Here is a 68362-nt window from a genome sequence, read left to right on the forward strand (position 1 = left end):
AACCATGTTGACTCTGCCTAATCATGTTATGATTTTCTAAGTGCCCTGATACCACTTCCTTAACAATGGATTCCAGCATTTTCCCGACGACTGATGTCAGGCTAACTGGCCTGTAGTTCCCTGTTTTTTCTCTTCTTTCTTGAATAGCGGGGTTACATTTGCGACCTTCCAATACGCTGGGACCATTCTAGAATATATTGCCAATCCCCAGTTTCCTGTTGAGGAGGTGATGGTGGGCCTTCTTCTTGAACCGCTGCAGTCCGTGTGACGAATGATTTACAGGATTTTCACCCAGCGCTGATGAAGGAATGGTGATATATGTCCAAGTCAGGATGGTGTATGACCTGGTGGGGAACTTGGAAGTGGTGTTGTTCCCATGCACCTGCTACCCTGGTCCTTCTAGGTGGTGGAGGTCGTTGGTTTGGGAGGTTCTGTCAAAGCTCTTGTCGAGTTGCAGATGTATAAAATCCACCTCCTTCTCTCCTCCCATAGAGGCCAGATTCTCGTGTAGGCCCAGACTGAGTGGCAGATTCCCTTCCATGAAGGACCAGTGAACCAGTTGGGTTTTTCCGACAATCCAGCAGCTTTCATGGTCACTTTTTCTAGTGCCGGCCCCACAAATGACCAGATTCATTAACCTGCCTCTTTTTGTGGGTTCTCTCTCACGCTCCTTTTCTCCTGTTTTAAATTCATTTTACAGGGTGTTAGAAGGGGAGGATTTGCAGAGGGGAAACTCAAACCAAACATCACATCACGGTCTGACAGTCACTCGATTGATCAGGACCTGAATATCATCGGCCTTTCAACATGGCTGTAAAAATTGGGGAGAAACCGTACACGTGTTTTGTGTGTGGTCGAAGCTTCAGCCGATCATCTGGCCTGTCGAGACACAAGCAGAGTCACACCGGGGAGAAACCGTGTAAATGTCGGGCCTGTGGGAAAGGATTCAGTTATCCATTTTGTTATGTTCATTAATAAATAGACATTCTTATTATGAACACAGCTAGCTTTTGCTAGTTACTTTATTGAGCACATGTGGGCTTGTACAGCATCTTGTCGAGGCTTCCATCTTGACTGCTGCCTTGTGGGTAGCCTAGCCTCATGGGTAATGTAGTCTTAATATAATATATAGCTGGGTAGTGTAGTCTTATACATACAGCTATATACAGCTCTACGGCTCCACCTAGTGTCCACTATAGAATGACATGCTATTGATCACTACATCCCCCTTTCTTTGAGGTTTAACAAAATCAATATCAATCAACTTTCAAGAAAACAATAAAGATAATATCAGTAACACTTTTGTTAGTGCTCTATAAACATAAACATTTTCAAAACAGTCAACACACTTTCAAAGCTTTACATTGTACTCAAAGATTAAGTCTATCAGGCTCTTTTACTTCATGTGTGGATCTTCTCAACACGGGTAAGTCTGATGTGTCTTCATGAGATTGTTCTGGCGGTGAATGACAAGATGCAGTTGCGGTATTATCATCAATCTGGTCTTGAATAGTCTCTTGTGTTTTTAGGAGGGAACGGCGGTTCCTCCTGAGAATCTGTCCTTCCTCAGTTCTAACAGTGTATGACCTTGGTCCTACTTCCTCAAGAACTGTAGCTTTCCTGTTCCATGCATCTGGATCCTCAATCCTGACAACATCATCCTTTGTCAATGGTTTTAGAGTTTTGGATGACTTGTCATAGTATGATTTCTGTTTCAGCTTTAACAGTTGAAGTCTCTGTCTCAGTTCCTCACTTTGCTGTTCTTTTGCGCAGCAGGGTAGTGTGGTGCGCAACTTGCGACCCATTAGTAGTTCAGCAGGTGAAGAACCACAGTCTAAAGGTGAGGCTCGGTAGCTCAGCAGGGCGAGATAAGGATCAGACTTGCTTTCTGTCGCTTTCTTCAGTAGCTGCTTGAGAACTTGAACACCTTTCTCTGCCTTACCATTTGACTGAGCATACAAAGGACTGGATGTGATGTGCTGAAAGTCATAATGTGCTGCAAACTGTTGCCACTCCTTACAGTTGAAGCACGGACCATTGTCGCTAATGGCAATCCTGGGAATTCCATGTCTGGCGAAGATGGATTTCACATGCATTATGACACTGCTTGCTGTGGTGCTTGAGAGCAGCACCATCTCAGGATAGTTAGAATAGTAGTCAATCACTATTAGATAGTCTTTACCATTTAAATGAAAAAGGTCCATACCAACCTTTTGCCATGCTGCTGTTGGTATGTCAGCTACTATCATTGGTTCCTTTGCTTGTTTGTTTTGGTGTTTCTGACATGTCTCACATTTGCCTATCATGTTCTCAATGTCCTTATTTATGCCAGGCCAATAAACAGTGTCTCTTGCTCTCCTTTTGCATTTTTCAATTCCGAGGTGTCCCTCATGAATCCTTTTGAGCATGTCTTGACGTAAAGCCTGTGGAATGACTATTCTGTTCTGTTTTAGTAATAGTCCACTTGCGACACTCAATTCTGACCTTATGTGAAAATATTTTGGACAGGAACCTTTTGGCCAACCATGATGAATGTTCTCTATTACTGTTTGTAATACTGTATCTTTTACTGTTTCTTCTGCTATTTGCTTTGATTTTGTGTCTGACACGGGCAGCGCAGCAGTGACCATACTCACATGAACATCCACGTCTTCTTCAGTAGAGCTCACATGACTCATTGTGGGTGCTCGGGATAGTGCATCTGCTAACACTATGTATTTGTCTGGTGTGTAGATCAGTTCAAAGTCATATCTTTGCAGCTTCATCATGAGCCGTTGAATCCTTGGAGACATCTCATTCAGGTTTTTTTTATGATGGCAACCAGAGGGCTGTGGTCTGTCTCAACTGTGAAGGTGGGAAGTCCATATATGTAGCCATGAAACTTTTCTAGTCCAACTACCAAGCCTAGACATTCCTTTTCAATCTGGGTGTATCGACACTCAGTATCAGTCATAGACCTGGAGGCATAGGCAACAGGCTTCCAATCTTCACCCTCTGCTTGTAGCAAGACCGCACCTAGGCCATCTTTTGATGCATCCGTTGACACTTTGATTCTTTTGGTTGGGTCAAAGAAGGTGAGTACAGATGTGGTTGTCAGCACTGTTTTGAGGTTTATCCACTCTTGTTCATGTCTTTCTGTCCATGCGAACTCATTTGTTTTATGTAGCAGGTCTCGCAGACAGTCTGTCTTGGCTGACAAATTAGGAATGAACTTTCCAATGAAGTTTATCATCCCCATGATGCGTACCACTCCTTTTTTGTCAGTGGGTCGGGGCATTTTGAGTATGGCGTTTACTTTTTCCATATCTGGCTCTATTCCTTTACCAGATAGATTATCTCCTAGGAAAGTGACTTCCTGGACGTGAGGAAATCTACATGATATAAGGGGTTAATTTCAAGTGCTTGCTGGGTAAAAGTTTTCAGACTTGACACTGGGCAAGTGTCGATGTGTAACTAGAGCTATTGCACGTACTCGAACTACAGCCAAGAACAGATGTCTGCCCACCTAATGAGAATGTAGAAGTGAAATAATGAGTTCCTTTGATGTACCAATGACCTGATAACTTGTGACCGTAAGCAAAGCTAGCCTCCCAATATATGATTAAAGAGGACCTCTGGTTACACGATTCATGCCCTGTTATAGATTAACGGTTGACTTATGTGTCCAGGATCCTTCTGTCAATATGTTATTTCTACCTGATGATTAATCTAAAATGTATCCTGATAGAGGAACAAAGGAATGTCAATCAAACTTGTTTGTTACACTGTATAAATATGGAACGCTTACGCTGTATCATTGGAATAGTAGCCTCACCCCTTGAGTAGAGGTGCTGATTCCCCTTGCAAGAAGTGAAATAAAAGGCCTGTCCGTCTGACGAATCCAAGTGTGTATTGAGTCATTACCCAGAGCTAAGAAGTAAGGCACTTCTACAATTTGGAGGTCCCACCGAGATGGCTTGCTGTACCAATTGGTGAGTTAACAGACGCCGAGTACGTTGCTCGATTGGGAAAATCCCATTGGCCGAAGGTGGTGTTTTGCCACATTTTTGGGACTTTCCCTGCCAGAAGCATAGCTGTGCATAGTCTGTTTATTCCATTGGACAGTACTGCCATCGGGTAATTGACTCACAAGGTTCGGAGGTTAAACTGCCGTTGTGACTGCTTCCCTTTCAGAAACGGAACAGAGGACCAGCCATGAGGCGCTGACGCCCCGCGAACAGGATCGTGCAGAAAAGGACTGTATAAAGGTACCAGAGAGAGAAGGTTAAGTCAGGAATTTGATTAACTAAGGAGCTAGCGATTTATTGGAAATTGAACTAGCAAGGTTCCAGCTTGCTGAGAGAGAAGGTTAAGTCAGGAATTTGATTAACTAAGGAGCTAGCGATTTATTGGAAATTGAACTAGCAAGGTTCCAGCTTGAAGTTAGCTGGGACAAATTGAAGGCCCTTTTTGCTAAAGATTTGGCTAAAGGGAGTAGGGTAGAAGGAGAGAAGAGCTTGAAGTTAGCTGGGACAAATTGAAGGCCCTTTTTGCTAAAGATTTGGCTAAAGGGAATAGGGTAAAAAAAAGAGAGAAGAGTGGGCGGTTGTCTGAAACACAGTGTCAATGTTTAATGTTTATGAGAGTGAGTATTTAACTACTTGTTATTATCAATCAACTTTGCAGCTTTGTCCAGTAAGGCTGCATAGGTTGGGGATTTAGTAACACTTTGGTTGTTGTTTAACAAGTGTATTGTTTATTGTTTATTGTTATATGTATTAATGTTTAATCATGTCTGATCTGTAGAGGCGTCCCACGCAGATCATAGAGTGTTACGGAATTGTTGTATGTTTTAACTAAAATATTTAAGCTGAAAAAAAAACTGCAGAAGGGGTTGGAAAAGACCCAAGCCGGGGAAGTGAGTCCCGCGGCGGAATGTATGGTTGAGAAAATAGTGATGTCTTTTACATGATCCACTAAGCTATTGTGGATTCAGTATTTTCCCCAGTTAGAAATACCTTCCACGAGGGTTGAGAACCCTCGAGTTTTATACGTATGTATAGTTTATTAATCTGATCTGTAGGGGCGTACAACGCAGATCATGGATTGTCACGGGAGTTTAGATTGTTTTAAGTGAACCATTTAAGCTGCTAAAATGGGTGCTAGCACCAGTAAGCCACCCAAGAAAGGCACGCCAGCAGCCTTTATGTTAAAGAACTGGTCAATCATCCATTGATCACCTACCAAATTGGTCCAAATGGACTGTAAATAAGACTAGACCCTTTCCCTCAGATAGTCATTTAACATAGAAAGAATTACTTGCCTCGAGGAATGTTTAACGGACAAGAGAGAACTAGAGAACAGCCAGATAAAAAGACTGCCTCTATGTTTGTTGAGTCAGAAGAAAGAAAAAAAATTACCCCGAAGAAACACCTTTCTCCTCTATTATGGTAGGATAACAAGGTAACTATAGAAGGATGAATAGAGGGGAATATAGAGGAAGACGTGGTAGAATAAGAGGGTATGGACGATCTGGTAATTGTTACAATTGCGGACAACCCGGACATTGGGCAAACCAATGCCCTGCGAAAAATTGTCAGAACCAAACCTCCAATAATGGACCTCCGTTAGAGAATAAAGGTCCTAATTTCACTGTCCATAACCCTTTTTCGGACCAGTCAGGAGGTTACCCTACAAACGGACAGGGATTTAGGAGAAATAGAGATCAGAATTACTGACTGACACCAGCAGCCCCAGGCGCCACAGACCACCAAATGTCGGTTGTTTCGTTAAATTCACGCAGCGAACCTGAAGTTAAAATGCAAATAGCTGGGAGACCTATGTCATTTTAGTAGATACAGGAGCAACCTTTTCGGTGTTAGGGAAAGGATATTCTGAAGGAATGCCTATTAATGGGAAAAAGACCCCGATAGCTGGATTGGCTGGAATACTACAATGCTTGAATCAATCGACTCCCCTCACAGTAAAAGTAGAAGAATTTGAGGAAGAACACTCCTTTCTGTTATCAGGAGATGTCTCTATGAATTTATGTGGAAGAGACTTGCTGTGCAAAATGAATGCTACAATCATTTGCTCCCCATCAGGAGTAACGGTAGAAATCCAAGTAGATAAGGCATATGCGTACCCAGTAACAGAAATAAAACACCCTGTTCTTTACGCATGGGAAATTGCCGACCCAAGTTTGAGTCCCAAACTTGTCAGTCTGTTAGGAGCGTGGGGATTCGTTACAAGCTCCATAAAACAATACCAGGAATCCCTGAAACTAGGGAAATGGCATTCAAAATTGCACTGCATGGCCTGCTATGACAAAACAGGACAAGATTATCAGCCATTTTTAAATTTAAAATACCTCCTAACTATTAGACTGCACAGCCCTATAAAGTTACAATTAATCCAGCTGCACCATTACCCAAAAGGTCACAGTATCCATTGTCAGAGAAAGCAGAAAAAGGAATTGAGCCAGTGATGGAATCATTGTTAAAACAGGGAGTTAATGCCGGATAGAATAAAGGTCGTTTGCAACATATCGTTGCCAAAAACTAAAAGAGAAATGAAGCATTTTCTAGGAATGACTGGCTATTGTAGACAATGGATATTGAACTATTCAGAAATAACCAGACATGAGCATGACAAATTTGGAAAATTCGCGGTTACCTGACTTCCTCGGGAACCCAGATTAAAAATGCACAAGAAGTGCAAAATCTTTTACTAGCTATTCAGAGACGTAAACAGATTGCAATTATTAAGTGCCAAGCGCACACGGGGCATTTGGACAAGGTTGCGCTTGGAAACGCTGCTGCAGATAGCGCTGCTAAGTCAGTAGCTATATCAAGTACTGAACGACAAGTTTCAGCCTTCCCTGTTAGGGAAAAGCCAGAGATACCACAGCCCCCGTCCTTAGATGATGTGCTGACCCATCAAGATAGGGCCAGTTCTGATGAAGTAAAGGAATGGGTTGTTAATCATTGTTTTAAGAAACACTGACGGCTTATGGGTTCATCATGACGGCCGCATGGTGGCACCCAAATCATTACTATCACCAATTGCCCGATGTGTTCATAAATTCACCCATGCGGGCAAAGGGGGGATGGCGGACTATATCCTCACGATCTGGTATGCACCAGGAATCTCAAAGTTGGCAAAACAAATATGTGAAAATTGTACTATCTGCCAGACCATGAATGCAGGGAAAATAAAGAAGGTACAGCCCGCATCCCACCCAAACCCCATGGGCCCTTTTGTACACTTGCAAATGGATTTTATTGAACTACCTGTATGTATGAGCTTTAAATATGTATTAGTTATTATTGATATGTTTTCAAGATGGATTGAAGCTTTTCCTTGCAGAAAGAATGACGCTACCACTGTTGCTAAATGTTTATTGAAGGACATTGTACCTCGCTTTGGGATACCAGCAAAACTGTCAAGTGACAATGGGTCCCATTTTATGGGAACAGTGATTAAGGAACTATGCAAAGCCTTACAGATTAACCAGCACCTCCATTGCAGTTATCATCCACAGTCGGCTGAACTAGTGGAAAGATATAACGGGATGCTGAAAAACAAGCTTGCAAAACTGTGTAAAGAAACTGGACTTAAATGGGTTGATTTGTTACCCATAGCTTTAATGACAATGCGGTCTGCTACCAACAGAACTACAGGATTGTCGCCTCACGAGATCGTCATGGGAAGACCACAAAGATTGCCTTTTTCGGCACCTTTAACAGCTAAACAAATGGACATTCATAAAATGGAGGAAGATATGTTGAGTTATTGCATTGCACTAACCAAATGCATTTCTAGTTTCCATCAACAGGTGAAGGAAGCCCAGGTCGATCCCGCTGAAGGAAAGTGCCATACTTTCGAGCCAGGAGATAACGTCTATATAAAAATCTTCAAGCGAAAGAATAGCCTTCAACCCAGATTTGAGGGACCCTTCCAAGTACTCCTGACCACAAACACCGCTGTAAAAGTAAAGGAGCGACCAACATGGATACATGCGTCCCACTGTAAGAAGGCATCAGTTGAAGACGATACACTGCCAAGATGAACTGGATTTGGACTTTAACAAGACTGTTCTCTTTGTCAACGATAATTGAAACTGCCATATTGATTTACCCAGATCCCCTGAAGGGCAAACCATGCATAGAAGAATGTGTACTTTTAAACAGTGATTTCTTTTATATTATATGCTATAACGAGACTATGAAGGTTCAGCTTCAGGATCACACTATGCAGGTACCCCCGTATCAACCCCTGAGTCTTAGGATTAGGCAGGATAAGATAGTAGAAGAAGATAGATGGAGTAAGTGCAAATGTAACTACACCTTGACTAAAACTACTACTAAACCACCGGGCGCAGTCGAATGGCCCTATTGGGGATGGTGGAACCTGTCCACAGTACAAAATTTGACTAGTAAAAAAAAATCTGGAAAGGAGAACAAGGAATAGGAATGATGCACCAGATATGGAACAAATTTGAAGCCTATAATAACACCTATTTCATCTGTGGGCATAGAGCATACCCTTGGTTACCACAAAATTGGACTGGGTCATGTTATTTGGGATATGTAGTGCCCTATATACATCATATTTCATCTTTGGATAGCCACCCTGGGACACGAGTAAAACGGGCCATTACAGAAACTGAAAGGTTCTTTGCTATAGCATTTCCCTGGTATGGAACAGGGAAGCTAGCAAGAGAATCTATAAACATGGCAGCAGTGTTGGAACAAATAGCCAATGATACTGCTGATGCTCTTAGTGATGTAAACGCAGAAATGGTGGCTTTGCGCACTGTTGCTTTACAAAACCGCATGGCTCTGGACTATTTGTTGGCAAAAGAAGGGGGCACATGTGCAATCATAAAAAACGAATGTTGCACCTATATTCCAGATAGCTCAGAAAATATCACCAACCTGGTAAACCACATAAAGGAGGCTGTAGAGAAACTACGTCAACCTGAACCATGGTCCATGTGGGATTGGATTTCAGGATGGGGAGGAGCACTAGGAAAGCAAATTTTGGAAGCCTTAATCGCAATTGTGATGATAATAATTTTAATTAGTTTATTGATTGGTTGTTTAAAATTATTGTGTACAAAAGTCCTTTCCTTATTAACGTCAACTCCTCCAGTACCAATGATGTCTGAATATGAGGATATTAAGGGTGAGACCTTTGATGTAGAGTTTCTTAAACTTAGCAAAATAGATTGTCCTTAGAAAGGACAAAAGGGGGGAATGAGGAAATCTACATGATATAAGGGGTTAATTTCAAGTGCTTGCTGGGTAAAAGTTTTCAGACTTGACACTGGGCAAGTATCGATGTGTAACTAGAGCTATTGCACGTACTCGAACTACAGCCAAGAACAGATGTCTGCCCACCTAATGAGAATGTAGAAGTGAAATAATGAGTTCCTTTGATGTACCAATGACCTGATAACTTGTGACCGTAAGCAAAGCTAGCCTCCCAATACATGATTAAAGAGGACCTCCGGTTACACGATTCATGCCCTGTTATAGATTAACGGTTGACTTATGTGTCCAGGATCCTTCTGTCAATATGTTATTTCTACCTGATGATTAATCTAAAATGTATCCTGATAGAGGAACAAAGGAATGTCAATCAAACTTGTTTGTTACACTGTATAAATATGGAACGCTTACGCTGTATCATTGGAATAGTAGCCTCACCCCTTGAGTAGAGGTGCTGATTCCCCTTGCAAGAAGTGAAATAAAAGGCCTGTCCGTCTGACGAATCCAAGTGTGTATTGAGTCATTACCCAGAGCTAAGAAGTAAGGCACTTCTACAGACGTCAAACTGACACTTGGCTTTGTTGAGCTTCAGTCCATTCCGGCGTATGCTCTGTAGCACTTTAGTTAGTCTCTCATTGTGTTCTTTCAGTGTCCAGCCCCAGATGATGATGTCATCAACATAGACCCAAACTCCTTCCAGACCTTCAATTATGTGTTCCATCGCTCTATGAAAGATTTCAGATGCAGATATTATCCCGAAAGGCATTCTGAGGAAACAATACCTGCCAAATGGTGTGTTGAAGGTACAGTATTTGGTGCTCTCTTCATCCAGTTTTAGTTGCCAAAATCCTTGTGAGGCATCGAGCTTTGTAAAGTATCTGGCACCTGACATTTCACTGGTGATTTCTTCTCGCTTGGGAATCTGGTAGTGTTCACGTTTTATGTTTGCATTTAAGTCCTTTGGATCCATGCATATTCTTAGATCATTGTTCTTTTTCTTTACACATACCATGGAGTTAACCCAGTCTGTTGGCTCTTCGACTTTCCTGATGACTCCTAGTGTGGTCATTCTGTCCAGTTCATTCTTGAGCCGGTCATGCAGGGGTGCTGGAACTCTTCGTGGAGCATGTACCACTGGCTGAGCATCCTCCTTTAGCTGGATCTTGTAAGTGAATGGTAGAACTCCAAATCCTTTGGACACATCCTGGAAATTATTCACTACAGAATCCACCGAGTCATCTGGTCTGCTTATGGCACAGTTTATACGGTAGACTCTTTTGACCAGTTCTAAGTCCTCACAAGCTTTGTCACCCAGTAGTGAATCAAGCCTTTCAGCCACAACAGAAAACATGAGATGATGCACTTTGTCTTTGACTGTCACTTTAAGTCTGCACACACCTAAGCTATCTACTTTCTGTCCATTATAGTCCTTCAGTAGTACTGACTTTTTCTGTATTTTGGGCTTTTCTTTCGTATTGTTAATGTCACTCATACTGATTAAGTTTGCTTTTGCCCCAGTGTCTAGTTTCAAGGTAACTAATGCTCCATTTACCTGCAGTGGGATCATCCATTTGTCCTCTTTTACTGCATTAACTTTATGTTCAGCATTGTCCATTTCTGAGGGCTGCACATTTTCTGTATCCTTTTTGATATTGTCAGACACCATTCCTACAAAAAATGTCTCACTTAAATCTGTGTCCTCAATTACATTAACTCGTTGCCCTTTCTTAGTTTGTACTTTTGAAAAGCATTGTTTGGCAAAGTGATTCTTTCCATTACACTTTGTGCACATTTTTCCAAACGCTGGGCATTGTCTTAACTGGTGTTTGTAACCACAGCATTTACAATTAAAAATTTCATCCTCCGATTGCTTTTCATTTCTGTTCTGCCCATGTTTCTTCCCCTTATAGGACACAGCACCGACAGCAGCATTATCACTCATTACAATCACATCATTATTGATTTCACTGAAAGTCTGCGCTTGCTTTCGAGCTAGCTCGCTGGCTTGGCATATTTTCACCGCATTTTCCAAATTTAGTTCGGTCTCTCTCAACAGATGTTCCCTGACTTTTTTATCATGAATACCAAACACAATCTGGTCACGAATCATGGATGCTTTGAGCTCAGAGAAATTACATGTCTGTGCTTTCAGTTTCAGATCAGTTATAAAGCTATCAAAAGTCTCATTTTGTTGCTGTGTCCGAGAACGGAAGATGTATCTTTCATACATCTCATTCTTTTTGGGAGAACAATCTGCATCAAATTTCTGTAGCACATCGTCTAATTTGTCTCTGTTCTCCACTGGATTAAATACAAATGTATTAAATACCTCTATCGCCTGTGGGCCTGCAACCATAAGCAGCAACGCTATCTTCCTTGCATCTGGCTTCGGACCGAATCCAATGGCTGCAATGTAGAGTTCGAATTGCTGTTTAAAAGTCTGCCAATTGTAGTCGATTTTTTCTGTGAGTTTCAAACGCTCTGGTGTCTTCAAATTCTCCATGTCGCTTTTCACAATTTTCAGCAGATCTTCACCACCCTGGTACCATGTTATGTTCATGAATAAATAGACATTCTTATTATGAACACAGCTAGCTTTTGCTAGTTACTTTATTGAGCACATGTGGACTTGTACAGCATCTTGTAGAGGCTTTCATCTTGACTGCTGCCTTGTGGGTAGCCTAGCCTCATGGGTAATGTAGTCTTAATATAATATATAGCTGGGTAGTGTAGTCTTATACATACAGCTATACACAGCTCTACGGCTCCACCTAGTGTCCACTATAGAATGACATGCTATTGATCACTACATGAGCTGGAAATTCATTGGCGCATTCACACCGGGGAGAGGCCATTCACGTGCTCCATGTGTGAGAAGGGTTTCACCGAATCTCCCAACCTCCAGAAGCACCAGCAGATTCACACTGGGGAGAGGCCCATCACCTGCTCCGTGTGTGGGAAGGGATTCACTCAGTCATCCCAGCTTCTGAGACACCAGCGAGTTCACACTGGGGAGAGGCGTTTCACCTGCTCCGTGTGTGGAAAGGGCTTCGCTGAGTCATCCAGTCTGCGAACATACCAACAAGTTCACACCGGGGAGAGGCCGTTCACCTGCACTGTGTGTGGGAAGGGATTTATTAAGCCATCCCACCTCCTGACACACCAGCGTTTTCACACTGGGGAGAGACCATTCAGCTGCACTTACTGTGGGAAGAGTATCAGACAGTCATCCCATCTCATTGCACACCAGCTAATTCACACTGGGGAGAGGCCGTTCACCTGCTCCATGTGTGGGAAGGGATTCACTCAGTCATTCAACCTGCTGCAACACCAGCGAGTTCACATGTGATGGCATTGGTTGGATTCTGTTGTTATCCTGGCCACTGTCTGAGGCGGAACCAGACTGTTCGCTACCTCGGCCTCCTATTGACCCCGAACTGAGCTTCCGACCCATATCCGCTCCATCACCTACATCGCCTCCTTCCACCTCTGTAACATTGCCCCTCTCCTCTCTGGCTTCAGCCTATATGCTGCTGAAACCCTCACCAATGTCTTTGTTATCTCCAGAGGCGCCGACTCCAAAGGTTCCCCAGCCGGCCTCCCACCTTGCACCCTCTGTAAACTTCAGCTCATCCAAAACGCTGCTGTCCGTTAAAGGGACCCCGCACCCCCCAGAAACATTAGGGGGAACATTGCCCACAACCCTCCGAGCTCTCTCCACTCCTCCAATTCTGGCCTCTTGTGCCTCCCCGAATTTCATCGCTCCTCCAGTGCTTGCTGTATCTTCACCTGCCTAAGCTCTGGATTCCCTCCCTAAACATCTCCGCCTCCCTTCTTCTCTCTCCTCCCTTTATAGGCGCCTTAAAGCAGGTGACCACGCATTTGGTCACCTGTCCTAATAAGTATTTCCTCATGTGGCTTGGTGTCAAAGTTTGTTTGTTAACACTCCTGTGAAGCACCATGGGTCGTGTTACTACATTAAAGGTGCTATAGAAATTGATGGGCCTTCAATAACCACAAAACTAGAAGTTATAGACTTAAACAAGTTGGCTTTTAATCACTAAGATCAGAGCTAACATCTCAACACGCCGACTGGTTCACAGGAATGAGTCATACAGATCCTGGGATCTTTATGTAAGAGAAGTCAGGGGCGGAGCCATGAGCCAAGACCTGGAACCTCCCAGGTTAGTCGGGAAAGAGGAAGTGAAACTATACACAGTGGGGGAGGGTAATATATATGAGTGCAAAACGAATACAGGATCAAGACAAACAGATTTCATTACATTCACCCCTTCTATAGATTTAGTCCATCGGGGTGATGTTTCTTAAAAGTTGGTATAAGTGAGTCTGTCAGGAGGTTTTGCAATTCTCAGTGATCGGCGCAAAGCCGGTTGGGGTGCCTCTAGGGGAGTGGATTCTGGTTCCTCCGCTGTCCGGGCCTCCGCAGTGTCTTCCAGGTTATCTGCAGTGTCCTTCAGGTTAAAGTTGGGTATTGATACCTCTGGGCGTCCTGTCTCTTTGTAGTGTAGGTCTTCATCGGGTAGTCTCCCATCGTTCTCTCCGCTCCCCGAGGGAGCGAGGTCTTTTATGGAAACAGTGTCCTCTCGCCCATCAGAGTATTCGATATAGGCGTACTGAGGGTTTGCATGGAGGAGCTCTACCTTTTCCACAAGGGGGTCCGTTTTATGGCCTCTCACGTGCTTCCGCAATAGTACTGTCCCCGGAGACGTCAGCCACGCGGGTAGCGATATGCCCGAGGTGGATTTCTGGGGGAAAACGAACATCTTTTCGTGAGGGGTAGCGTTAGTGGCAGTACATAACAGAGACCTTATGGAGTGGAGCACGTCTGGGAGGATTTCCTGCCAGCGGGAGGTCGGAAGGCCTTTTGACTTTAAGGCTAACGTGACAGCCTTCCAAACAGTAGCATTCTCCCTTTCCACTTGCCCATTACCCCGGGGGTTGTAGCTAGTGGTTCTGCTCGTGGCTATCCCCTTTGAGAGCAAGAACTGGCGCAGCTCGTCACTCATGAATGACGTCCCCCTATCGCTGTGTATGTAGTTCGGCATGCCAAACATGCAGAATAGATTACAGAGACACTTGATGACCGTGGCACTGGTCATGTCTGGGCAGGGAATGGCGAAGGGGAAGCGGGAATATTCATCAATGATATTGAGGAAGTATACGTTACGGTCGGCAGAGGGAAGGGGTCCCTTGAAGTCCAGACTTAGGCGCTCGAATGGCCGTGTGGCTTTGATAAGGTGTGCACGGTCAGGCCTGTAGAAACGAGGCTTGCATTCCGCACAGATGCGGCAGGCTCTGGTCATTGCCCTGACCTCCTCGATGGAGTGGGGCAGATTGCGGGACTTTATAAAATGGTATACTCGGGTGACCCCTGGGTGACAGAGGTCGTTGTGGAGACCCTGTAATTTGTCCTTATGAATGTTGGCACACATTCCCCGCGATAGGGCATCTGGGGGTTCATTAAGGGCTCCCGGCCCGTACATAATATCATAGTCGAACGTGGATAGTTTGATCCTCCACCTGAGTAGTTTGTCATTCTTGATTTTCCCCCTTTGTTTGTTATTAAACATGAAAGCCACCGACCACTGGTCGGTGAGCAGGGTGAAACGTTTGCCGGCTAGGTAGTGTCTCCAGTGCCGCACTGCCTCCACGATAGACTGTGCCTCCTTCTCGACAGAAGAGTGCCTGATTTCAGGTCCCTGAAGGGTTCGGGAGAAGGAGGCTACAGGTCTCCCAGCCTGATTGAGGGTCGCAGCTAAGGCAAGGTCTGACGCATCGCTTTCGACTTGAAAGGGAATGCATTCGTCCACTGCACACACTGCAGCCCTTTCAATGTCCTGTTTAATACTGGTGAAAGCCTCCCGAGCTTCAGCTGATAGTGGGAAGGACGTCGATTTAATGAGGGGTCGGGCCTTATCAGAGTAATTGGGCACCCATTGGGCATAATACAAAAAAAATCCCAGGCACCTTTTTCAAGCTTTGTGATTGTGTGGCAGGGGCAGTTCCTTTAGGGGGCGTAATCGGTCAGGGTCCAGTCCTATTACCCCACCTTCCACCACACAGCCGAGGATACAGAGACGGGTTGTGTTGAAGACACATTTGTCTTCGTTGTAGGTTAGATTCAGCTTTAGGGCAGTTTTTAAAAATCTCTCAAGATTTAGATCGTGGTCTTGCTGGTTGTGCCCGCAGATAGTGACATTGTCCAGATAGGGGTAGGTAGCTTGTAGTTTATTCTCGTCAACCATGCGGTCCATCTCACGTTGGAAGACCGAGACCCCATTTGTTACCCCGAAGGGCACTCTGAGAAAATGGTAGAGGCGCCCGTTCGCCTCGAAGGTGGTGTATGGGCGGTCCTCCGTTCTAATGTGGAGCTGGTGATACGCGGATTTGAGGTCGATAGTCGAGAAGACTTGGTATTGCGCAATCTGGTTGACCATTTCTGATATGCGGGGTAAAGGGTAGGCGTCCAGCTGGGTATAAATATTAACAGTCTGGCCGTAGTCAATTACCATCCGTTTCTTTTCGCTATTTTTAACTATGACTACTTGGGCACGCCACGGGCTGGTACTGCATTCAATAATGCCTTCCCGCAGGAGTCTGTCCACTTCCGCCTTGATAAAGTGTCTGTCTTCCAGACTGTACCGTCTACTTTTGGTCGCTATGGGCCTACAGTTCGGAGCGAGATTAGCGAATAAAGAGGGTGGGCTGATTTTTAAGGTTGATAGGCCACAGACTGTGAGTGGCGGCTGGGACCCGCCATATGCTAGCGTGACACTTTCGTGGTGGCACTGCAAGTCCAGGCCCAAGATTACATTAACACAGAGTTCTGGCATCACGAGGAGTTTAAAATCCTTGTAATCCGTGCCTTTTACAGTCAGTGTTACCACACAGTAGCCCAAAATGTCCGAAGTGTGGGGCTTAGCAGCCATAGTAATTCTGCTCCGTGTAGGGGTTACCATTAATGAGTGCCGCCATACCAGGCTAGGGTGGATAAAACTCTCGGTACTCCCACAGTCAATTAAACATTTCATTAAATTCCCGTTTACCTGTATGTCCATCATGGATTTTGTCAACGGGTGTGGCCTGGATTGATCCACCGTGATCGAAGCCACTGTTGGGCCCTGGGCGGCCGTTGAGTCAGGAAAAGATGGCGGATCCCAAGATGGCGGCCTGCACAGCACGCACGAGGCGGTGACGGAGTTGGAAATCGGATTCCCCCTGCAGACTTTGCTAAAATGCCCCTTTTTCTTACATTTGAAGCATGTAGCGTCCTTCGCTGGGCATCGTTGTCTGGGGTGCTTGGCCTGGCCGCAGAAGTAGCATTTCGGGCCTCGAGACATTGCCGCTGTAGTAGGACTCCTGGGTGAACTTCTGTGTGGGGACTCCGGCGGCATAGAGCTGGTCTGAGACCTGGATGGGAAAGATGGTTGATTCCAAGATGGCGGCCCCCTCGGCGCGCACGAGGCAGTGAGGGCCGCATGGCTGGAAGAATAAGAGTCAGAGTTTCTCTGGGCCACGTCCAGTGATCGCGCAGTGGCCACTGCCTTTTTTAAGTCCAGGACCTCCTTCTCCAGCAGTCTCTGCCAGATATAATTCGATTTGAGGCCCGTGATGAAGGAATCGCAGACCAATTCATCAGAGTACGCATTGGCCGTCACGGCCTTGCAGTTACAGTCCCGGACCAGGTCCTTTAGGCCCTGTAAGAAATCGTCCATTGATTCCTCTGGTCGCTGCCTGCGTGTAGCCAGCAGATGTCTGGCGTACACTTCATTTACCGGCCTCTGGTATTGGGCCTTCAGGATAGTGATGGCCTCCGTGTAAGAGGTGGCGTCCCGGATGAACGAATAAATCCGATGACTTACGCGAGTAGTCAGTCGACTCAGTTTATCTACCTCGCTAGCGGATGAGGCCCCCGCGAAGAGTTTGAAGCATTTGAGCCAGTGTCCAAATTGATTTGATGCTTCAGCAGAATGTGGATCCAAGTCCAGACGCTCTGGTTTTAGGAGTCGATCCATCCTAGTATTCTTTAGCGATTAAAATTGATGGGCCTTCAATAACCACAAAACTAGAAGTTATAGACTTAAACAAGTTGGCTTTTAATCACTAAGATCAGAGCTAACATCTCAACACGCCGACTGGTTCACAGGATGAGTCATACAGATCCTGGGATCTTTATGTAAGAGAAGTCAGGGGCGGAGCCAAGAGCCAAGACCTGGAACCTCCCAGGTTAGTCGGGAAAGAGGAAGTGAAACAATACACAGTGGGGGAGGGTAATATACATGAGTGCAAAATGAATACAGGATCAAGACAAACAGATTTCATTACAGAAATACAAGTGGTTGTTGCTGCTGTTAATCATATCCGGGACTGAACCACGTTCATTCTGTTGGGGTTTATTTCTGCTGATGTTAATAACCCTATAACTGGGCTGCAGTTTAAAATCCTGGATATCTGTCAAATAAATCAGTTTTGTTTCAAACACACAGTGTGACGTATATTTGATTTCACTGAGATATGAGGAGGCTGATTGATGTCCTGTTACCGACTGTCCCATTGTTGGGCCTTTTTTCCTTTCTAACTCGAGATTGTTTCAGTTTTTACACCTTCGGTTACTGTCATGGACAAGTCTCAGCTCCCCGAATCTGTCACTGCATTTCCTTTTCTCACTACACTGTGTTATTTCCTGAAATAATCCCTGCTGTCTGTCCTGAATGAATCCATTTCACTACCAAATGTTGCAATGTTTGCTCCACACCACAGGGTTTCATCTGTTTAAAGCCACAACAGAAAGGTCCAGTTTTCTCCTGGAGTTCGAGAGAAATCAGGTTTGAAAATGATACAGAGTTTCAGCCAATGAGGGAGCTCTGGGCTGAGCCCCGCCCACTGGGTACTGCAAGGCCCGCCCCTCACACACTCCAATTGGTTGGAGGACCAGCTGCCTGTTCGGCCCTCCAGCCACGCCCCGCTCTTCCTATTGGTCCGGAGCTCCCGTCAATCACCCGGGCAGTGTGAGTTGAGCATGCGCGGGCCTTGGCAGCAGCTGCTGACACATCAGCTGAGAGAGCTCAGGGAGCGGGTTCATGAACCCCGGGGGGACGTGGGCCGCTCACACCCCGAGCTCAGGGAGCGGGTTCATGAACCACGGGGGGACGCGGGCCGCTCACACCCCGAGCTCAGGGAGCGAGTTCATGAACCCCGGGGGGACGCGGGCCGCTCACACCCCGAGCTCAGGGAGCGAGTTCATGAACCCCGGGGGGCCGCGGGCCGCTCACACCCCGAGCTCAGGGAGCGGGTTCATGAACCCCGGGGGGACGCGGGCCGCTCACACCCCGAGCTCAGGGAGCGGGTTCATGAACCCCGGGGGGACGCGGGCCGCTCACACCCCGAGCTCAGGGAGCGGGTTCATGAACCCCAGGGGGACGCGGGCTGCTCACACCCCGAGCTCAGGGAGCGGGTTCATGAACCCCGGGGGGACGCGGGCCGCTCACACCCCGAGCTCAGGGAGCGGGTTCATGAACCCCGGGGGGACGCGGGCTGCTCACACCCCGAGCTCAGGGAGCGGGTTCATGAACCCCGGGGGGACGCGGGCCGCTCACACCCCGAGCTCAGGGAGCGGGTTCATGAACCCCGGGGGGACGCGGGACGCTCACACCCCGAGCTCAGGGAGCGGGTTCATGTACCCCGGGGGGACGCGGGCTGCTCACACCCCGAGCTCAGGGAGCAGGTTCATGTACCCCGGGGGGACGCGGGCTGCTCACACCCCGAGCTCAGGGAGCAGGTTCATGAACCCCGGGGGGACGCGGGCCGCTCACACCCCGAGCTCAGGGAGCGGGTTCATGAACCCCGGGGGGACGCGGGATGCTCACACCCCGAGCTCAGGGAGCAGGTTCATGAACCCCGGGGGGACGCGGGCCGCTCACACCCCGAGCTCCGGGAGCGGGTTCATGAACCCCGGGGGGACGCGGGCTGCTCACACCCCGAGCTCAGGGAGCGGGTTCATGAACCCCGGGGGGACGCGGGCCGCTCACACCCCGAGCTCAGGGAGCGGGTTCATGAACCCCGGGGAGACGCGGGCCGCTCACACCCCGAGCTCAGGGAGCGGGTTCATGAACCCCGGGGGGACGCGGGCCGCTCACACCCTGAGCTCAGGGAGCGGGTTCATGAACCCCGGGGGGACGCGGGCTGCTCACACACCGAGCTCAGGGAGCGAGTTCATGAACCCCGGGGGGACGCGGGCTGCTCACACACCGAGCTCAGGGAGCGGGTTCATGAACCCCGGGGGGACGCGGGCTGCTCACACACCGAGCTCAGGGAGCGAGTTCATGAACCCCGGGGGGACGCGGGCTGCTCACACCCTGAGCTCAGGGAGCGGGTTAATGAACCCTGGGGGGACGCGGGCCGCTCACACCCCGAGCTCAGGGAGCGGGTTCATGTACCCCGGGGGGACGCGGGCTGCTCACACCCCGAGCTCAGGGAGCGGGTTCATGAACCCCGGGGGGACGCGGGCTGCTCACACCCCGAGCTCAGGGAGCGGGTTCATGAACCCCGGGGGGACGCGGGCTGCTCACACCCTGAGCTCAGGGAGCGGGTTAATGAACCCTGGGAGGACGCGGGCCGCTCACACCCCGAGCTCAGGGAGCGGGTTCATGAACCCCGGGGGGACGCGGGCTGCTCACACCCCGAGTGCGGCCCCAGGCCCCATTATTAAAACACTCAACATTATCTGCTTCACACACACCCGGGGTGGGCCTCAGGCCCCGAACAAGAGCCTCCAGGCCGGGCGTTTGCCCCAAGCGGGGCGGCAGCTGCGGGGCTTTCTCCTGGTGACAGGCCCAGGGTAACGGCCGCCATCTTGAGAGGCTCGGGGCAGCAGGGCTCATGCGCGGCCCCCTTGGCCAGCAACCAGGAGGAGAGAATCTTGTCAATTTCTATCCTGGACTCACAGTGATGGCTTTTGTAAACTCCTTTTACAGGCTGTGAGAAGGGCAGCATTTACACACTGCAAACTCACACCAAACATCACATCAAGATCTGACAAGAGTCACTCCATTCATCAGGACCTGAATATCACCAGCCTCTGAATGTGGAAGGAGAAATGTTTGTCTGTTCTGTCTGTGGGGAAAGATTTCAAACATCAGTGTGACTGGAAAAGCACCGAGACACACACACCTGAGTGAGAGTGTTCCAGAGCACTGACTGTGGAAAGAGCTTTAACCAGTTACACAGCCTGAAAAAACATTGCACCATTCACAGCGGGGAGAAACTGCACGTGTTCTGTGTGTGGACGAGGCTTCAACTGATCATCCAACCTGGAGAGACACAAGGACTCCCACACCACGGAGAAACCGTGGAAATGTGGGGACTGTGGGAAGGGATTCAAATACCCATCCCAGCTGGAAACTCATCGACGCACTCACACTGGGGAGAGGCCGTTCACCTGCTCCGTGTGTGGGAAGAGATTCACTCCAGTATCTGCCCTGCTGACACACCAGCTGACACACGTGACTGCCGAAGTTTGATTCTGCTGTTATTGCTGCTGTTAATCAGATCCAGGACTGAACCTTGTTCACTCTGACAGTTGTAGTCTGTTTCTGCTGGTCTTAACCCCTATTACTGGGCAGGAGATTAATATTCTGTATAAATATTGAATAAATCAGCTTTGTTTCAAACACCGTGTGTTGAATATTTGATTTCTCCAGGATAAGAGGAGACTAATTGATGTTCTGTTACTGACTGTTCCATTTTTGAGCCTTTTCATGTTTTAGATTATTTCAGTTCTCATCTAGTTCCCCTTCTACCACATCAAACTCCAAGCTTGCTCCGTTTGAGTACACGACCTGTGGGTGTCATAGACTGAACTGTAGTGTCTCACTTTACACTCATCTGAAATTCCTTTGAACCGCCCCTTTATAGAACTAACTTGCATAAGATTTGAAATCAGTTATTTTCTGTATCTTTTGACACTTTTTGGATTTGATTTAGTAAAACTCCTCCACACATACTGCATGTGAAATGTTCTGATCTTTGTAATTGTCATTGCTGATTTTGATGGTCTCGTTGATTTAATCTCTTGTTACTAACATACCTTGCACTATTTCTTTAATCGAGATAATTGTTTCAAATACTTCCTTTATCAGGTCTTTACTCCCCCATTGATCCCTGTCGATAATCCTTGGTCAGGGGCTGGGGTTAAGGTGTAGGATTGGAGTTAGTGGTTGGGGCCAGCGGTTATTGGTTAGGATTGGGGTTAGTGGTTGGGGCTTGTGGTTATTGGTTAGGATTGGGGTTAGTGGTTATTGGTTAGGATTGGGGTCAGTGGTTGGGGTTAGTGGTTATTGGTTAGGATTGGGGTTAGTGGTTGGGGCTCGTGGTTATTGGTTAGGATTGGGGTTAGTGGTTGGGGCTCGTGGTTATTGGTTAGGATTGGGGTTAGTGGTTGGGGCTCGTGGTTATTGGTTAGGATTGGGGTTCGTGGTTGGGGCTAGTGGTTATTGGTTAGGATTGGGGTTAGTGGTTATTGGTTAGGATTGGGGTTAGTGGTTGGGGCTCGTGGTTATTGGTTAGGATTGGGGTTAGTGGTTGGGGCTAGTGGTTATTGGTTAGGATTGGGGTTAGTGGTTGGGGCTAGTGGTTATTGGTTAGGATTGGGGTTAGTGATTGGGGCTAGTGGTTATTGGTTAGGATTGGGGTTAGTGGTTGGGGCCAGTGGTTATTGGTTAGGATTGGGGTTAGTGGTTGGGGCTCGTGGTTATTGGTTAGGATTGGGGTTAGTGGTTGGGGCCAGTGGTTATTGGTTAGGATTGGGGTTAGTGGTTGGGGCCAGTGGTTATTGGTTAGGATTGGGGTTAGTGGTTGGGGCTCGTGGTTATTGGCTAGGATTGGGGTTAGTGGTTCGGGCTCGTGGTTATTGGTTAGGATTGGGGTTAGTGGTTCGGGCTCGTGGTTATTGGTTAGGATTGGGGTCAGTGGTTGGGGCTAGTCGATAGGATATTTGGCTTAGGAGATAGTGATTAAGGTTAGAAACCACTATTGACAACACCAGTGTCACTGGACGCCTCCTTTCTCATTTCATGTTTTTGAACCTCACGCAGACGAGTCACAAAACAGCCTCATGAATTGTTCATTCAAGGAACCTTCTTTCTGGCCCGAGCCTGATTTCCTCCCTTCTTTCACATCTTCCCAAAGAAAAATACATCAGGGACATTAGACTTTGTGATTTGGGACAAGAACAGGTGGATCCAGGTATTGTGCAGATTACATCCAATCGTCAGCCTGCCTGAAAAGGGTTTCTGACAATAACCTATCACCAGGCCCCACCAATCACCATCTGATTCCACCATCATATCTTCCTCCATTACCCACTTTTCACCCTCACTGGAGCTGGTTTCACCACCATGACCATTCTCCACACTGAGGCTCTCTGATTCCCATTTATAGCCTCAGTGTAAGTGGTCCCTGGATTTGGTGTCTCAGTGTAAGTGGTCCCTGGATTTGGTGTCTCAATGTAAGTGGTCCCTGGATTTGGTGTCTCAATGTAAGTGGTCCCTGGATTTGGTGTCTCAGTGTAAGTGGTCCCTGGATTTGGTGTCTCAGTGTAAGTGTTCCTGGATTTGGTGTCTCGGTGTAAGTGGTCCCTGGATTTGGTGTCTCAGTGTAAGTGGTCCCTGGATTTGGTGTCTCAGTGTAAGTGGTCCCTGGATTTGGTGTCTCAGTGTAAGTGGTCCCTGGATTTGGTGTCTCAGTGTAAGTGTTCCCTGGATTTGGTGTCTCAGTGTAAGTGGTCCCTGGATTTGGTGTCTCAGTGTAAATGGTCCCTGGATTTGGTGTCTCGGTGTAAGTGGTCCCTGGATTTGGTGTCTCAGTGTAAATGGTCCCTGGATTTGGTGTCACAGTGTAAGTGGTCCCTGGATTTGGTGTCTCAGTGTAAGTGGTCCCTGGATTTGGTGTCTCAGTGTAAGTGGTCCCTGGATTTGGTGTCACAGTGTAAGTGGTCCCTGGATTTGGTGTCTCAGTGTAAGTGGTCCCTGGATTTGATGTCTCAGTATAAATGGTCCCTGGATTTGGTGTCACACTGTAAGTGGTCCCTGGATTTGGTGTCTCAGTGTAAGTGGTCCCTGGATTTGGTGTCTCAGTGTAAGTGGTCCCTGGATTTGGTGTCTCAGTGTAAGTGGTCCCTGGATTTGGTGTCTCAGTGTAAGTGGTCCCTGGATTTGGTGTCACAGTGTAAGTGGTCCCTGGATTTGGTGTCTCAGTGTAAGTGGTCCCTGGATTTGGTGTCTCAGTGTAAGTGGTCCCTGGATTTGGTGTCTCTGTGTAAGTGGTCCCTGGATTTGGTGTCTCAGTGTAAGTGGTCCCTGGATTTGGTGTCTCTGTGTAAGTGGTCCCTGGATTTGGTGTCTACTTCAGTCACTTCTTCAAAAAATTCAATCAGGTTCAGCAGACATGACCGACCCTTTACAAATCCATGCTGGCTCTCTCTAATCTGCTGAAAATTTTCAAGGTGTTCAGTCACCCTGTCCTTAATTATGGACTCTAGTAATTTCCCGACAACAGATGTTAGGCTAACTGGTCTCTAATTCCCTGGTTTCCCTCTCTCACCATTCTGAAATAGCGGAGTGACATGTGCAATTTTCAAATCTGATGAAATGGTTACCAAATCGAGAGAACTTTGGAAGATTATAGTTTGGGCATCTGCAATGTTCTCACCTACTTCCTTTAAAACCCTGGCTTGGAAACCATCTGGTCCTGGGGATTTGTTACTCTTTAGTGCCATTATTTTCTTCATTACTGTTATTTTGGTGAGTCCCCGTCCCTGATTCAATATTAGTTTCCTTGGGATGTCCGGCCTGCTATCCTCTTCCTCTACTGAAAATAGTGACGCAAAATAATTATTCAACATGTCCGCCTTTTCCTTATTTTCATTTACAATGTCACCATTGTCAGTTTTCAAGGGGCCCACATTGCTCCTGACCCTCTTTTTCCTAATGTAATTGTAATAAAAATTGTGTTGATTTTGATAATCCTTACAAGTTTCTTTTCATACTCCCTTTTTGTAGCTCTTACTGTCTGTTTTGTCACCCTTTGTTGTTCTTTGTATTTCTCCCAATCACCAGGATTTGTGCTATTTATTGCATTTCTGTGTACTTGTTCTTTTAGTTTTATGTTGTCCCTTCTCTCTTTAGTCGTCCATGGCTGGGGTTTTTTGGCAAGAGAGCTCTTGCCCCTCAGGGGTAGAAGCTGCTTCTGTATCACCGTAAATTATTTTTTGAACATCTCCCACTGATCATCTGTCGTTTTACCCATTAACAGATTTCCCCAGTTTACTGTGGACAGTCTCTGTCTCATCCTGTTGAAGTTGCCCTGAACTAACACTAGAATCTTAGTAGCTGTTTCGCATTTCTCCCTTTCTAACATAACGTGGAACTCATCGTTATTATCATTGTTAGATAAACATTCACGCCCTGTGAGGCTGTTCACTAAATCTGGCTCATTACTAAAACTAATATGGCTGCCCCCTTGTTGGTTCTAGGACATATTGTTCCAGAAAATTATCCTGAACAAGTGAGAAATTCACCTGAGAAGACGATAGAGACCAAAGTACCGTTTGCCCCTCTCAGTGTGGCCCTGAAGGACTGTGTCCAGACTGAAGTTCTGCTCCCGCCGTACGATCCTCCCCCAGATTGTCCTTTCTGAGCTCCAGCCAGGTGATGCTAAACACTCAGGTGGGAAAGACAAAAATCTACAACAATGTGCTTAAAACAAAGCTGATTTATTTGACATATATCCAGAATATTAAACTCCAGCCCAGTTACAGGAATTACTGACATCAGCAGAAACAACTGTCAGAATGAACATGGTTCAGTCCTGGATGTGATTAACAGCAGCAACAACAGCAGAATCCAACCCCTGCCGTCACTTGTGAACTCGTTGGCGTGCCAGCAGGTTGGATGACTGAGTGAATCCCTTCCCACACACGGAGCAGGTGAACGGCCTCTCCCCAGTGTGAAGTTGCTGGTATGTTAGCAGGCTGGAGTGCTGAGTGTATCCCTTTCCACACACAAAGCAGATGAACGGCCTCTCCCCAGTGTGAACTCACTGATGTCTCAGCAGGTTGCCTACCAGAGTGAATCCCTTCTCACATACGAAGCAAGTGAATGGCCTCTCCCCAGTGTGAACTCGCTGGTGTCTCACCAGCTCTGCAGAACTTTTAAAGCTGTCCCCACAGTCAGAGTATTTAAAAGGTTTCTCCCCAGTGTGAATGAGCTGGTGTGTTCGGAGCGGGGATGACTGAGTGAATCCCTTCCCACACACGGGGCAGGTGAACAGTCTCTCCCCAGTGTGAACTCGCTGGTGTGTCAGCAAGTGGGAAGACTGAGTGAATCCCTTCCCACATACAGAGCAGGTGTACGGTCTCTCCCCGGCGTGACTGCGTCGATGGGATTCCAGCTGGTATGGGTAATTAAATCGCTTCCCACAGTCCTCACATTTCCACGGTTTCTCCGTGGTGTGGGTGTCCTTGTGTCTTTCCAGGTTGGACGATCAGTTGAAGCCTCGTCCATACACAGAACATGTCAATGGAGCGATGGTTTTTCAGGCTGGTTAAAGCTCTTTCTACAGTCAGCGCACTGGAACACTCTCACTCGGGTGTGTGTGTCTCGGTGCTTTTCCAGTCACACTGATGTTTGAAGTCTTTTCCCACAGACAGAACAGACAAACATTTCTCCTTCCACGTTCAAAGGCCGATGATATTCAGGTCCTGATGAATGGAGTGACTCTGTCAGATTTCGATGTGATGTTTGGTCTGAGATTGCGGTGTGTAAATGCTGCCCTTCTCACAGCCTGTAAAAGGAGTTTACAAAAGCCATCACTGTGAGTCCAGGATAGAAATTGACAAGATTCTCTCCTCCTGGTTCCTGGCCAAGGGGGCCGCACATGCTCAGCTCACCTTCTGTTGTTCAGGTTTAAAGGTCAAGCCCCGCCCCTCACACACTCTGATTGGTTGGAGGACCCGCCGCCCGCTCGGTCCTCCAGTCCCGCCCCGCTCTTCCTATTTGTCCGGAGCTCCCGTCAATCACAGGACAGTGTGAGCTGAGCATGCGCGGGAGTGACCGGACAGGAGAAACCACAACTGGATCGACACAGCAGAGCCGCCAATCCAGCGCCGGCTTGTATCAGGGCGGGCGCTGGATGCGGAAGTCGGTCCCTGGCCGCCTGTGTAGGTCTTTTTGTTGCTTCAGTTTGAGCTGGAGTGGAGATGGAGGAGAAGCTGCTGGATTTAACCCCCAGTACTTCTGAGCCCAGGAGGACCGAACAATTTCCAATGTGGGACTGTCAAGGAAGGTGGATTCTGGGGGAGATTAGGTTGTTAAACAGACACTGTCCCTACAATGTAAAAGAGTATTGTTTTAGGAACAAGTATTTCTGTAGAGGCTGTTAATCCAGTTTCCCTGAGGACAGCTGTGAACCAGTTGGCATTTTATGACAATCCGGCAGCTTTCATGGTCACGTTTTCTGCTGCCAGCCCCACAAATGACCAGATTCATTGAGCTCAATTTCACAGCCTGCCTTTGTTTTTTTTGTGGGTTCTCTCTCACGCTGTCTTTTTCCTGTTTTAAATTCATCTTACAAGGTATGAGGAGTGGAGAATTTGTGGACAGGAAGCTCAAGCCAAACATCGCATCAAGATCTGACAAAGTCACTCGATTCATCAGGTCCTGAATATCATTGGTGTTTGAACATGGAAGTAAAATGCACCGTTCACAGCGGGGAGAAACCGTACACGTGTTCTGTGTGTGGACGAGGCTTCAGCCGATCATCTAGCCTGTCGTGACACAAGCGCAGTCACACTGGGGAGAAACCGTGGAAATGTGGGGACTGTGGGAAAGGATTCAAGGATGTCTTGCTGCAGTTGTACAGGGCCTTGGTGAGACCACATCTTGAGTATTGTGTGCAGTTTTGGTCGCCTTATCTGAGGAAGGATGTTCTTGCCATGGAAGGAGTTCAGCGAAGATTCACCAGGCTGATATCTGGGATGGCAGGAATGACGTATGAGGAGAGATTGGGTCGATTGGGCTTATACTCACTGGAGTTTAGAAGAATGAGAGGGGATCTTATTGAAACTTATAAAATTCTGTCAGGACTGGACAGACTAGATGCAGGAAGGATGTTCCCGATGGTCGGGGAGTCCAGAACCAGGGGTCACAGTCTAAGGATAAGGGGTAGGTCATTTAGGACAGAAATGAGGAGGAATTTCTTCACCCAGAGAGTGGTGAACCTGTGGAATTCTCTACCACAGAAGGCAGTAGAGGCCAATTCATTAAATGTATTCAAGAAGGAGTTGGATATATTTCTTAAGGCTAAAGGGATCAAGGGATATGGGGAGAAGGCAGGGACAGGGTACTGAATTTAGATGATCAGCCATGATCGCATTGAATGGCGGAGCAGGCTCGAGGGGCCGAATGGCCTACTCCTGCTCCTATCTTCTATATTTCTATGATTCAATTACCCGTCTGAGCTGGAAACTCATCGGCGCAGTCACACTGGGGAGAGGCCGTTCACCTGCTCTGTGTGGGAAGGGATTTACTCAGTCATCTGCCCTGCTGACACACCAGCGAGTTCACACCGAGGAGAAGCTGTTCACCTGCTCTGTGTGTGGGAAGGGATTCACTCATTTCTCTGCCCTGCTGAGGCACCAACGGGTTCACACTGATGAGAGAGACTTTAAATGCTCCAACTGCGAGAAGAGCTTTAAACGCTCTGAGGCACTGATGGAGCACCAATACATTCACACCGGTTACACACCGTTCAGCTGCTCTCACTGCAGGAAGAGGTTCGGGCGATCAAGTGACCTGCTGACACACCAGCGAGTTCACACTGGGGAGAGGCCGTTCACCTGCCCCGAATGTGGGAAGGGATTCACTCAGTCATCAAATCTGCTGAAGCACCGGCGAGTTCAGACTGACGAGAGACCTTTTAAATGCCTGGACTGCGGGAAGAGCTACAAAAGTTCCGGGGAACTGATGTGCCATCAACGTGTTCACACTGATGAGAGACCGTTCAGGTGTTCTCACTGCAGGACTGGATTCAGGCGGTCATCTGAACTCACTGTCCACCACTGTGTGGGAAGGGATTCACTCAGTCATCCGGCCTTGTGACACACCAGCAAGTTCACACTGGGGAGAGGCCATTCACCTGCTCCATGTGTGGGAAGGGATTCACTCAGTCACCACATCTACTGGCTCACCAACTTGTTCACACCAATAAGAGACCATTTAAATGTTCTGACTGTGGGAAGAGCTTTAAAAGTGCAAAAGATCTGCTGACACACCAACGCACTCACACTGGGGAGAGGCTGTTCACCTGCTGTGTGTGTGGGAAGGGATTTAATCGATCATCCAGCCTACTGACACAACAGCAAGTTCACATGTGACTGCAGGGGTTGGTTTCTGCTGTTGTTAAACACTTCCAGGACTGAAACATGTTCATTCTGACAGTTTGTGTTTGTTTCTGCTGATGTCAATAAACCCTGTAACTGGGCTGGAGTTTAATATTCTGGATAAATCAGCTTTGCTTTAAACACATTGTTGTAGTTTTTCATCTTTCCCATCTGGGTGTTTAGCATCACCTGGCTGGAGCTCAGAAAGGACAATCTGGGGGAGGGTCGTACGGTGGGAACAGAACTTCAGCCTGGACACAGTCCTTCAGGGGCACACTGAGAGGGGCAAACGGCACTTTGGTCTTTCTCGTCTCTCTTCATTGACAGCAAAGGCTCCGTGTGAGTTAATCTTAAGGCCTGTAAGAAATGTGTCCCAGCCGCTCTCTGCCATGGTTCAGAGCTCCTAGGCACGGAACAGAAGGCTCCTTTACAACTGTGTTAAGAGTCAGGAAGAACAACGGTGAATGCTGGAAACGTGCTGTCAAATCAAAGATTGGTGTCAAACCGCGATCTGTTCCTGACTGAAAGTGAAACAGCAGGTTTAAGTTTCCAGTCAAAAAATGACTGGTAATTATTCAATGAAGATTTAATGTGTTTGTGCGACAGTCCTGACTGTACCATTTTAAGGCAGGCATTAATTCATTTGAAATAAAGCTGTTTAATATAAATTGGTTAAAGTCTGCATTAAAATAGCAGATGGAGGAGTTCACAGGAGCCTGTTAACTGCTGGTACAATTATACAACAGACATTTGATCTCCAGATAAAGAAGGACCTGCAGCGTGTTTCCAGGAATTCCCTGTTTTATTGATGTGTGTGTGTTAGTCACCAGGATAACTAAAAATACACAACCCGGAACATCCACGGGGGTGCGATCCTGACAGTTAATCTGGGATCACTCCCGCTTTGGAACTCCACCACTGACCCTGCTGAAGGTTGTAGGCTCAGGGAGTGGGGCCTCCAGGAGTGGACGGTAAGAAAGCTGGGTTTCAGTATCCTGACAGATATGTGCCGAGGAACCAGAGGAATCCTTACTGAGGAGCCGTCTGGGGTTTTACGGCCAGCGTAGGTCTAGGGGTGAAAGACTCCAGACTCCCCGAACTGTCTTACATTGAACCCAGTTTGTAACAAGATGAGTTCAGTTTATAGGAGAATAGGGACAAATATTACCCACAATTGAGGGAGTCAAAAGCAGCCATTAGAGAAGCTAAGAGATCTTTGGAAAAGAAGATGCTGCACAATTGTGGTAATAATAGTAAAATCTTTTCCAGCTATGTCAGGAGTCAGAAGACATAGTTACACAGAGTTACATAGAATTACAGAGGCTACAGCACAGGAACAGGCCATTCGGCCCAACTGGTCAATGCCGGTGTTTCTGCTCCACACGAGTCTCCTCCCACCACTCTTCATCTAACCCTATTAGCATATCCTTCTATTCCTTTCTCCCTCATGTGCTTATCTACCTTCCCCATGAATGTATCTGTGCTATTCACCTCAACTACTCCTTGTGGTAGCAAGTTCCAGATTCTTCCCTCTCTTTGGGTAAAGAAGTTTCCCCTGAATTCCCCATTGGATTTATTAGAGACTGTGTTATATTTATGACCTGTAGTTTTGGATTTCCCCACAAGTGGAAACATTTTCTCCAAGTCCACCCGATATAATCTTTTCATCATCTTAAAGACCTTGATCAGGTCACCCATCGGCCTTCTCTTTATTCTAGAGAAAAGAGCCCCAGCCTGTTCAGCCTTTCCTGATAAGTATATCATCTCAGTTCTGGGATCATCCTTGCAAAGCCTTTTTCCACCCTCTCCAGTGCCTCTATATCGTTTTTATAATATGGAGACCAGAACTGTGCACTGTATGCCAAGTGTGGTCTAACAAAGGTTCTATACAAGTTTAACATAACTTTTCTGCTTTTTAATTCTATCCCTCTAGAAATGAACCCCAGTCCATTGTTTGCTCCTGTTATGGCCTCATTAACCTGCGTCGCTACTTTTAGTGATTTGTGTATCTGGACCCCGAGATCCCTTTGCTCCTCTACCCCATTTAGATTCTTATTTTCTAAGTAGTATGTGGCCTCCTTATTATTCCTACCAAAATGCACCACCTATCTTAAAATTAATTTGCTAATTACCCTCCCATTCTGCAAGTTTATTAATGTCTTCTTGCATGTTGTCAGTCTTCCTCAATATTATCTCTTCCTCCCAATTTGGTGTCATCGACAAATTTTGGAATTGTACCTCTGATTCCCGAGTCCAAATAGTTTCTGTAAATGGTGAACTACAGTGGTCCCAGCACCAATCCCTGTGGGACACCACGTCCCACCTTTTGCCTCTCTTAACCCCTACTCTCTGTTTCCTGGTTTGTAACCAGCTTGCTATCCATAACAGTATGTACGATCTAGAAGATGACCATCCATTCTGCTGCCTGGCCGTGTGGAGTGAAGGGCCAGGCAGCAGAATGGATGGAAAGATGGCTACAAAACAGAAATCAGAGGGTTGGAGTTAAGGGAAGTTTGTTGCGATCTTTCCATCCATTCTGCTGCCTGACCTTTGACTCCACACGGCCTGACTGTGGTCATCTTGTAGACCGTACATACTGCAGACACAGTGCACCAGTGGTGGAGGGGGTGGATATTGAGTCCTGTGGCAGGGGCGCTGATGAAGTGGATTTCTCTGTCCGTGAGTTTTGAGGCATCGCTAGTAGCGTTTTTCAACTCTTTCCACCTTTAAAAAAAACCTTGCTGCCAGTTTATTAAAGCCATTAACAGCCGCTCGGGTGGGACACACCAATAAATGAGGCCTTGTTTCCCTCAGAATGACAGGCCTGAACCCGAGTTAGAAAACATTTAGTAATTAAACCAGACTGGGCGGGGCCTGAGGTGTGAGTTAGTAACGGAAAATCCTCCAGTCTGCAAAACAGCCATTTACCACAACTCGCTGCTTTCTGTCCTTAAGCCAATTCCTTATCCAAGCTGCCACTGACCCACCTATTCCATGAGCCTCAATTTTGTTAACCAGCCTTCTATGTGGTACTTTGTCAGTCGCCTTCCGAAAATCCATGTAGACAACATCCTTCTTCTTAGGCAGTCCCTTGGAACTGAGGATGACTTGCTTCCACATTAAAAATGAGTTCTCAGGTGACTGATGAGTCCAGTGCGGGACCTACAGTCTCTGTCACAGGTGGGGCAGACGGTGGTTGAAGGGGCGGGTGGGTGGGGTGCTTGGGTTGACGTGCGCTCCTTGCGCTGCCTGCGCTTGGCTTCCGCTTGCTCCCGGCGAAGAGACTCGAGGTGTTCGGCACCTTCCCGGATGCTTCTCCTCCACTTTGTGCGGTCTTGGGCCAGGGATTCCCAGGTGTCGGTGGGGATGTTGCACCTTGTCAAGGAGGCAACAAGACAACAAAAAAAGACAACATCCATTGCATTCCCTTCATCAATCGTCTCTGTTACTTCATCAAAAAATTTAATTAGATTAGTCAAACACAATCTTCCTTTAACAAACCCATGTTGGCTCTCCTTAATTAGCTTAAACCTCTCCAAATGCCCGTTAAATTTTTCATTGATTATTGTTTCTAAAACTTTACCCACCACTGATGTTAAACTGACCGGCCTGTAGTTACTAGGATTGTCCTTACACCCTTTCTTGAACAATGGTGTCACATTTGCCACTTTCCAATCCTAGGCACCTACCCCGCATCTAGGGAAGATTGGAAAATTATGGCAAGCCCTTCCGCTACCTCCTCCCCTAATTCCCTTAGCAACCAGGGATGCAAGCCATCTGGACCAGGCGACTTGTCCACTCTAAGCATACCCAGCCTTTCTAGTACATCCTGTCTATCAATTTCACCCCTTCCATTGCTTCTACCATTTTCACTTCTAACGATTTTTTGTCAGCATCCACCTCCTTAGTAAACACCGATACAAAGTACTCGTTGAGTATTCTAGCCTTGCCCTGCGCCTCTAAGCATATATCACCTTCTTTGTCTCAAATAGGCCCCACCCCGCCTCTTACTACCCGCTTACTGTTTACATGCCGGTAGAAGATTTTTGGGTTCCCTTTTATGTTAACCGCCATTCTACTCTCATATTCTCTCTTTGCCAAACTTATTTTCATCTTCACATCCCCTCAACTTTTTGTATTTGGTCTGGTTCTCCCTTGAAGAATTCACCTGACATGCATCATACACCCTCTTTTTTTGTTTCATCATCTTCTCTATCTCCCTCATCATCCAAGGAGCCCTTGCTTTGGTTCCCTTACCCTTCCCACTTGTTGGAATGTACCTAGCCTGTACTTGGAACATCTCCTCCTTAAAGATCACCCATTGTTCCGTTACAGTTTTCCTGTCAGTCTTTGGTTCCATTTTACCCTGGCTAGATCCTTTCGCATCCCATTGAAGTTAGCCCTATTCCAGTTTAGAAGTTCCACTCTAGATTGTTCCTTGCTCCTCTCCATTGCTAATCTAAATCTTATGATACGATGATCACTCGTACCCAAGTGTTCTCCCACAGACACTTGGTCGACCTGGCCCACCTCATTCCCCAGCACCAGATCCAGCAATGCCTCCTTCCTAGTTGGGCCAAGAACATACTGGTCAAGGAAATACTCCTGAATAGAATTCAGAAATTCCTCCCCCTCCTTTCCCTTTACCCCAGCATTATCCCAATCGATATTTGGGTAATTAAAGTCCCCCAATATCACCACTTATAGCTCTCGCATATCTCTGCAATTTCCCTGCAGATTTGCTCCTCTACCTCCCTCTCACTATTTGGAGGCCTATAGAATACCCCCAATAGCGTGATCATATTCTTTTTGCTCCTCAACTCAATTCAAGGACTCCCATCATAAATTAAGGGGAAAGATCAGACAGCGGTTCTTAAATGAGCACTGCAGCCCTGGCAACTCAATCAGCTATATATCCAGAATATTAAACTTCATCCCAGTTATAGGGGTTATTAACATCAGCAGAAACAAACCCCAACTGTCAGAATGAACATGGTTCAGTCCTGGATGTGATTAACAGCAGCAATAACAGCAGAATCCAACCCTTGCAGTCACTTGTGAACTCGCTGATGTTTCAGCAGGTTGCATGATAGGCTGAATTCCTTCTCACACACGGAGCAGGTGAACGGCCTCGCCCCAGTGTGAACTCGCTGGTGTGTCAGCAGGTTGGATGAACGATTAAATCCCTTCCCACACAAGGAGCAGGTGAACAGTCTCTCCCCAGTGTGAATTCGCTGGTGTGTCAGCAGGTGGGATGACTGAGTGAATCCCTTCCCACACACAGAGCAGGTGAACGACCTCTCCCCAGTGTGAACTCGCTGGTGTGTCAGAAGCTCGGAAGAATGAGCGAATCCCTTCTCACACACGGAGCAGGTGAAAGACCTCTCTCCGGTGTGAACTTGCTGGTGTGTCTGAAGCTCGGAAGAATGAGCGAAGCCCTCCCCACACACGGAGCAGGGGAACGGCCTCTCCCCAGTGTGAACTCGCTGGTGTAAAATGAGGTTGGATGACTGCTTGAATCTATTCCCACAGTGAGTGCAGCTGAATGGTCTCTAGTCAGTGTGAACTCGCTGATGTGTCTGGAGAATGGACGAGCGAGTGAATCCCTTCCCACATATGGAGCAAGTGAATGGTCTCTCCCCGGTGTGACTGTGTTGATAAATTTCCAGTTGGGACGTGTAATTGAATCCCTTCCCAGAGTCCCCACATTTCCACGGTTTCTCCATGGTGCGGGTGTCCTTGTGTCTCTCCAAGTTGGATGATCAGTTGAAGCTTCGTCCACACACAGAACACGTGTACGGTTTCTCCCCGCTGTGAACGGTGCGATGTTTTTTCAGGTTGTGTAACTGGTTAAAGCTCTTTCCACAGTCAGTGCACTGGAACACTCTCACTCGGGTGTGTGTGTCTCGGTGCTTTTCCAGTCACACTGATGTTTGAAATCTTTTCCCACAGAAAGAACAAACATTTCTCCTTCCACATTCAAGGGCCGATGATATTCGGGTCCTGATGAATGGAGTGACTCTGTCAGATCTTGATGTGATGTTTGGTCTGAGTTTGCGGTGTGTAAATGCTGCCCTTCTCACAGCCTGTAAAAGGAGTTTACAAAAGCCATCACTGTGAGTCCAGGATAGAAATTGACAAGATTCTCTCCTCCTGGTTCCTGGCCAAGGGGGCCGCGCATGCGCCCTGCTGCCCCCTGAGCCTCTCAAGATGGCGGCCGTTAACCCGGGCCTGTCACTGGGAGAAAGCCCCGCAGCTGCCGCCCTGCTCGGGGCAAACGCCCGGCCCGGGGGCTCTTATTTGGGGCCTGAGGCCCACCCCGGGTGTTTGTGAAGTGGATAATGTTGAGTGTTTTAATAATGGGGCCTGGGGCCGCACTCGGGGTGTGTGCAGCCGTGTCCCCCCCGGAGTTTTTTTTTGAGTCAAACATATTTATTTAAATATGGTAGTACTTGTTACAACTCATCAATTACATAATAAATCCATTACATTCATTAGCCGCAATAAAACAAAGCCTTAAAAACAGCTTTAGGATTAACAGTATAAATGCAGTGGTAAATTTTACAGATAAACCAATAATATTAACAGTACAGGTACCCATAGTGAAAAACAATTTTATGCCAGTCCTATTGGCAATCTAGTGACTCTTCGTTTTTGCTTGGTATTACCTGTAGTCCTTTTTTTTTAACATTCAAGTACAACAGTACTTATACAACTCATCAATTACATAGTAAATCCATTACATTCATTGACCACAATAAAAAGGATAAAGCCTCAAAAAACAGCTTTATGGTCAACAATATAAATACAATAATAATTTTTTACAGGTAAATCAATAATGTTTACACTACAAACTGCCACTATTTAATAAACCAAGAAAAGAAAGAACCCATATACGCCAGTCCTACTGGCATCGCTCAATCATTCGGTCATTCATTCCTCCGTTCGTTCGTTCACTCAAGTGTAAATTCCATTGTGCATGTCTACGTGCGTGCGTGTCATTTGTCTACCTGCGTGCATGCGTGCGTTCGTTCATCCGTCCAGACAGGCCTCACGCTCACCCAGCAGGATGCCCACTTTCATCCTGGGGAGCGAGGACCCTTCATTCGGTCGAACATAAGTTCCATTGTGTATGCGTGTATGCGTGCGTATTATTTGTGTCCGCATGCGTGCGTTCACTTGAGCGTTCGTTCGTCCGTACATTAAGGAAGGCTTTAACACTAAATAACACCACAATATACAAAGTCCCATAACCATATCAGAAATCAATTACAACTTCAAGTAAACTACTTTTAACCAGAAATAACAACAGAAAATGCTGGAAAAACTCAGCAGGCCAGGCAACATCCGTGGAGAGAAAATAGAGTCAACGTTTCGGGTGAACCCTTTGTCAAGAACCCTTTTTCCAGCGTCTGCAGTATTTTGCTATCGTACTTTTAACCAGAACCCGAAACTTCTTCAACAAAACAAGTAATACCAGTTCTACGCCAGTCCTATTGGCACTCTAATAACTCCTCGTCTTCACTTGATGTTATCTAACCATATAATGTCATGATCCTTGTCCACAGTCTTCAACCTTTCCACAGAAAAGAAGTCGACCACTTTCTCAAATCCCGTAAAAGAAGAAAACGACTACTCAAATTTCCTTCTTCTTGCTGTTATCACTCACAGGACCCAGCCATCAAGACATTCATTATTCCTTACCGATATTACTTTGTTTTGCCTTTTATCTTCATTTTATTTTCCTTTTTCACTATTATCCCGTTCTCTTTTCCCATCTTATGGCCGCTCAAGCACCACACTATAGATGGAAACAGTCTGTCTTTCCTCCACCAAAATGGCAGCGCACAAACCGGCCCCCGTCACCGAGACAAAGCCTCACAGCTGCCACCAGATGGAGCACAGACGGGGCCGCTGGAACTCATTCGGGCCGGAGACCGTTCTTCACCTTTAGAAACCGTGCAGCATGCTCACCCACAGCATCTCCCGACTCCGCTTCTGTCGACCAGCCGCTCCGCCCTTGGCCCCCCGCCTGGGGTCCTCTGTGCTGGGCCTCCCGCCTAGGACACTCTCCTCTGGGTCTTCCACCCTGGGCCTTCTGCACTGGGCCCTCCGCACTGGCATTCCCCATCAGCAGCCGGGGTGTGGAGCAGCCCGTTCACACAGCACCGAGCAGAGCTGAGCTGCTGAGAATCTCGCAGCCTGCCCCGGGGTTCATGAACCCGCTCCCTGAGCTCAGGGTGTGAGCGGCCCGTGTCCCCCCCGGGGTTCATGAACCCGCTCCCTGAGCTCGGGGTGTGAGCGGCCCGTGTCCCCCCCGGGGTTCATGAACCCGCTCCCTGAGCTCAGGGTGTGAGCGGCCCGCGTCCCCCCGGGGTTCATGAACCCGTTCTGAGCTCGGGGTGTGAGCAGCCCGAGCCCCCCCGGGGTTCATGAACCCGCTCCGAGCTCGGGGTGTGAACAGCCCGCGTCCCCCCGGGGTTCATGAACCCGCTCCCTGAGCTCTCTCACTTGATGTGTCAGCGGCTGCTGCCAAGGGCCGCGCATGTTCAGCTCACCTTCTGTTGTTCGGTTCAAAGGTCAAGCCCCGCCCCTCACACACTCTGATTGGTTGGAGGACCCGCCACCCGCTCGGTCCTCCAACCCAGCCCCGCTCTTCCTATTGGTCCGGAGCTCCTGTCAATCACTCGGGCAGTGTGAGCTGAGCATGGGCGGACCTTGGCAGCAGCCGCTGACACATCAGGTGAGAGAGCTCAGGGAGCGGGTTCATGAACCCCGGGGGGACGCGGGCCGCTCACACCCCGAGCTCGGAGCGGGTTCATGAACCCCGGGGGGACGCGGGCCGCTCACACCCCGAGCTCAGGGAGTGGGTTCATGAACCCCGGGGGGACGCGGGCCGCTCACACCCCGAGCTCAGGGAGCGGGTTCATGAACCCCAGGTGGACGCGGGCTGCTCACACCCCGAGCTCAGGGAGCAGGTTCATGAACCCCGGGGGGACGCGGGCCGCTCACACCCCGAGCTCAGGGAGCGGGTTCATAAACCCCGGGGGGACGCGGGCTGCTCACACCCCAAGCTCAGGGAGCGGGTTCATGAACCCCGGGGGGACGCGGGCCGCTCACACCCCGAGCTCAGGGAGCGGGTTCATGAACCCCGGGGGGACGCGGGCCGCTCACATCCCGAGCTCAGGGAGCGGGTTCATGAACCCCGGGGGGATGCGGGCTGCTCACACCCCGAGTTCAGGGAGCGGGTTCATGAACCCCGGGGGGACGCGGGCCGCTCACACCCTGAGCTCAGGGAGCGGGTTCATGAACCCCGGGGGGACGCGGGCCGCTCACACCCCGAGCTCAGGGAGCAGGTTCATGAACCCCGGGGGGACGCGGGCCGCTCACACCCTGAGCTCAGGGAGCGGGTTCATGAACCCCGGGGGGGGGGGGACGCGGGCTGCTCACACCCCGAGCTCAGGGAGCAGGTTCATGAACCCCGGGCGGACGCGGGCTGCTCACACCCCGAGCTCGGGGAGCGGGTTCATGAACCCCGGGGGGACGCGGGCTGCTCACACCCCGAGCTCAGGAAGCGGGTTCATGAACCCCGGGGGGACGCGGGCCGCTCACACCCCGAGCTCAGGGAGCGGGTTCATGAATCCCGGGGGGACGCGGGCTGCTCACACCCCGAGCTCAGGGAGCGGGTTCATGAACCCCGGGGGGACGCGGGCTGCTCACACCCCGAGCTCAGGGAGCGGGTTCATGAACCCCGGGGGGACGCGGGCCGCTCACACCCCGAGCTCAGGGAGCGGGTTCATGAACCCCGGGGGGACGCGGGCCGTTCACACCCCGAGCTCAGGGAGCGGGTTCATGAACCCCGGGGGGACGTGGGCCGCTCGCACCCCGAGCTCAGGGAGCGGGTTCATGAACCCCGGGGGGACGGGGGCCGCTCATACCCCGAGCTCAGGGAGCGGGTTCATGAACCCTGGGGGGACGCGGGCCGCTCACACCCCGAGCTCGGGGAGCGGGTTCATGAACCCCGGGGGGACGCGGGCCGCTCACACCCCGAGCTCAGGGAGCGGGTTCATGAACCCCGGGGGGACGGGGGCCGCTCATACCCCGAGCTCAGGGAGCGGGTTCATGAACCCCGGGGGGACGGGGGCCGCTCATACCCCGAGCTCAGCGAGCGGGTTCATGAACCCCGGGGGGACGCGGGCCGCTCACACCCCGAGCTCAGGGAGCGGGTTCATGAACCCCGGGGGGCCGCTGACACTCCGAGCTCAGGGAGCAGGTTCATGAACCCCGGGGGGCCGCTGACACTCCGAGCTCAGGGAGCGGGTTAATGAACCCCGGGGGGGACGCGGGCCGCTCACACCCCGAGCTCAGGGAGCGGGTTCATGAACCCCGGGGGGGCGCGGGCCGCTCACACCCCGAGCACAGGGAGCGGGTTCATGAACCCCGGGAGGACGCGGGCTGCTCACACCCCGAGTGCGGCCCCAGGCCCCATTATTAAAACACTCAACATTATCCACTTCACACACACCCGGGGTGGGCCTCAGGCCCCGAACAAGAGCCTCCAGGCCGGGCGTTTGCCCCGAGCGGGGCGGCAGCTGCGGGGCTTTCTCCCGGTGACAGGTCCGGGTTAACGGTCGCCATCTTGAGAGGCTCAATGGGCAGCAGGGCGCATGCGCGGCCCCCTTGGCCAGGAACCAGGAGGAGAGAATCTTGTCAATTTCTATCCTGGACTCTCAGTGATGGCTTTTGTAAACTCCTTTTACAGGCTGTGAGAAGGGCTGCATTTACACACCGCAAACTCAAACCAAACAACAACTTACCTTTATATAGCACCTTTAAAATATCACAGTAGCGCAGTCAGACAATAATTGACACACATACTTTGTTTGTGGTCCAGTGCACTGACACAAAGTTCCTGTAACAATTTTATTGCGGTTCCTATGAAGGCTGTGCTCACTCTACTCATACACCTGGTCTCCAAAGGAGGCAAAACAGGACTAATGCTGCCGAGCTCAGCTCTTTTTGATCAGAAAATATCAACTGTTTAGCCTCGCCAGGAAATGCACAAAAGAGGCAGCAGTGCTGATTGGCTGCCCAGGAAAGTCCTATTTAGATTAAACTCCTTCACCCAGAGAGTGGTGAGAATGTGGAACTTGCTGCAACAGGGAGTAGTTGATGCGAAGAGCATGGATGTATTTAAGGGGAAGCTGGATAAACACATAGGAGAAAGGAATAGAAGGAGATGCTGATAGGGTGAGATGAAGAGAGATGGGAGGAGGCTCGTGTGGAGAATAAACACCGCATGGACCAGTTGGGCCGAATGGCCTGTTTCTGTGCTGTACAATCTATGTAATTCTATGTAATAAGAGAGGAAAGAATGTTCCATAGAAACTAGAATTATCTGTTCTGCATTTTTATCCTGAACTTACAGTGATGTCTTTTGTAAACTGCTTTTACAGGGAATATCATCAGCCTTTGAATGTGGAAGGAGAAATGTTTGTCTGTTCTGTCTGTGGGAAAAGATTTCAAACATCAGTGTGACTGGAAAAGCACCGAGACACCCAGACCCGAGTGAGAGTGTTCCAGGGCACTGACTGTGGAAAGAGCTTTAACCAGTTACACAGCCTGAAAAAACATTGCACCATTCACAGCGGGGAGAAACCGTACACGTGTTGTGTGTGTGGACGAGGCTTCAACTGATCGGCCAACCTGGAGAGACACAAGGACACCCGCACCACGGAGAAACCGTGGAAATGTGGGGACTGTGGGAAGGGATTCAGCTCCCTGTACCGGCTGGAAACTCATCGACGCAGTCACACTGGGTTCTAATCTGCGGGATTGGGTTCAGGTGATCATCTGAGCTCACTGTACACCAGCGCACTCACACTGGGGAGAGGCCGTTCACCTGCTCCGTGTGTGGGAAGGGATTTGCTCGATTAAGCAGTCTCCCTAAACACCAACTTGTTCACACTGAAAAGAGACCCTTCAAATGTTCTTTAAAAGCACAAGAGATCTGCTGAGACACCAACACACTCACAGCGGGGAGAGGCCGTTCACCTGGTCTATGTGTGGGAAGGGATTCGCTGATTCATCCACCCTGCTGAGACACCAACGAGTTCACACTGGGGAGAGGCCGTTCACCTGCTCCGTGTGTGGGAAGGGATTCAGTCTATCATCTAACCTGCGGACAGACCAACACACTCACACTGGAGAGAGACCGTTCACCTGCTCGGTCTGTGGGAAGGGAGTCACTCGGTCATCCCACCTGCTGAAACATCAGCGAGTTCACAAGCGATTGCAGGGGTTGGATTCTGCTGTTATTGCTGCTGTTAATCACATCCAGGACTGAACCATGTTCATTCTGACAGGTGAGGTTTGTTTCTGCTGATGAGAATAACTCCTGTAACTGGGCTGGAGTTTAATATTCTGGATAAATGTCAGCTACACAAGGTAAGAGGAGACTAATTGATGTCCTGTTACCGACTGTTCCATTTTTTGGCCTTTTCTCCTTTCTAACTCTAGATTATCTCAGTTCTAACACCTTCAGTTACTCTCAAGTCCCAGCTTCCCACACCTTCCAGAGAGCCTGTAATAGAAAATGACTGAAGATTTATCCCAGTGTAACTATTGCTGTTATCTAAGGAAAAAGGCTTGTATTTCTATCGCACCTTTCACAACCTCAGGACGTCCCAAAGCGCTTTACAGACAAGGAAGTATTTTTGAAGTGTAGTCAATGTTCTAATGTAGGAAATCCAGCAGCCAATGTGTGCACAGCAAGCTCCCACAAACAGCAATGTGATATTGACCAGATAATCTATTTCTCAATGACGCTGATTGAGGATGGAAGGGGATGTGTAAAGAGATGGTCTGTGTATGGAGATGTGAAAGGAGGAAACGGTGTGTGTGTGTGATAGTGACACAGCCTTGTGGTCACAGTCAGAACAATGACAGATATCATTGTGGTTATGGTTTGGGCAGGGCCAGGTCAATAATGTAGTAAACAAGTTAAATATAAATATCGCCAGTGTAGTCACAGCTTAGAAACAGAGAAACATAGAAAAATAGGAGCAGGAGTCGGCTATTCGACCCTTCGAGCCTGCTCCGCCATTCAATATGATCATGGCTGATCCTCTATCTCAATACCATATTCCTGCTCTCTCCCCATACCCCTTGATGCCTTTTGTGTCTAGAAATCTATCTATCTCCTTCTTAAATATATTCAGTGATTTGGCCTCCACAGCCTTCTGTGGTAGAGAATTCCACAGGTTCACCACCCTCTGAGTGAAGAAATTTCTCCTCATCTCAGTCCTAAATGTCCTACCCCGTATCCTGACACTGTGACCCCTTGTTCCAGACCCCCCAGCCAGGGGAAACATCCTCCCTGCATCCAGTCTGTCTAGCCCTGTCAGAATTTTATACGTTTCAATGAGATCCACTCTCATTCTTCTAAACTCTAGTGAAAACAGGCCAAGTCGACCCAATCTCTCCTCATACGACAGTCCTGCCATCCCAGGAATCAGTCTGGTGAACCTTCGCTGCACTCCCTCTATGGCAAGTTCATCCTTTCTTAGGTAAGGAGACCAAAACTGCACACAGTACTCCAGGTGTGGTCTCACCAAGGCCCTGTATAACTGTAGTAAGACATCCTTGCTCCTGTACTCAAATCCTCTTGCAATGAAGGCCAACATACCATTTGCCTTCCTAACTGCTTGCTGCACCTGCATATTTGCTTTCAGTGACTGGTGTACAAGTACACCCATGTCCCTCTGTACATCAACATTTCCCAATCTATCAACATTTAAATAATACTCTGCCTTTCTGTTTTTCCTACCGAAGTGGATAACTTCACATTTATCCACGTTATACTGCATCTGCTATGTATTTGCCCACTCACTCAACTTGTCTAAATCGCCTTGAAGCCTCTTTGCATCCTCCTCACAACTCACAATCCCACCTAGTTTTGTGTCATCAGCAAACTTGGAAATATTACATTTGGTTCTCTCATCCAAATCATTGATATATATTGTGAATAGCTGGGGGCCAAGCACTGATCCCTGCGGTACCCCACTAGCCACCGTCTGCCACCCTGAAAAAGACCCATTTATTCTTATTCTGTTTCCTGTCTGTTAACCAATTTTCAATCCATGCCAGTTTATTACCCCCAATCCCATGTGCTTTAATTTTGCACACTAACCTCTTATGTGGGACTTTATCAAAGGCCTTCTGAAAATCCAAATACACCATATCCACTGGTTCTCCCTTATCAATTCTGCAAGTTACATCCTCAAAAAACTGCAGTAGGTTTGTCAAACACGATTTCCCTTTCATAAATCCATGTTGACTTTGTCTCATCCCGTTGATATTTTCTAAGTGTCGTGTTATCACATCCTTTATAATAGACTCTAGCATTTTCCCTACTACTGATGTTCGGCTAACGGGTCTGTAGTTCCGTTTTCTCTCTCCCTCCTTTTTAAAATAGTGGGGTTACATTTGCCACCCTCCAATCTGCAGGAACTGTTCCATAAGCTATAGAATTTTGGAAGATGACAGTTGGTAGCACTCTCGCCTCTGAGGCATAAGGTTGTCAGTTCAAGTCCCACTACAGAGACTTGAGCACAAAAATCCAGGCTGATACTACAGTGCAGTACTGAGGCACTGTCAGAGGTGGCATCTTTCGGATGAGACATTAAACTGAGGCCCTGTCTGCTCTCTCAGGTGGATGTAAAAGATCCCATGACACTTTCGAGAAAGAAAGACTTGCATTTATACAGTGCTTTCATGACCACTAGACGCCTTGAAGTGCTTTACAGCCAATGAAGTACTTTTGGAGTGTAGTCACTGTTGTAATGTAGGAAAGAGCAGGGGAATTATCCCCGGTGTCCTAGCTAATGTTTATCCCTCAATCAACATAACAAAAGGATAATAGCAAAATACTGCGGATGCTGGAAATCTGAAATAACAACAGGAAATGCTGGAAACACTCAGCAGGCCAGGCAACATCCGCAGAGAGAGAAACAGAGTTAACAAAATTATACATTATCTGGTCATTATCACATTGCTGTTTGTGGGAGCTTGCAGTGCGCTAATTGACTGCCACATTTCCTACATTACAACAGTGACTACACTTCAAAAGTACTGAATTGGCTGTAAAGCACTTCAAGACGTCTGATGGTCATGAAAGGCACTATATAAATGCACCAGAGACCGCTTCTGGCTCATGGTTGATTGACAGCTGAGAGCCCGCGCATGCGCACGCGGGACGGCGGTTTGGGCCGAGTCCGGCACAGCGACCCCTCCCGGTCACCAACGGTAACAACCGCGCATGCCCAGAGGACACCAAACACCCCTCCCCCACTCGGAGCTGTGCCTGCGCACCCGGAACCTGTCGGACGGAGTAGGCGCGGGGCATTCCGGGGAAAGGCCTTGGTGTCGGTTCCAGAGTCGCGATCGGTGATGCAAAGTGAGTTTTCTCCGCTCCGTTTGGGTGGAGAATCGCGCGGGGTGGGGGGGAGGGGTGGATCGGGAGAGAATAAAGAGAAATAGAAAAACCTGAGAGTCCGCGAGGCCCCGGACCGAGCAGCGTCAGTTAGACGCTGCACGTGATCTCCTTGGGGACACGTAACCCGGACCCGCGGCCTGATTGACGGGAGCTTCCGACCAATAGGGAGCGAGCAGGGCGGGACTGGAGGAGCGAGCCGGCGGCGGGTCCTCCAACCAATCGGGGAGCCCGAGGGGCGGGACTAGCGCTGGCTGATTGTCTGATCCGCAGGCCAGCGAGTTTCTCCAGTCCCTTGTTCGGGGCCCGGGGCCAGGGGAGGCTGTGGGTCTTTATTCCCCTTATTGGACACAAGGCTCTTTGTCTCACAACACACTGGCTCAGGTTTTAATAGAGACTTTTTAAATTCATCAATAAAAGCAGATAAACCCCGTGCTTCTGTGGAACAAACTTTCTAATATTTTATAGAATCATAGAATGGTTACAGCACAGAAGGAGGTTATTCGGCCCGTCGAGACCGTGCCGGCTCTCTGCAAGACCACTTCAGCGAGTCCCACTCCCCGCCCTTTCCCCGTAACCGTGCAAATTTCTTTACTTCAGGAACTTATCCAATTCCCTTTTGAAAGCCATGATTGAATCTGCCTCCACCACCCTTTCAGGCAGTGCATTCCAGATCCTAACCACTCGCTGCGTAAAAAAGTTTTTCCTCATGTCGCCTTTGGTTCTTCTGCCAATCCCCTTAAATCGGTGTCCTCTGGTTCTCGACCCTTCCGCCAATGGGAACAGTTTCTCTCTATCTACTCTGTCCAGAACCCTCATGATTTTGAACACCTCCATCAAATCTCCTCCCAACCTTCTCTGCTCTAAGGAGAACAACCCCAGCTTCTCCAGTCTAGCCACATAACTGAAGTCCCTCATCCCTTATCCCTGGAACCATTCTTGTAAATCTATTCTGCACCATCTCTAAGGTCTTCACATCCTTCATAAAGTGCGGTGCCCAGAATTGGACACAATACTCCAGTTGAGGCCGAACCAGTGTTTTATAAAGGTTCATCATAACTTCCTTGCTTTTGGACTCTATGCCTCTATTTATGAAGCCCAGGACCCCGTATGCTTTTTTAACCACTTTCTCAACCTGCCCTGCCACCTTCAACGATTTGTGCACACATACCCCCAGGTCTCTCTGTTCATGCACCCACTTTAGGATTGTACCCTTTAGTTTATATTGCCTCTCCTCGTTCTTCCTACTAAAATGTATCACTTCGCACTTTTCTGTGTTAAATTTTATCTGCCACGTGTCCGCCCATTCCACCAGCCTGTCTGTCCTCTTGAAGTCTATCACTATCCTCCTCACTGTTCACTATATTTCCAAGTTTTGTGTCATCTGCAAATTTTGAAATTGTGTCCTGTACACCCAAGTCTAAGTCATTAATATATATCAAGAAAAGCAGTGATCCTAGTACCGACCCCTGGGGAACACCACTGTGTACCTTCCTCCAGTCTGAAAAAGAACCGTTCACCACTACTCTCTGTTTTCTGTCACTTAGCCAAATTCATATCCATGCTGCCACTGACCCTTTTATTCCATGGGCTTCAACTTTGCTGGCAAGCCAATTATGTGGCACTTGTCAAACGCCTTTTGGAAATCCATGTACACCATGTTAACCGCATTGCCCTCATCAACCCTCTCTGTTACCTCATCAAAAACTCAATCAGAATCAGAGCGGCCGGGCCCGGCAGACGTGCAGCCAGGGCCCCAGCACCAGGAAACCCAGGGTGCAGCGCCTCCCCCAGACAGGAGAAACCACAACTGGATCGACACAGCAGAGCCGCCAATCCAGAGCCGGCTTGTATCAGGGCGGGTGCTGGATGCGGAAGTCGGTCCCTGGCCGCCTGTGTAGGTCTTTTTGTTGCTTCAGTTTGAGCTGGAGTGGAGATGGAGGAGAAGCTGCTGGGTTTAACCCCCAGTACTTCTGAGCCCAGGAGGACCCAACAATTTCCAATGTGGGACTGTCAAGGGAGGTGGATTCTGGGGGAGATTATAATAATAATAATAATAATCAACTTTATTGTCATTGTTAGTGCACAAGTGCAGTACAACGAAATGTAGGCTTGCGGCTCCCGAGAGTGTACATTTTGATTAAGACATTTAACATTCAACATTCATTTGGCTTGTAATACATAAACATAAACATAATAAAGTGCATTGGCAGATGTGCAGGCTTTAGAGTTTATTTGTAGAGTTCAGTAGGATGACAGCCCTGGGAAAGAAGCTGTTCCTAAATCTGGTCGTTCGGGTGCGAATGCATCTGTAGCGTCTCCCAGATGGCAGGGGGGCGAACAGACTGTGGCTGGGGTGGGTAGGGTCTTTGATGATGGTCAGTGACCTCCGTAAACAGCGTTTCTGGTAGATGTTCTCTATGGTCGGTAGCCGGGTGCCGGTAATGCGTTGGGCAGTTTTGACTACCCGCTGCAGGGCTTTCCGGTCATAGGAGCTACAGCTGCCATACCATACTGTGATACAGTTCGTCAGGATGCTCTCTATTGTGCAGCGGTAAAAGTTCGAGAGGATCAGGGGTGACAGGTTACATCCCTTCAGCCTCCTTAGGAAATATAGGCGCTGCTGGGCCTTCTTCACCAAAGAGGAGGTATTGAGGGACCAGGAGAGGTCTTCCGTGATGTGGACTCTGAGGAACTTAAAGCTGTCCACCCTTTGTTAAACAGACACTGTCCCTACAATGTAAAAAAGTATTGTTTTAGGAACAAGTATTTCTGTCGAGGCTTTTAATCTATTTTACATATACAGATTTTTTATTCATTCTTCGGATGTGGGCGTCGCTGGTAAGGCCAGCATTTATTGCCCATCCCTAGTTGCCCTGGAGAAGGTGGTGATGAGCCGCCTTCTTGAACTGTTGCAGTCCGTGTGGTGAAGGTGCTCCCACAGTGCTGTTAGGGACGGAGTTCCAGGACTGTGACCCAGTGACAATGAAGGAATGACGATATATGTCTAAGACAGGATGGTGTGTGACTTGCAGATGATGGTGTTCCCATGCACCTGCTGCCCTTTTCCTTCTAGGCGGTAGAAGTCGTGGGACAGGTAGGATGGCAGGTTCCCTTCCATAAGAACACAACAATTAGGAGCAGGAGTGGGCCATACGGCCCCTCGGGCCTGCTCCGCCACTCGATAAGGTCATGGCTGATCTTCAACCTCAACTTGACTTTCCCGCCCGATCCCCATATCCCTGAGGGACATTAGAGAACCAGTTGGAATTTTAATGACAATCCGGCAGCTTTTATCGTTTTGTTTTTCTAGTACCGGCCCCTCAAATTCCCAGATTCATTGAGCTCAATTTCACAACCTGTTTTTGTGGGTCCTCTCTCATCCTGTTTTATATTCATTTTATAGGGTATTCGAAGGGCAGGATTTGTAGACAGGAAATTTAACTCAAACATCACATCAAGAACAGAGTCACTCAATTCATCGGGACCTGAATATCATCAAACATAACATGGAAGCAAAAAGCACCATTCACAGCGGGGAGAAACCGTACACGTGTTCTGTGTGTGGACGAGGATTCAGTCGATCCTCTGGCCTGGCAAAACACAAGCGCAGTCACACCGGGGAGAAACCCTGGAAATGTGGGGACTGTGGGAAAGGATTCAATTACCCATCTGAGCTGGAAATTCATCGACGCAGTCACACCGGGGAGAGACCGTTCACCTGCTCCGTGTGTGGGAAGGGATTCACTCAGTCATGTGACCTGCTGACACACCAGCGAGTTCACACTGGGGAGAGGCCGTTCACCTGCTCCGTGTGTGGGAAGGGATTCACTCAGTCATCCCAACTACAGAGACACCAACTTGTTCACACAAATATGAGACCTTTTAAATGTTCTGACTGTGAGAAGAGCTTTAAAAGCAAAAAGGATCTGCTGACACACCAGCGAGTTGACACTGGGGAGAGACCATTCACCTGCTCCGTGTGTGGGAAGGGATTCACTTCTTCATCCCACTTACTGAAACACCAACTTGTTCACACCAATGTGAGACCTTTTAAATGTTCTGACTGTGAGAAGAGCTTTAAAAGCAAAACAGATCTGCTGACACACCAGCGAGTTCACACTGGGGAGAGGCCATACACCTGCTCCGTGTGTGGGAAGGGATTCACGAATTCAACCCACCTACTGAGACACCAGCGAGTTCACACTGGGGAGAGGTCGTTCACCTGCTTAGTGTGTGGGAAGGGATTCACTGAGAGCTCCAGCCTGCTGACACACCAGCGTGTTCACACTGGGGAGAGGCTGTTCACCTGCTCCATGTGTGGGAAGGGATTTACTACTTCATTCAACCTTCTGACACACCAGCGTGTTCACACTGGGGAGAGGCCGTTCACCTGCACTGTGTGTGGGAAGGGCTTCACTCGATCATTCAGCCTGCTGAGACACCAGAGAGTTCACACTGGCGAGAGGCCGTTCACCTGCTCCGTGTGTGGGAAGGGATTCACTCAGTCATCCCACCTACTGATTCATCAGCGAGTTCACAAGTGACTGCAGCGGTTGTATCCTGCTGTTAAGGCTGCTGTTAATCACATCCAGGACTGAAACAATTTCACTCTAACAGTTGGGTTCACTCCGGCTGTTGAACTCCACCACTGACCCTGCTGAAGGTTGTAGGCTCAGGGAGTGGGGCCTCCAGGAGTGGACGGTAAGAAAGCTGGGTTTCGGTATCCTGACAGATATATGGCGAGGAACCAGAGGAATCCTTACTGAGGAAATGACTGGGGTTTCACTGGCCAGCGTAGGCCTAGGGGTGAATGATGCCTGACTCCCTGAGCTATCTTACATTGAACCCAATTGAGATCAAGATGAATGAGTTTACAGGAGAATAGAGAGAAATATCACCCACAGTTTATGGAGACAAAAGCAGCCATTAGAGAAGCTCAGAGATCTTTGGAAAAGAAGATGGTGCTCAATTGTGGTAATAATGGCAAAATCTTTCCCAGCTCCGTCAGGAGGCAGAATCCCGTTAAAGATGGTTTCGGGCAGAGGTGGGCAATGATTTGGGCTGGAGGGCCACTTAACAAGTTGTGGTGAGCTGTTGAGGGCCACACACCAATGTTGCCCCTAAGGTGCGTGGCTGCACGTGGCACAGCAATGGCGAGGCCCCGCGCAGACCGCTCACCGGCTCCTGCCGCTGGGAGAGAAACCGCACAGCACATTTAAAGGGACCGCGCACGTTGGTGAGAGCAAAGTGTTCAATTGGTGAATCGGAAACAGTCCGACTCTTAGTGTTGAGCATCGCACCACTTCTACCCTCCCAATAATTTATCAACATCAATTCAGATAGTCCTCAGATACTATCTTAAATACAGGTAGACTACCCTTTATCCGGACTTCCGAAAACCGAAACCCTCTAAAAACCGAAGGTTTTTTCGTTCAGCGTAAGTCGTGCGTACGAACGAAAAAACCTTCGGTTTTTAGAGGGTTCCGGTTTCGGAAGTTCGGATAAAGGGTAAGTCGTGCGCACGACCCCCCGCCGGCCCCGACAACCGCCGACCCCGCCAACCGCCGACCCCCCCGCGGACCCCGCCGGCCCCGACAACCGCCGACCCCGCCAGCCCCGACAACCGCCGACCCCCCCACGGGCCCCGACAACCGCCGACCCCGCCAGCCCCGACAACCGCCGACCCCCCCGCGGACCCCGCCGGCCCCGACAACCGCCGACCCCGCCAGCCCCGACAACCGCCGACCCCCCCACGGACCCCGCCGGCCCCGACAACCGCCGACCCCCCCGCGGACCCCGCCGGCCCCGACCCCCGCCGACCCCGACTGACTTACGCTGAGCGTCAGCGTAAGTCGTGCGCACGACCCCCCGCCGACACCCCCGCGGACCCCCGCCGACCCACCTTCCGAAATCCGAAATTCTCCTTTATCCGAAACTCGGCTGGTCCCGAGGTTTTCGGATAAAGGATAGTCTACCTGTACACAGAATGTGGTGTAAGACAGTAAAATCTGCCACTACTAAATGAATGAAATGAGTGATCGATCGATCGACAGATTATATGTTGGACTGAAAGTCCACGTGGCTGTTTGGCCGAGCGGCTCGAGTCTTTTGAAGCACAAGTAGCTCTTTGTGGACACTGTTTCTGCTTCAAAAAACTGAAGGACATCAGAAATCATTAACGGAGACAGGCACAGCATGCCAGCTCAACAAATGGCACCATAGAATGGTGGGATGTGGGTTTATGTCCATTCTCCCTCACACTGCAAATCCTTAATCTCCACTGGACTGTCGGGAAAAAAGAGGGGGGTCAACAGAAAGTGAGCATGTCCCCACGAGGAAGTCCATTTGGAGGGTGAGACCCCACGGGTCACAGTAGAACGGCAGGGTCAGAGCAAGCTGCCCACCTGTTCCCTCAGCTGAGAATGCTTTGGTTGTGTGCAGGGACCTAAAGAGAAAAAAACACACAACAAAAAGTAAAAGGCAAAAAGAAAACTTCAAAGGGTTTGCTTAAAGTAAGAAAATACTATATTTGTAAAATAACTGCAGGTAGTTCTTTGGCTAAACTCTTACTTAGTCAAACAATCATATTCCAATAAGTGATATTGCAGCTTGCTGTTGATGATAATTAGAGATGTACTTTGTAGATAAATAGTGTACGAGGTTAAAAAGCAGAAAGCTTCCCATTTGGGGATTCCTGTTGCTGCGGAACTGCTCAGGCTGTTTCCATCGTTATTTTATGGTCCTTTTGGCCATTTTTAGTAGTTGTCCTTCTAGTTCAGATATGCTGGGGGTAATTTGAACCTCCCCCACCTGACGGGATTGAATTTCCTGCCCGTTTTACACCTTCCCCGATTTTGCTCTCCAATGATTTCAGTCGAAAGTGAAATCGAGCGGGGTGTAAAACAAGCGGCCGATCTGATCGCATTAGTTTCCCGCTGGGTGTGTGAGGTTAAAATCACCCCCTGCTGTTTCCAAACACAACCCAAGCAAATTTCTCCTGACAATAGTTTGGTTCTGATCCTTAATAATGTTCCAGCTACTCTTATCACCACAATTGCTTTAATTCTGACATTTGGCCTGTGATCTGACAGCAAAGCAGTGATCTCTTCACATGCAGTGAGCAAACGGGAACAAACTGGAGGTCCATTGTGCAGGAAGAAACCCAGACATGCGACGACCTTTTCTCTCATTTGAAGATGTGCATTGCTGAAGAGGATAAGACAGCTTGTAATGTGGAGGACAATCTAGTGTCAGGCAGTGTGCTTGGAGATGTCCAAATATTTATCATCATCCAGTCTGGTCCTCCGCATTGAAAACTCTTGGAACATCTCGGATTTGTGAAACATTGAGGTTGATTTTATTGGAAATATCAAATTCAGCTCTGATTCGCAAACCTTTATTATCGCAATGCTCTTGCCATTGAGATGCCTCAGTCAGCTGAATAAGGTAGATTTGATATTTTCAATTAATACAGGGTTCAGTTTCATATTTCCAAATATGATTGGCTTCCCAAGTCCATTAAACACCACAGAGCAGATCATTCAGTCAGGCTCATTTTCAAAGAAAGGCTCAATTGCAACTGGCACATGGGCAAGAATGGAATGTCGATCCTTCTCTTGCAGCTGATCGGGGACCTTAGATGTGTTTGACGTTGCTGAGCTTAGACTTCTTGGGGCTGATTGTCATTCTGGTTGGACATCGGGCGAGCGGTGCGATGGTGCTGCCTGTCAAATGTCCTCGGCAAGAGGACCCAGCCATTTTGATGGCCGGGCCTCATCTGTGCAATATCCAGCTCCAACCGCTAACCCAGGGCTGACAGGGAGCTTGCAGATCGGAGGGCGGGGGGTGGGTGAAACTGGAAATCTGCCGGCTCCTCCATGGAACAGAGCCAGACACATTGATGCAGCAAACGGCAGATTCCATTTGCCCGCCTCTGTTTGTGGTTGTGACTCCCCTGCTGCCTCGGAGACAATGACCCGCCTCCTGACGTTACGTGGGATGGATTCAGGCGCGGCAGATGTTCAGCCTCGAAGCCAGGCCTTGGCGGGCTGGATTGAATCGATTTGTTTCTGCTGATGTTAATAACCCCTCTAATTGGGCTGGAGTTTAATATTCTAGAAATAAGTCAAATAAATCTGCTTTGTTTCAAACACACTTTGTATCGAGTCCTTGGCGTCTCTAAGATAAGAGGAGACTAATTGATGTCCTGTTACCGACTGTTCCATTTTGGGCCTTTTCTCCTTTGTTGAAGAAAAACTTGTATTCATACAGCACCTTTCACAACTTCAGGACATCCCAAAGCACTTTACAGCCAATGAAGTACTTTTGAAGAGCAGTCACTGTTGTAAAGTAGGAAATGCAGCAGCCAATTTGCGCACAGCAAGGTCCCACAGACAGCACTGTGATAATGACCAGATGATCTATTTTAGTGATGTTGGTTCAGGTGTAAGAATTCGCAATAATTTACAGTTCTGAAGATTAATTTTTTTGATTAAAGAATCCCTGGGCGTTGTGCTTTTAAATTTCATGGGATAAAAATGGCTGTCATACCACATGGCCGAAGACAAAGCGACTTGGAAAGCAGCTTTCTGTGTCTGGAAGTAAGGTTCAATGGAGCTGCCAACCAAAGGGGTGTCCCCCCCCCCACCCCCCCTGCAGCAGGACAATCGATGTCTGTTTACAAAACGTTACCACAGGACAATGCTTTGTTTACAAAGCAATTGAATGCTATTAGCATTTGTTTGTATATCGAGTGGATACATCTAAACTGCAGAAGAGACTTTTGTATCTTGAATGGGATCCGTTTAAGAACTGAACGGGTCTAAATCACCTAGCATTCTGGACAATAGAGCAGTTGTATTTCCCTTTTGTTTCAGCCCAGGGAGCTCCGGAAGACACATTAACCCAGTCCAACCACTCTGAGTTAGCCAATCACAGCTTTCTCTTGTGTATTGGACCCTTTGGGCGGGGAATTTTGCACACAGCCCTTGCAGGGCAGAACGGCAGGGGGCTCACCAGGTATAAAAGATAGCGGCTGAGAAGCTATCTCTCTCTCTCTGTTACTTTGCTGGACCACAGGTGAGCAGGGTGTTCTGACTCCTCAACAAGGCAACCTAGCAGGAGTTTGGGGTGGTGATTTAAGGGAATTGCTAAGATTGTTTAAATAACATTGTAGCCATTGTATCCCTCGTTTTTGCCGTCTGCAACCCCCTGTTATATAGTTTTACTGTAATTACTGTGTTCATGTGGTATAGTTTATTCTTTTGATTGTAGTTTATTTAGGTAATAAAACTTGATTTTTCTCTCATCCAAACCACTTGTCCGTTTTAATATAATTAATTATAAGTTCCTCCACTCAGAACTGAAGGAGGGGTAGCGATTCGTAACCGCTGTTTGTAAATTTGTTTAGAGTGCAGCAGCAAAAGGCTGTTGGCCAGGTAAATTACCATAAACCAGTTAAAAGAAGCCCCCCCTTACAAATGGCGAGCCAGCCAGGAGTGGAGGCAGTTTTTGATTTAATAAGTGGTCTGGATCTGGAGAAAGCATCAGCTCTTGTTTCTCTCGTTTTCAGTATGTGGGTAGCCCTGCGGATGTTAGCGGCAGTGTGTAGGCTGACCTATCGGGGTATAGGTGGCTGGTTTAGGAAGGATGAGATGAGGGGGCAGGAGGAGGTTAAGGAGGCCAAGAATTGGGAGTCCTAGTTTGAAAAATGCCAGGCATTTGTGGAGCGCCTGGTGCAGGAAGTCACTGAGACCAGGAAAAGTGAGATGAGACTGCGGGAAGAGAATGCCCGCCTCATCTCAGAAGTACAAGAGCAGGAGGAAAGGTTTAGGGAAGTAAGGACAGCCTATAAGCTGGCCTGCGCCCAAAGGTTTAGTGAAGCAGATCATGGCCCCTGTAGGGCAGAGATAGAAAGCCTTAACATGGCTTTAAAAGCAAAGGGGACGATTTGTGTGATCAGCCCGAAGGCAGGTCAGCTGGATTTTACTGGCAGCCCAAATCAAACCGCCCCAGAGGCAACACCCAGGGAAAGGCTGGCTAGGGAATTAGAGACCCCAAGACCGCCGCCCACAGCTCCGAGTCTTGAGGAGCTCTGGCAGCGAGGAGGGGTGGACAATGGGGTGGTAGGAGAACACCAGCAGGTCCCGCTAGGCAGGCGGGGACCAGGATCAGTGTACCCCCTCCAACAACGGAGGTACGGTCCGCCCGTGAGGAGTGAGCCTGAGAATAGGAATCCTCAGCCCACAGCAAGTTTGAGTTCACAGGCAAGCACTGTGGCTTGTGTGGGGGGAGGAGCCATTCATGTTCAGAGTAAGCTGTTTAAGCCAGGGAACAGGGAAGGAGAGTTCTGGGACCCCTGTAGAGCAGGTCCAGTAGCAGAAATCCGGGACAAGGGAGGCACACGGGATAGTTTTGGCCCCAGATGAAAGGCAGGTCCAAAATTCCCCAGTTAAAGCCACCTGGGTGAGGGAACATGAGTTTGCTGTCCATGCAAGTTCAAGTTCACCGCCTGTAAAGACAGGCACTGTGGCCTGTTTAAAGGGACCAGCTTCTCAGCCAGCTTCTAGAGTGGTCCCCCCCATGATGTGGGACCCTGGGGGGGCAGGGATAGCAATCCCTCTTGCAGGAGAAATAGGGAGGGAGCTGACACCAGGTTTTAAACATGGGGAGGAAAATTTCCAGCCACCAGCAGCGGGTGGTGAGAGTATACCTGCCAACAGCACAGGAGTGGGCAGGGAAGAGCAGACAAACTCAGAGAGAGATTTGCACCGGCAGGCTGCCAGGTACATTATACAGTGCGGGCTATTTGGACATGGGGGAGAAGGCTCCCAGCCAGCTGGGGCTGTGACCCAAGCTCAGGGTCTGCCAGCCAAAGTCTCCCCCAGAGAGACACCCCTCAGAAGGTCTCAGCGGGTGCCCCAGCCTAAGAAAGCATGGTCACCCACTTTACAGTGGAGTAGGGCGGTCTCCCGAACCAGAGAGAAGCCAAAGAACAGGGGTCCCCACTCAACAGCCATAAGCTGCGGGGGACCAGAGACAGGAGGCAGTCCAGCTTCACTGCAGCCAGCAGCAATCTGTGACAGTGCCAGAGATTAGACTGGCCGTCCGGAGACGGGCGGCATTTGTATTATAGCTTTGGTGTGAATATAGCTTGCTTTAAGGTGTAAATTGTAAGTTTAAATTTAACTGGTAGTTTAAGTGTGAGTTTAAGTTTACATGTGTGCCAAATGTTTGTATTTTGGTCCGAGGTCAAGGGACCCGACCATGTCTCCACCTAAGGCAGCAGGTCAGTGAGACCTGGCTGCATGTCTTTTTAAGTTTTTGCAGGAGATTGGAAAATGAAGCAGCCATGTTCGCCCAGCCCGAGCTGGGCATCGAATGAAGATACGGAGACAGAATGTTGGGGATCACCTCGCCACTGGACGAATCCAGGAGACCGCGCAGCGATCTTCGGGAAAAACCGGACAGGGTCTGGAGGAACTTGCCTACTCCTCCTACGGGGAGGAGATGGCCCCAGCTGGGTGGGGCACGGCCCCCAACCCAGCTCTATCCTGACCGAAGTTCACTTGCGGGAGACCTCGCTGTTGAGGAGTCACGATGGGGAAGCGCGGGCGCCTTGTGATAGTGACGCATTCCTCGGGGGTGGGTGGTGATGGCCCGGGAAAGATCGTATAGAGGAGGGGGAGACCCAAGAGTTGCGTGGGTGCGTTCGGGGAAGGGAGGAACTCACCCGGGGGCCCACGGGCAAAGTGAGGGTAAGTGTGGCTGGGAAGGATGAGTGGGTGGCCGGATCAGTGTGGGGCCAGGGAGAGCCGCCACACAGGCACCCATCATTTTCCACAGCCAGTCAAGGGTAGACAGGAGGGGGAAAGACTGGGAGTCGAGATCCCATGCTCCCCGGTCTCGGTCTGTGCTAAGGTATATTTTAAACAGGAGGGGTACCCCGCCTCCACAAAAGGACAAGGGAACGGCTCGGGGCTGGCGGAGCAGACTGGTCTGTAAATCCATTCTGCCTGTTTTAAAGTTTAAGACGATCAAAGGGGGGTGGAAGGTACTTTTACTGCCCGAGTGGGAGGAGCAATGCCCACTCGAATTTCGCGACCCATCATCGGCACGTGATGATCGGGGTTCATTTAAGCATGTTGTTTAATGATTTTTTGTATTTTGTGTTGCAGCCCCAAGTTGAGCAGAGGCGTAGGACCCTCTCCGTGCTTGGGATCATTTTGATTACATTGTGTAACTAAGATTGCAACATTTTGTAATAACTTATGATGTAAAAAAGTGATTGTAAATTTGGTTTACATTGTATAATTTTACAAGCGTGTAGGGGTATGAGACCCCTTATTGAAAACTGAAGTATCTGTAAGATGCCTACCGTACCATGTTTTTTTTCTTGAATTTAAGGGGAATAGACGGGATGGGGATCAGTGGCAGATAGCTATTAGATAAATACAGGGGATGGTTGTTTGTGAGGGGTCAGAAATTATTGCTCATTTCTTCAAGAGGATACTACAAGCAAGCTAGAAGTATCCAAGGGCGGACTGTAAGAATTCGCAATAATTTACAGTTCTGAAGATTAATTTTCTTGATTAAAGAATCCCTGGGCGTTGTGCTTTTAAATTTCCAGGGATAAAAATGGCTGTCATATTGATGCGCTATCAACAATACCAAAGACTACGAAATGGACTTATATGAAGTAGGCTTTTATTGACTTAGAACTAGAGCATGCCTCTGCTAGTGAATCCATCCTAAGAGCTCCTGGGGGAAGGGTGGTGAGTCACCTTTATACCCGGGCTTAGGGGTGGAGCCAGGGGCTGAGACATGCCTGGACTTGTACAGGGTTAACAGTGGTTTACCACACAGGCATGTACAGGTTAACAGTGGTTTACCACACATACCACATGGCCGAAGACAAAGCGACTTGGAAAGCAGCTTTCTGTGTCTGGAAGTAAGGTTCAATGGAGCTGCCAACCAAAGGGGTGTCCCCCACCCCCCTGCAGCAGGACAATCGATGCCTGTTTACAAAACGTTACCACAGGACAATGCTTTGTTTACAAAGCAATTGAATGCTATTAGCATTTGTTTGTATATCGAGTGGATACATCTAAACTGCAGAAGAGACTTTTGTATCTTGAATGGGAACCGTTTAAGAATTAAATGGGTCTAAATCACCTAGCATTCTGGACAATAGAGCAGTTGTATTTCCCTTTTGTTTCAGCCCAGGGAGCTCCGGAAGACACATTAACCAAGTCCAACCACTCTGACTTAGCCAATCACAGCTTTCTCTTGTGTATTGGACCCTTTGGGCGTGGAATTTTGCACACAGCCCTTGCAGGGCAGAACGGCAGGACCTCACCAGGTATAAAAGATAGCTGCTGAGAAGCTATCACTCTCTCTCTCTCTCTTACTTTGCTGGACCACAGGTGAGCAGGGTGTTCTGACTCCTCAACAAGGCAACCTAGCAGGAGTTTGGGGTGGTGATTTAAAGGAATTGCTAAGATTGTTTAAATAACGTAGCCATTTTATCCCTCTTTTTCGCCGTCAGCAACCCCCTGTTATATAGTTTTACTGTAATTACTGTGTGCGTGTGGTATCGTTTATTCTTTAGATTGTAGTTTATTTAGGTAATAAAACTTGATTTTTCTCTCATCCAAACCGCTTGTCCGTTTTAATATCATTAATTATAAGTTCCTCCACTCAGAACTGAAGGAGGGGTAGCGATTCGAAACTGCTGTTTGTAAATTGGTTTAGAGTGCAGCAGCAAAAGGCTGTTGGCCAGGTAAATTACCATAAACCAGTTAAAAGAAGCCCCCCCTTACACAGGGAGAAATGTTGGCCAGGACTCCAGGGAGAACTCCCCTGCTCTTCGATATAACATCATGGGATCTTTTACGTCCACTTGAGAGGGCAGATGGGGCCTCGCTTGAACATCTCGTCCGAAAGACGGCACCTCTTTCAGTGCAGCGCTCCCCCAGTACTGCATTGGAGTGTCGGCCCAGATTGTGTTCTCAAGTCTCTGGAGGTGGACTTGATCCCACAACCTCCTGACTCAGAGACAAGAGAGAGAGAGAGTGCTCCCACTGAGACACAGAGAGAGAGAGAGTGCTCCCACTGAGCCACGACTAACACCCGATCATTACTCTGGATTATTTCAGTTCTCAACACGGTCAGTTACTCACATGGACAAGTCCCAGCTCCCCATACCATCCAGGGTGCCTCCCCAAGCCTTGGTATCCAGGTGAGGTATCGGTAACACGACCTTGTACCTATCCTGGCAGTGTTTGATGGGACAGTGTAAAGGGAGCTTTACTCTGTATCTAACCCGTGCTGTACCTGCCCTGGGAGTGTTTGATGGGACAGTGTAGAGGGAGCTTTACTCTGTATGTAACCCATGCTGTATCTGCTCTGGGAGTGTTTGATGGGACAGTGTAGAGGGAGCTTTACCTTGTATCTAACCCGTGCTGTACCTGCCCTGGGAGTGTTTGATGGGACAGTGTAAAGGGAGCTTTACTCTGTATCTAACCCGTGCTGTACTTGCGCTGGGAGTGTTTGATGTGACATTGTAGAGGGAGCTTTACTCTGTATCTAACCTGTGCTGTACCTGCCCTGGGAGTATTTGATGGGTCAGTGTAGAGGGAGCTTTACGCTGTATCTAACCCGTGCTGTACCTGCCCTGGGAGTGTTTGATGGGACAGTGTAGAGGGAGCTTTACTCTGTATCTCACCCGTGCTGTATCTGCTCTGGGAGTGTTTGATGGGACAGTGTAGAGGGAGCTTTACTTTGAATCTCTCCCGTGCTGTACCTGCCCTGGGAGTGTTTGATGGGACAGTGTAAAGGGAGCTTTACTCTGTATCTAACCCGTGCTGTACTTGCGCTGGGAGTGTTTGATGGGACAGTGTAGAGGGAGCTTTACTCTGTATCTAACCTGTGCTGCACCTGCCCTGGGAGCATTTGATGGGTCAGTGTACAGGGAGCTTTACTCTGTATCTAACCCATGCTGTACCGACCCTGGGAGTGTTTGATGGGACAGTGTAGAGGGAGCTTTACTCTGTGTCTAACCCGTGCTGTATCTGCTCTGGGAGTGTTTGATGGGTGTGATGAAATAACTCTGTGTTCTGGCATTTGGATTGTCTGTTGTTGCTGTACTTGTTAATGTCTGCAATGTTCTACAGATGTAACCACTAATGCTCCTCCCTAGCCCCGCCCCTCTGGATTCTCCGGATTGGTGTGTGTCTTACTTATGAGGGCTGGGTCGGTGATGAATGATGGTTGCCCTGTGTTAACTTGATGCCATGTTCTTACTTAATAAAAGCCTTTAGTTTTAAGCTTTAACCTCTTGGTTTCAGGCAGTTATTTGGCACATCGATTTTATTAAGTAACAACTTTTGGAAGATGGATCGATTTTTGAAACCAGAGCGTCTGGATATCGGTCCCCATTTGGCAGACGCGTCGAAGAAATTTACGCATTGGCTTCGATGTTTTGAATACTTCATCGCATCGTTCGATCCGATGGTTAACAAGTTGGGTCTTCTAACCAACTTGGTAAGTCATCAAACTTACTCTATAATTGAAGATATTACTACATATGAAGAGGCCCTCGCAGCCCTTAAGGCCCAGTACCTTAAGTCGGTTAACGAAGTATACACCAGGTATCATTTGTCTACTCGCAGGCAATTACCTGAGGAATCCCTGGACGATTTCCTGCAGGACCTTAAGGCTTTGGCTAAGGATTGCAACTACAAACCTGTCGCTGCCATATTGTATCAGGAAGAAGCCATCCGCGATTCTTTCATATCTGGCCTCCGATCTAATTATATTAGACAGAGACGCCTCGAGAATGACTCATTAGTTTTAAAAACGGTCGTCGCTGCTGCTCGATCGTTAGATGTAGCCCAGAAGAATTTGGAAGTGTATGCATCAGCCCATGCATCTTTTTCAGCCTCGTGTGTTCCGAGTATGGAGGCATCCATAACACCAATAGAGCCTCCACTTAATCCTATTGTTGCGGCTGTACCCCATGGGTCTAAGTGTTATTTTTGTGGCCAATCTAAACACCCCAGGCAAAGATGCCCAGCTAGAGAGGCTACCTGTTTTAAATGTAAGAAACGGGGACATTTTAGTAAAGTGTGTAAGGGTAATCCTGTACCCGATGTCTTCTCTGCTGCCACCCATCGTTTTACTCTAGCCTCGGTTACGGTTGACCAGACCATACCGTGTTCCTTGTCGAAATCTATGATGGACATCAAGATTAATGGTCGTTCTACTGGGTGTTTGATAGACTGTGGCAGTACTGAAAGTTTTATACACCCCAACCTTGTTAACTCCTGTTCATTGAAGGTGTATCCTACTCGAAGTGAAATCGTGATGGCTTCCAAGTCCCTTACTTTGGTGGTAACTGGATATTGTAAAGTCACATTGACCATTAAGGATACGAGGTATAAGGACTTTAAACTCCTCATATTACCTCAGTTGTGTGTGAACTTAATTTTAGGCTTGGACTTCCAGTGTCAGCATGAGAGTGTCACCCTTAAGTATGGTGGATCCCAGCCTCCGCTCTCAGTCTGCGGCCTTTCTACTTTAAAAGTAAGTCCGCCTTCGTTGTTCGTGAACCTTGCTCCTAATTGTAGATCTATAGCGACTAAGAGTCGATGGTATAGTTCAGAAGATAAAAAATTTATAAAAGAGGAAGTGGGAAGGCTTCAACGGGAAGGAATCATCGAACACAGTAATAGCCCGTGGCGTGCCCAGGTGGTGGTGGTTAAAACTAATGAAAAGAAAAGACTTGTGGTCGATTATAGCCAGACTATATACTTGTATACCCAATTAGACGCATATCCTTTGCCTCGTATTTCTGAGATGGTGAACCAGATAGCTCAGGACCGCGTGTTTTCCACCATTGATTTAAAGTCTGCCTATCATCAACTCCCCATTAAAATAGAAGACCGACCTTATACGGCCTTCGAAGCTAATGGGCGCCTGTACCAATTTCTTAGGGTGCCCTTTGGAGTGACGAATGGGGTATCCGTCTTCCAATGGGAGATGGATGGTATGATGGATGAATACGCATTGGAAGCAACATTCCCGTACCTGGACAATGTTACTATCTGTGGGCGCGAAGTTCCTAGAGACTGCAAAGAGGTTAAACCTGACCTACAACAAAAACAAGTGTACCTTCAATACTACACGTTTGTGTTTTCTTGGTTGCATTGTGGAGAATGGGGTAATCGGGCCAGATCCTGAAAGATTACGCCTGCTTAAGGAATTACCTTTACCTCACACTGTAAAATCTTTAAGAAGGTGACTGGGATTCTTCTCATACTATGCCCAGTGGGTGGCTAGCTACTCAGATAAAGTCCGACCTCTTATTAAGTCGACGTCTTTTCCGCTATTGGTGGAAGCTCAGGAGGCTTTGTTTAATATCAAACAGGACATTGAGAAGGCAGTGGTATGTGCCGTGGATGAGAAGATCCCTTTTCAAGTGGAAAGTGATGCATCTGATTTTGCGTTGGCAGTAACTCTTAATCAAGCTGGTAGACCAGTAGCTTTCTTCTCTCGTACAGTGCAAGGACCAGAAGTTCGACATTCTTCAGTGGAAAAGGAGGCACAGGCGATTATCGAAGCAGTCAGGTATTGGATACATTATCTCGCTGGCCAATGTTTTACGCTCATAACTGACCAGCGATCTGTGACCTTTATGTTCAATACTAAGCAGAGAGGCAAGATCAAAAATGATAAGATTTTAAGATGGCGAATAGAACTGTCAACATATGACTATGATATTCAGTACAGGCCTGGAGTATTCAATGAGCCATCGTATGCTTTGTCATGAGGAGTATGTGCTAGTCTAGGTATAGATAAGCTTCAAAGTCTCCACGATGCACTCTGCCACCCTGGTGTTACCAGAATGAACCACTTCATTAAGTCCCACAATCTACCCTACTCTATTGAGGAGGTCCGGACAATGACCAGAACCTGTCGTGTTTGTGCTGAATGCAAACCCCGCTTCTATAAGCCGTCCAAGCCAGCTCATCTTATTAAAGCAACTCGACCATTTGTGCATTTGAGTCTCGATTTTAAAGGTCCCCTTCCATCGAGCGACCGTAATGTCTATTTTCTTAATATTATAGACGTGTACTCTCAGTTCCCTTTTGTTATCCCCTGTCCGGATGTGACTATTGCTGTTGTAATTAAATGCCTCTGCCAACTGTTTTCCTTGTTTGGCATGCCTAACTATATACATAGTGATAGGGGTTCTTCCTTTATGAGCAAAGAATTGCGACAGTTTTTGCTATCGAAAGGGATTGCAACGAGTAGAACTACCAGCTATAACCCTCGTGGTAATGGGCAGGTCGAGAAAGAAAATGCGACAGTGTGGAAGGCTATCGTACTGTCTCTGAAGTCGCGAGGCCTGCTGACCTCTCACTGGCAGGATGTCCTGCCAGATGTGCTGCATTCCATAAGGTCTCTTTTGTGTACAGCGACGAATGCCACCCCTCATGAAAGGATGTTTAGTTTTCCAAGAAAAGCTACTAATGGAGCATCGTTACCCACATGGTTGATGACCACGGGCCCTGTGCTGTTGCGCAGACATGTGAGAGGCCACAAGACTGATCCACTGGTGGAGGAAGTACAACTCCTCCATGCTAATCCCCAGTATGCGTATATTCAATATTCGGATGGGCGAGAGGATACGGTCTCTATTAAAGATCTTGCACCTGCTGGAGCTCGAAAAGAGTTCGACTCTGAGAGTAGAGTTTTCAATCGTGGTATTGGACCTTCAGAGACACAAACCCTCAGTGTGGAAAACACTGATGATTCTGGGAATTCGAATGAACCGGAGTTAGTACTCCGGGAGGAGCCTCAGCAAGAGTTACGTCGTTCCCAGAGGACTATCAGACCTCCTGACAGACTGAATCTATAGCAGGGGGTGAATGTGATGAAATAACTCTGTGTTCTGGCATTTGGATTGTCTGTTGTTGCTGTACTTGCTAACGTCGGGAATGTTCTACAGATGTAACAACTAATGCTCCTCCCTAGCCCCGCCCCTCTGGATCCTCCGGATTGGTGTGAGTCTTAGTTATATGGACTGGGTCGGTGATGAATGATGGTTGCCCTGTGTTAACTTGATGCCATGTTCTTAGTTAATAAAAGCCTTTAGTTTTAAGCTTGAACCTCTTGGATTCAGGCAGTTATTTGGCACATCAATGGGACAGTGCAGAGGGAGCTTTACTCTGTATCTAACCCGGGCTGCATCTGCCATGGGAGTGTTTGATGGGACAGTGTAGAGGGAGCTTTACACTGTAACTAACCCTTTCTGTATCTGCTCTGGGAGTGTTAGATGGGACAGTGTAGAGGGAGCTTTACTCTGTTTCCAGCCCGGGCTGTATCTTTCCTGGGAGTGTATGATGTGACAGTGTAGAGGGAGATTTACTCTGTATCTAACCTATGCTGTACCTGTCCTGAGAGTATTTGATGTGACAGTGTTGAGGGGGCTTTACTCTGTATTTAACCCATGCTGTACCTGTACTGGGAGTATTTGATGGGACAGTGTAGAGGGAGCTTTGCTCTGTATCTAACCCGTGCTGTACCTTCCGTGGGAGCGTTTGATGGGACAGTGTAGAGGGAGTTTTACTCTGTATCTAACCTATGCTGTACCTGCCTTGGGAGTGTTTGATGGGACTGTGTAGAGGGAGCTTTACTCTGTATCTAACCCGTGCTGTCACTGCCTTGGGATTGTTTGATGGGACGGTGTAGAGGGAGCTTTACTCTATATCTAACCTATGCTGTACCTGCCCTGGGAGTGTTTGATGGGACTGTGTAGAGGGAGATTTACTCTGTATCTATCCCATGCTGTACCTGCCCAGGGAGTGTTTGATGGGGCTGTGTAGAGGGAGCTTTATTCTGTAACTAACCCATGCTGTACCTGCCCTGGGAGTGTTTGATAGGACAGTGTAGAGGGAGATTTACTCTGTATCTAACCTGTGCTGTACCTGTCCTGGGCGTATTTGATGAGACAGCGTTGAGGGAGTTTTACTCTCTATCTAACCCGTGCTGTACCTTCCGTGGGAGCATTTGATGGGACAGTGTAGAGGGAACTTTAATCTGTATCTAACCCGTGCTGTACCTGCCCTGGGAGTGTTTGATGGGACAGTGTAGACGGAGCTTTACTCTGTATTTAACCCGTGCTGTATCTGCTTTGGGAGTGTTTGATGGGACAGTTTAGAGTGAGTTTTACTCTGTATCTAACCCATGCTGTACCTGCCCTGGGAGTGTTTGATGGGACTGTGTAGAGGGAGCTTTACTCTGCATCTAACCCGTGCTGTACCTCTCCTGGGAGCGTTTGATGGGACAGTGTAGAGGGAGCTTTACTCTGTATCTACCCCGTGTTGTAGCTGCCCTGGGAGTGTTGGATGGGACTGTGTAGAGGGAGGTTTAATCTGTATCTAACCCGTGATGTATCTGCTCTGGGAGTGTTTGATGGGAAGTGTAGAGGGAGCTTTTCTCTGCATCCAGCCTGGGCTGTATCTGCCCTGGGTATGTTTGAAATATATCACCGATCCTTCATCGTCACTGGGTCAAAATCATGGAACTCCCTCCCTAACAGCATTGCAGGAGGACCTTGACCACACGGACTGCAGCGGTTCAAGGAGGCTGCTCACCACCACCTTCTCAAGGGTAACTAGGGATAGCCTATAAATGCTGGCATTGCCAGTGATGCCCACATCCCAGGAATGAATTTTTAAAAATTCCTACCTATCTTTAAATATAGGAATAACACTATTTAATATATATACATACTAGCTGGAGTGCCCGGCAGTGCCGAGGCTTTTTCGAGGGCATGATGTTGTTGGAAAAGAGAGAGCGCGAGCGACCCGGGGGGGGGGGGAGGAAGAGCGCGAGCGACCGGGGGGGGGGGAAAGAGAGCGAGCGAAGCGAGCGACCGGGGGGAAGAGAGCGAGCGAGCGAGCGACCGGGGGGAAGAGAGCGAGCGAAGCGAGCGACCGGGGGGAAGAGAGCGAGCGAGCGAGCGACCGGGGGGAAGAGAGCGAGCGATGCGAGCGACCGGGGGGAGAGAGCGAAGCGAAGCGAGCGAGCGACCGGGGGGAAGAGAGCGAGCGAAGCGAGCGACCGGGGGGAAGAGAGCGAGCGAGCGAGCGAGCGAGGGGGGAAGAGAGCGAGCGAGCGAAGGGGAAGAGAGCGAGCGAGCGAGCGACCGACCGGGGGAAGAGAGCGAGCGATCGAGCGAGCGACCGGGGGGAAGAGAGCGAGCGAGCGAGCGACCGGGGGGAAGAGAGCGAAGCGAAGCGAGCGACCGGGGGAAGAGAGCGAGCGAGCGACGAGCGACCGGGGGAAGAGAGCGAGCGAAGCGAAGCGACCGGGGGGAAGAGAGCGACAGCGAGCGACGCGACCGGGGGGAAGAGAGCGAGCGAGCGAGCGACCGGGGGGAAGAGAGCGAGGCGAAGCGAGCGACCGGGGGGGGAAGAGAGCGAGCGAGCGACGGGGGGAAGAGAGAGCGAGCGACGCGGGGGGAAGAGTGCGAGCGAGCGACCGGGGGGGAAGAGAGCGAGCGAGCGACCGGGGGGAAGAGAGCGAGCGAGCGACCGGGGGGAAGAGAGCGAAGCGAGCGACCGGGGGGAAGAGAGCGAGCGAGCGACCGGGGGGAAGAGAGAGCGAGCGACCGGGGGGGAGAGCGAGCGACCGGGGGGAAGAGAGAGCGAGCGACGCGGTGGGAAGAGAGAGCGAGCGACCGGGGGGGAAGAGAGAGCGAGCGACCGGGGGGAAGAGAGAGCGAGCGACGGGGGGAAGAGAGAGCGAGCGACCGGGGGGGGAAGAGAGAGCGAGCGACCGGGGGAAGAGAGAGCGACGCGACCGGGGGGAAAGAGAGAGCGAGCGACTGGGGGGGGGGGGAAAGAGAGAGCGAGCGACTGGGGGGGGGAAAAGAGAGAGCGAGCGACTGGGGGGGGGAAAAGAGAGAGCGAGCGATTGGGGGGGGGGAAAGAGAGAGAGCGAGCGACTGGGGGGGGGGGGAAGAGAGAGAGAGAGCGAGCGACTGGGGGGGGGGAAAGAGAGAGAGAGCGAGCGACTGGGGGGGGAAAGAGAGAGCGAGCGACTGGGGGGGGGAAGAGAGAGCGAGCGACTGGGGGGGGGGGGAGAGAGAGAGAGCGAGCAACTGGGGGGGGAAAGAGAGAGCGAGCAACTGGGGGGGGAGAGAGCGAGCAACTGGGGGGGGAAAGAGAGAGCGAGCAACTGGGGGGGGAAAGAGAGAGCGAGCAACTGGGGGGGAAAGAGAGAGCGAGCAACTGGGGGGGGAAAGAGAGAGCGAGCAACTGGGGGGGGGAAAGAGAGAGTGAGCAACTGGGGGGGGGAAAAGAGAGAGCGAGCAACTGGGGGGGGAAAGAGAGAGCGAGCAACTGGGGGGGGGAAAGAGAGAGCGAGCAACTGGGGGGGGGGAAGAGAGAGCGAGCAACTGGGGGGGGGGAAGAGAGAGCGAGCAACTGGGGGGGGGGGAAGAGAGCGAGCAACTGGGGGGGGGAAAGAGAGAGCGAGCAACTGGGGGGGGGAAGAGAGAGCGAGCAACTGGGGGGGGGGGAAGAGAGAGCGAGCAACTGGGGGGGGGGGGGGAAGAGAGAGCGAGCGACTGGGGGGAAGGGTCCCTGAGCCCCCGCCCCCCGATCTCCTGAGTCTCCCCTCCCCCGATCTGCCGAGGCTCTCCCCCCGCCCGAGGCTCGCACCCCCCCGCCGAGGCCCGCCCCCCCCGCGATCTCCCGAGGCCCGCCCCCCCCCCCCGCGATCTCCCGAGGCCCGCCCCCCCCCGCGATCTCCGAGGCTCGCCCCACCCCCCGCGATTCCCGAGGCTCGCCCCCCCCCGCGATCTCCGGAGGCCCGCCCCCCCCCCGCGATCTCCGGAGGCCCACCCGCGCCGCTCCGGCCCGCCCGCCCCGCGATCTCCGTAGGCCCGCCCCGCCCCCCCGCGATCTCCGTAGGCGCCGCCCGCACCCCCCGCGATCTCCGGAGGCCCGCCCCCCGCGATCTCGGGCCCGATCTCCGGAGGCCCGCCCCCCCCCGCGATCTCCGGAGGCCCGCCCCCCCCGCGATCTCCGAGCCCGCCCCCCCCCCGCGATCTCCGGAGGCCCGCCCCCCCCCCGCGATCTCCGGAGGCCCGCCCCCCCCCCCGCGATCTCCGTAGGCCCGCCCCCCCCCGCGATCTCCGGAGGCCCGCCCCCCCCGCGATCTCCCGAGGCCCGCCCCCCCCGCGATCTCCGGAGGCCCGTCCCCCCCGCGATCTCCCGAGGCCCGTCCGCGACGGCCCGTCCCGCTCTCCGAGGCCCGTCCCCCCGCGATCTCCGAGCCCGTCCCCCCGCGATCTCCCGAGGCCCGTCCCCCCCGCGATCTCCCGAGGCCCGCCCCCCCGCGATCTCCCGAGGCTCGCCCGCCCCCCGCGATCTCCCCAGGCTCGCCCCCCCCCGGCGATCTCTGGAGGCCGCCCCCCCGGCGATCTCCGGAGGCCCGCCCCCCCGGCGATCTCCGGAGGCCCGCCCCCCCCCGTGATCTCCGGAGGCCCCGCCCCCCCGCCGCGATCTCCGGAGGCCCGCCCCGCCCCCCGCGATCTCCGTAGGCCCGCCCCCGCCCCCCGCCAGCTCCGGAGGCCCGCCCCCCCCGCGATCTCCGGAGGCTCGCCCCACCCCCCCCACGCGATCTCCGGAGGCTCGCCCCACCTCCCCCCCGCGATCTCCGGAGGCCCGCCCCCCCCCCCGCGATCTCCGGAGGCCCCGCCCCCCCCCCCCGCGATCTCCGGAGGCCCGATCTCTGGAGCCCCGCCCCCCGCCCGAGCCGGCTTCAAGAGCAGAGAGACCCCCGCCCCCCGGCCCGAGCCCCGGTTGCCTTGGTAACTCTCCTCTCCGGGCCTGAGCGGCCGATTGCGTGAAGAAAGATCCTCCTCACCTGTCACGGCGGCCGTTAGCGAGCGGCTCGAGCGGGAAACTTCGGGCGTGCCCGCCCAGAAGAGAGAGGGGGGGAAGGAAGGGAAGAGGAGAAGGAGCAAGAGAGAGAGGGGGAGAGAGAGAGAGAGAGGGAAGAGAGAGAGAGAAATTTTTTGAGCTTCAGGCCTGCCTGCAGCGGGCCTGGAGAGCAGCCCCGAGTACCCCCTGCGCGAGG

The 68362-nt window shown here is 49.5% G+C and overlaps 1 protein-coding gene and 1 pseudogene across 1 annotated transcript; one reads left to right on the forward strand and one right to left on the reverse strand.

Moving 5' to 3' along the window:
* Positions 1-25044: 25044 nt before the first annotated feature.
* LOC147119297 (uncharacterized) lies at positions 25045-34783 on the reverse strand (annotated as a pseudogene).
* LOC147119298 (uncharacterized) lies at positions 26518-59539 on the forward strand. Its single transcript, XM_085984964.1, has 3 exons — positions 26518-28255; positions 28387-28698; positions 47905-59539. Exons 1-3 carry the CDS (start codon positions 27695-27697, stop codon positions 48748-48750), a joined length of 1719 nt encoding a protein of 572 aa, XP_085841090.1. The 5' UTR covers positions 26518-27694; the 3' UTR covers positions 48751-59539.
* Positions 59540-68362: the final 8823 nt, after the last annotated feature.

This window comes from Somniosus microcephalus, chromosome 4, assembly GCF_052327205.1.
Source record: "Somniosus microcephalus isolate GS21.2 chromosome 4, FLI_Smic_1.0, whole genome shotgun sequence".
Classification (NCBI taxonomy): Eukaryota; Metazoa; Chordata; class Chondrichthyes; order Squaliformes; family Somniosidae; genus Somniosus; species Somniosus microcephalus.

Coding starts and splice junctions, on each gene's coding strand:
- LOC147119298 (XM_085984964.1), top strand. CDS start 27,695: ATGATCGCATTGAATGGCGGAGCAGGCTCGAGGGGCCGAATGGCCTAC. Junction 28,256..28,386: donor ACGAGAGACCTTTTAAATGC/CTGGACTGCGGG, acceptor ACTCACTGTCCA/CCACTGTGTGGGAAGGGATT. Junction 28,699..47,904: donor TGACACAACAGCAAGTTCAC/ATGTGACTGCAG, acceptor CGACGCAGTCAC/ACCGGGGAGAGACCGTTCAC.